This window comes from Theropithecus gelada, chromosome 1 (assembly GCF_003255815.1).
Source record: "Theropithecus gelada isolate Dixy chromosome 1, Tgel_1.0, whole genome shotgun sequence".
NCBI classification, from domain to species: domain Eukaryota; kingdom Metazoa; phylum Chordata; class Mammalia; order Primates; family Cercopithecidae; genus Theropithecus; species Theropithecus gelada.
This window is the reverse complement of record NC_037668.1, coordinates 14,906,957-14,977,318: the sequence shown is the minus strand read 5'-3', so window position 1 is coordinate 14,977,318 and position 70,362 is coordinate 14,906,957. Positions and strand designations below refer to the sequence as shown.

The 70,362-nt window shown below is 43.4% G+C and overlaps 1 protein-coding gene and 4 non-coding genes across 5 annotated transcripts in view; 3 read left to right on the top strand and 2 right to left on the bottom strand.

The window, feature by feature from the left end:
* LOC112618730 (neuroblastoma breakpoint family member 6-like protein) overlaps positions 1 to 5,596 on the bottom strand; it is a 6,546-nt gene extending 950 nt beyond the window's left edge. The window contains exons 1-3 of the mRNA XM_025376147.1: positions 5,476 to 5,596; positions 5,050 to 5,259; positions 2,704 to 2,806 (exon numbers count right to left, since the gene is read on the bottom strand). Coding sequence (XP_025231932.1) covers positions 2,704 to 2,806; positions 5,050 to 5,227 — 281 coding nt within the window. The 5' untranslated portion in view covers positions 5,228 to 5,259; positions 5,476 to 5,596. The remainder of the gene's footprint in view (positions 1 to 2,703; positions 2,807 to 5,049; positions 5,260 to 5,475) is intronic.
* Positions 5,597 to 14,333: 8,737 nt separating this feature from the next.
* Positions 14,334 to 14,407, top strand: TRNAN-GUU. The gene has a single exon. It is a non-coding gene; the product is annotated as a tRNA-Asn (tRNA).
* A 6,047-nt stretch (positions 14,408 to 20,454) lies between these two features.
* LOC112614741 lies at positions 20,455 to 20,618 on the top strand. Its single transcript, XR_003117124.1, has one exon. It is a non-coding gene; the product is annotated as a U1 spliceosomal RNA (small nuclear RNA).
* A 19,537-nt stretch (positions 20,619 to 40,155) lies between these two features.
* Positions 40,156 to 40,319, top strand: LOC112614715. The gene has a single exon (XR_003117117.1). It is a non-coding gene; the product is annotated as a U1 spliceosomal RNA (small nuclear RNA).
* A 7,896-nt stretch (positions 40,320 to 48,215) lies between these two features.
* TRNAQ-CUG lies at positions 48,216 to 48,287 on the bottom strand. Its single transcript has one exon. It is a non-coding gene; the product is annotated as a tRNA-Gln (tRNA).
* Between the last annotated feature and the right edge of the window lie 22,075 nt (positions 48,288 to 70,362).

The following is a 70,362-nucleotide window of genomic DNA, read 5'->3' as shown; positions in this document are numbered from 1 at the left end:
GGGAAAGAGGAGTAAGAGGGAATGTAGTGAATAATAGGTTATAGAAGTTTCAGAGGAGACATCTCTTAGAATCCCTGTGAGGAACTCCCAAGTTGAATTCTTTTTTTTTCTTTTTCCTTTTCTTTTCTTTCTTTCTTTCTTTTTTTCTTTTTTTTTTTTTTTTTTTGAGACAGTCTCACTCTGTTGCCCAGGTTGGAGTGCAGTGATGTGATCTCAGCTCACTGCAGCCTCTGCCTCTGCCTCCACCTCTGCCTCTGCCTCCGCCTCCCAGATTCAAGCAATTCTCTTGCCTCAGCCTTCCAAGTAGCTGGGACTACAGGTGCCCATCACCATGCCAGGATAATTTATATATTTTTTGTAGAGATGGGGTTTTGCCATGTTGGTCATGCTAGTCTTGAACTCCTGACCTCAAATGATTCATGCACCTCACTGTACCAAAGTGCTGGGATTACAGGCATGAGCCACCGCCCCTGGCCCAAGATTAATTCTTGTACAAGTTGTGTGACTTGCCTGTGGCAGAAGGAATGAAGAAACAGCCTTGGGGTTGTCTGTTATTTTACTAACTTTGCTTTAAAAAGATGCCCCTTTGGTTCCCCACTTTAGCCTAAGTACATTTTCGTACAATATACATCAAGCATTATACAGTAACTGGCAAAAAAAAAAAAAAAAAAAAAAAGGCCAGGTTCAAAAATGCTCACCAGGTATCTCTGGTATTATTGAAAGTTAAAAAGAAAAATCAGTGAAAAGGTCAAGAAGGGCAGTATTCTTTTGAATGACATGAAGATAGACCATAATCAGTAAGAAGGCAATTAAAACTAAAGTTCTGGCCGGGTGCAGTGGCTCACGCCTGTAATCCCAGCACTTTGGGAGTCTGAGGCAGGTGGATCACCTTAGGTTAGGAATTTTGAGACCAGCCTGGCCAACATGGCGACACCCCATCTCTACTAAAAATACAAAAATTAGCTGGCATGGTGGTGTGTGCCTGTACTCTCAGTTCCTTGGGAGGCTGACCTAGGAGGATCGCTTGAACCTGGGAGGTGGAGGCTGCAGTGAGCTGAGATCACACAACTGCACTCTAGCCTGGGCAACAGGGTAAGTAAGACTCCATCTCAAAAAAAAAAAAAAAAAAAGTAAAGTTCTGAGTAGTAATTTCATTACTCTATGTGGGATTTCATTGTTTTCTAATTATTGTATAAGCATTTCTCATGGTGATATGGTTTGGCTCTGTGTCCCCACCCAAATCTCATATTGGATTGTAATCCCCAGTGTTGGGGGAGGGAACAGCTGGAAGGTGACTGGATCATGGGGTCGGATTTCCCCCTTGCTGTTCTCGTGATAGTGAGTGAGTTCTCATGAGGTCTGGTGGTTTGAAAGTGCAGCACCCTCTTTGCTCTCTCTCTCTCTCCTCTTCTGGCCATGTGAAGACCATGCCTGCTTCTCCTTTGACTTCCACAATGATTGTACGTTTCCTGAGGCCTGCCCAGAAGCAGAAGCCTGTACAGCCCACAGAACCATGAGCCGATTAAACCTCTTTTCTTTATAAATCACCCAGTCTCAGATACATGTTTATAGCAGTGTGAGAATGGACTAATACACGTGGGTTCCAACGTGGAATGTGGGCTCTGTGAGTCTAAGGACAGTGCCACCTATGACCCAACTTACAGCACCCGGTAGTATGTACACATGCAAGTAGTTATTCAGTTAATGTTTAGAACCATGTAGTCCCAGAGCTGGACTGAACATTTACAGTCATCTACCCCATCTCATGCTAGATTTTTCTCCTTGATACTCTTCTAAGTAGTTATCCGCAGGTCCTCTTTCAAACTCTATTCCTTAGAGTTACTAGAAAGTGTCAGGGGAAGTAAAGACACGTACTGGGGAGAAGCAGGGGCTCCAGACCTATCCCCTCTTCAATCCAATATCTCTGCTTTAGTGAGTTTTACACATTTGAGCTTCTATGATTTCATTTCAACAAAGGATTAAAAGAAAGATTAAAAGAAGTTTCGAATGCTACAATCTACGTTATGTCTGAAACCCTCTAAGGATAGTCAATGCTGGTCCTGAGCAAATTAATAATTCATTTTCCGCATAACAGCTGCTCAATCATCTATCTATCCCATAGCCCTAGCAGTTAATACTCCACCTAGTGTAACACTTTTTTAAAAAGTTTGGAGGAGAAACATTCTTATCATGAAAGGCACTTTGGAAAGTTTGAAAATATCTCTTATAGAAAATGTTAATGACAATCACCACATCTATAAATGGGAACAAACATAATAATTATAGAAAATAATTGTTCAGAGTTTTCTATGTGTTAGAGATGGTTCTAACTACTTGCAATTGTGCATTTAATCTTCATAACCCTCTAAGGTAGGTACTGTCAGTATTTCCATTTTATAAATGAGGTAGCCTCGGTTAATGACATACAGAAAAGTGAAGTAAATTTGACCAAGGACACACAGATAGAAGCCACATTGCTATTATGCCAACACAGGCAGTTGTCTCCATTTTACTAATATGCTATTTAATGGAAAACCCTAGACACCTAACTGGACCATAGCCTCATTGTGTCTTAGTCTAGTTCTGTGCCTGCCTCATACATTTCTGCCTTTCTCCTTGCACAGATTTTCTCTTTGTTCTACCAGCCTGGGCTGCCCCACTTCAAACAGTATTTATACATGTCCCACAGACGTACCTCCTTACCGGAGCCTTGCAGCTGGCCTTGGCAATTCGGCCAGCTCCCTCTCCTGAAACTGCAGCTCCTCCTCCAGCACAGATTTTATAAGGTCTTCGCACTCTTCACACTCTGAGAAAAGACAGACATGCCTGCATCATGGAAGGCTGGATGTGCTGCTGTGGTCACTGCCTGCAGGACAGGAGGCAGGGTCTATCTCAAGGATAAAAGCATACCCAGCACCAGGCTTTACACTGGGATTTCCATATCTTTATTCCTCAGTCTCTCAACTACTCCCCATTTTAGAGATGAGGAAAGAAGAACCCACAGGCTGATAAAACAACTTGACAAGATGATTCAACTGGAATGAGGCAGTCAGAATTCACATCCCCTGAGGTCTGACTCCACATCTTTCTTTTCTTTTCTTTTTTTTTTTTAGATGGAATCTCACTTTGTTGCCCAGACTGGAGTGCAGTGGCATGATCTCAGTTCACATCAACCTCTGACTCCCAGGTTATTCTCCTGCCTCAGCCTCCCAAGTAGCTGTGATTACAGGTGTGCACCACCACACCCTGCTAGTTTTTGTATTTTCAGTAGAGACAGGGCTTCACCATGTTGGCCAGGCTCAAATGATCTACCTCAAATGATCTACCCACCTTGACTTTCCAAAGTGCTGGGATTACAGTAATTGTGCCAATGTGCCTGGCCATGACTTCAAATCTTAAGGCCAATTTACCAAACCTTACAGCCTCTTAAATAAAACATGAACATAAGGCCATGAAATAATGGCTTCCTGTGTCACTTCCTGTGTTTGGGAAGATACTAAGAACTGTAAGACTGCTGGTTCTCCTGCTTCGAGAGTTTCAATAATCCCAAAATATTTCAAAGATTTAAACATTTATCTGTATACAACTGTGTAAAACTGTATATGGAGGAGAAAGATCCAAATGATATATGCCCAAAAGCTAATAGGTGGTATTTTGAAGGGAGAACCAACACATAGTGTTTGTCATGGTACTGTTGCAGTAGGTTTTTAAGAATTATCATCATGTGATCATCACCACTATCCAAAGAGGTAGTTACTACTCTATTACCATTACAGATGAGGAAACTGAGGCACAGTGACGATAAGTAAGACTTGAACCCAGGAAATTTGGCCCTAGGGTATATGCTCTTTAATCACTGCACAATAGTACCTTTATACTAAGGTCTTAGGTAATATCATTCTTCTTCTCTAGCTTGAGAATTTTTTTTTCCTACAATTATAATGAATGAAGTTTTTTTTAAACTAGTTTTTCCACACACCAAAGCTCATCTTTTCACTTCTTTAGTAAGTGGGCTTTTGGCTTTACTTTTCTATCACAGTAAGTTGGACTGCAACTTTTAGTCACCCCCCACGCAATGATTTATTTTAAAATAATTGTAGAAATTGGAAAGCAAATTCAATTTCAGTGTTAACCAGAATCCTCTTCTAATTAATATCCCTGTTCCTCTCATGCCCTTGTTCCCATGTTTCCCTGTCATTACAGCTTCTCCCTTCCCCGACTATTAGTAACAGGTTTTGGATTTTACGGTGATTTTAAAAATGTGAGAGCCAACTGTGGAGAGGAAAGGACTAGTTCTTAAACTGGCCTGGCCTTCTACTGAGAACGGCGGTCTGCTCCACTTGGCCTTGTTCTCATTTTGGCCATATGTCTCATAGCTCTGATCCTGGACGTCCACCTGCAGTTGTTTGCTGTCCGTAAAGCTGATACTCAGAGACAGAAAGGGTGTTACAAAGTCTCTGATTTTCTGAAAATACCCTCAATCTAACCAGAGCATGAGGAATGGCTTATTTGAATTTTTGTGGGAAGAGAATCTTGATCCAGGTATCATAAAGACTTTTCTCCATGTTTGCTATTGAAGTTCGCACCTCCACATATCTGTGACTCAGTTGAGAATAAGTAGTTTTAAGTTCCTTCAAGGCAGATAGGGTATACTATTTCTTCTTTCACCCCTGGTGCTGTTGGCACAGTGCTGTGCAAATGGGTGTTCTTTAAAAAGTTTTAATTGAATCCTGAGCTTTTTTAACCAACAGTGATATTATATGTTTGTAGAAGCTGATACTCATTACTGAGAAGGGAAAGACAGTTTCATGCCTAAACCAAGGTTTTGGTCTCTATTCCTCACTACACTCGCCCTGCAAACTTTACACCTTTGTGCCTCAGTTTTTCTGTCCTTGGCAAATTGAGAGTAAAATGCCCACTTCTACCTTTTTGTGAGAGTAGTCAGGATAAAATTAATTGTGATAGAGAATAAAGTCTGCAGTGTTTCATTTCACAGAGGAAAATGGACAATCATTTATCACTTTGGTGACCTTGCCCCATGGGACCTACTGTATTTCTGCAGGTGATTGGCCAGGGAGTAGGCAGTAGCTTTGGATGTCAGGAATTTCTCTGTGAGGTCTCGGAAGTTCTGTTTGCATTTTTCCAGTTCAGAGCGCAAGTACTGTTTGGTTTCCAGGATGCTCGTTTCTGCCCTTGGACCAGAACAAGTGGTGGGAGATACGGCCATGCTGAAGCTTGTGGAGGAAGTGGAATCAGAGCCTAGGGAGAATAAACCCAAACAAATAATACATTAAAAACAAATGCATGGATTATGGTAATGGTTGCACTACTGGGTAAATTACTAAAAATTATTGAACTGTACAATTATAATGGGTAAATTTTATAGTATGTAAATTATACCTCAATAAAGTTTTTTTTACATTAAACAAAGGATTTAAATGAATCAAAAGAAAGCAGATCTGATTCATAACTTACTTTTGGGATAAACTTTGTCAGCATCCCACAACTCTGAGAATCCTCAGCCACAAAAATAAGGCACAAGGTGCCTGAGCTTAGAATCTAAGGTACTGTCTGTGGTTCAGGCTCTGATAGGAATGCCAAAGGTAAGACCCAGTGCCAGGTAACAGTCTGGAGTCATGATAACAGAATTAGAAGGTGGGGGTGTCATGGAATGTTAGGATCTCTGCCTTCCAGGTGTCTAGGCCATGTGGAAACACAAGGTCTCTTCTGAAGGTCACCACCAATGGAGACCACTCCCTCAGCAGTCATTCTCAGTACTTGTATACCCTTGTGAGAATACCATAGGCCTATCTCTTTCTAAAATTTAACCATATTTTCATTGTTTATTATGGCAAATGCATAGACAACATCAAGCAATACATATTTCCTCAAGTTCTATTGTTGTCTTAAGGACTGTCATGAAGTCATTTTCTTCTTAATGAAAAATTTAACACTTTTAGATAGTCTTGATGTTCTTCTTTGGTCCTCCAGTTTTCCACATCATTTATATTATAAGAAAAAAAATCCTGAATATTCTGCTCAGAGTGTGAATAATTGATTTATATGGATTTAGAGGCCAGGTGCAGTGGTTCACACCTGTAATCCCACCACTTTGGGAGACCAAGGTGGTCGGATCACTTGAGCTCAGGAGTTTGAGACCAACCTGGGCAGCATGGCAAAACCCTGCCTCTACAAACAATTTTTAAAAATTAGCCGGGCATAGGGCTGGGCATGGTGGCTCATGCCTGTAATCCCAGCACTTTGGGAGGCCGAGGGGGGTGGATTATGAGGTCAGGAGATGGAGACCATCCTGCCTGACACAGTGAAACCTCGTCTCTACTAAAAATACAAAAAATTAGCTGGGTGTGGTGGCGGGTGCCTGTAGTCCCAGCTACTTGGGAGGCTGAGGCAGGAGAATGGCGTGAACCCGGGAGGCAGAGCTTGCAGTAAATGGAGATAGCGCTACTACACTCCATCCTGGGCAACAGAGCGAGACTCCACCTCAAAAAAAAAGAAAAAAAAAATTAGCCGGGCATAGTGTGGCGTGTCTGTAGTCCCAGCTATTCAGGAGACTGACGTAGGAGGATCGCTTGAGTTCAAGTGTTTTTGCTGCAGTGAACCAAGATCATGCCACTGCACTCCATTCTGGATGACAAAGTGACACCCTGTCTCAAAAAATAAAAGCAAAATAAGTAATAAAAGGATTTTGGTCAGTGTCTTAATATACTTCTTGCTGCAAACCAATGTTATAGTGGCATCTTTTCCCCCACTGGGGACCCATGTTAGGTTTTTTTTTTTCTTTTTTTTTAGACAGGGTCTAGCTTTGCTGCTCAACCTGGAGTGCAATGGCATGATCACAGCTCACTGCAACCTCAAACTCCCAGGCTCAAGGGATCCTCCTGCTTCAGCCTCCTGAACAGCTCAGACTACAGGTACATGTCACCACCCTCAGCTATTTTGTGTGTGTTTGTGTATGGGGTCTCACTATGTTGCCCAGCCTGGTCTCAAACTCCTGGGCCCAAGTTATTCTCACACCTTGGCCTCCCAAAGTATTGGAATTATGGGCGTGAGCCACCACACCTGGCCCATGTTGGCTTTTCACTTAACTTGAGGACAAGTTTGATATTCATAACTCCTAACTCCACTTTCCTCTTCTATGTGTGGGTTGCTTTGTGTTATAATCTCTATATACACATTTTTTGCTTGTCACTTATGATTTTCATTCTAACTCCACAGGCTTTCTTTCCAATTTATCACAATCACTGAAATAATGTATGTATATCTCTTTAAATACATTTAGTGGCTACCTAATTTGGAATGATTTATAAACTGTAACTATATGTTTGAAGCAGTTTTTATGGAACACTAATGATTTGCATTGAGCCAAAGTCATGGGCCTGAGGATATATTCTCAGAGAGATCATGGTAAAAATCAAAGTCATGAGTCTGTGGTGGTTGGTGGTGATCAACAGCATTCCTGTGCAATGGGGTTTAGTGGGAGAGAAACTGAGGTTTTAAAGACAGGCATAGACAGAAGAGAAGGGATCCCTGATGTACCTCTTCACTTCCTATGTATCAATTCCTCCCTGGTTTTGTGAGACTGAGATAGGGAGACTCTTACGGAATATCTGTCCTTTCCCTTCAGCTGCCTGACTTTCCTGGGCTACTGGCCTACACATGTGTAACTATGGTCACCTCCACATTCATGACAAACAGAAGGAAGCAGGACCAACAAACTGCATACCCTACATGCTAACCTGAAACTATAGTGTTTAATAGTATTAGTTTATGAGATATATCAGAAGCTATATGATTTTAGTCCTTTTAAATTTGTTAAGATTTATGTTAAGGGCTAGCATATGGTCTATTCATTAGAACGTCCCATGTGTGCTTGAGAGGAAGTGTATTCTGTTTTTGTTGAGTGGAGTATTCTATAGATGTCTGGTAGGTTACGTTATTTAAATCTTTTATTTCTTTATTGGTCTTCTGCATAGTTGCTCTATCCATTATTGAAAGTTGTGGTATTAAAGTCTCCATCTACTATTGCTAAATTGTCTATTTCTCTCTTCAATACTGTCAGTTTTTGCTTCCTGCATTTTGAGGCTCTGTTAGATTCATGTGTATTTATAATTGTACTCTCTTCCTGATGGATTAACCCTTTTATCATTACAAAATATTCCTCATTGTCTTTGGTAACTTTTTTGTCTTAAAGTCTCTTGTTTATTTTGTCTGGTATTAGGATAATTGTTACTGAAACACCAGAGGTTTGACTTAATACTTGCTGCTCACTGCACAGAAAGCCAATCACTGAACCAACTAGTATTGCCAGGGAAAAAGGCTTTCATCAGGTACCGCAACTTAGGAGATGGGAGATCAGTCTCAAATCCATCTTCTTGATCAACAAAAATTCAGAGTTTAGATAGCAGGGAAGAAATGGAACTACATGCAGGAAAACAGGAATTACAGAGAGGTAAGAAAGAGGAACTGGTCAACAGGAAGCATGTGGTCACTTAGGCAATTATGATGGAATAAGGGGTCTGACATCTCATTTTCCAGATGTGGTACGCTGGTAAATTTCAGTTCTTTGATACTATCTGGAAGGCCGGATGGTTGCTTTCCTGAGAAAGGAATTCAGATAATACAAATGTAACTTTCTCAAATTTCAAGACGGAAAGGGTTAATTTCTATGTTTATTCAAAAGAAACCGTAAACATCAGTTCTAGGGGACAATTGGGTTGGTTTAAAACTCACTTCAGCTTTCTTATGGTTGCTGATTACATAATTATGTTACATTGCATGGCAAACGGATTTTGCAGATACAATTAAATTAACCTTAAAATGGGGAGATTATAAAGGTTGACTAATGTAATAACACAGGCCTTTAAAGTCTGGGTCTAGAGGTCAGAGGTCAGTGAACTAGGAAGTCAGAGAGATCCAAAATATGTTAGTGATTCAATGAGGAAGAAACCCTTCATTGCTGACTTTGAAGATGGTGAGAGTCACAAATAAAGTCCTCAGTCCAACAACTTCATAGTTAGTGCTACCTGCAAATATGAGCTAAGAATATTTTAAAATGCATTTACAATATGCGGTGAACACATTCACATTGTCTCTGCCTACTCTTCTCTTTCACTTTGTCCCTGCATGCTACTATGTCTGTCTAGATGGGGGGACACAAAAACCAGGCCTTTGTGCAGCTTTCTCTCCTCTCCTGAAATGCTATTGCTCACTAGAGCCAGATAGCACTGCTGAAGGTGGCTGAGTACAGGCAACTGGTGGTGTTGGAAGCCATAGGTCCTTGATTAATTCAGCCGAGATTGCACCACTGCACTCCAGCCTGGGTGATCGAGTGAGACTCCGTCTTAATAAACAAACAAACAAACAAACAAACAAAACCTGCCCATGAAAGGGGAAAGGATCAATAAATGGGTATTCCAAAAAATCAAAAGCCACACAAATATCAAGCCAAAATAAACTGATTCCCTGACTGGAAATTGAACCCAGGCTATGGCAGCAAAAGCACAGAACTTTAAGTACTGAACTGCAAGGTAGAGCATTTTAAGGGTAGCTATGACACTAGCATGTGCCTTTCTTTTAACTTGATCTTCCATCAACTTTTTAAAATAAGAGATCTCTAATTTTTTTTAAATTCAAGTGTCTAATTTAAGGGATCCATCTTCAGTCCACTGGCAACTAGAATTTCCAATGGTGTAATTATTCCAATAGCAATGCAACCAAATAGCCTCTTTGTGGAAAACCCAGGATGTCATTTTCCAGGTTAACTTCCTGGGAAGGTCATAGAAGAGGCAATCCCAAAGATTGCCCTCCAAGAGAAAAGTTCAATGTAAGGAGTAGGCCACAGATGGTTAAGGATGATACTTGCCTCCAGCAACCCACATATTTGTGGGGGCTTCCAGTCACAGACTTGTGAGTCTGTGATACCATGTAGGCCCTCTTGGGATTGAGCTTTCTTAGGACTAATCAGGCAATAAGAATTAAGATGACAAAAGCCTCGAAGGGATGAGATTTCTTAAGACAAACCCCAAGAGCTTGACATAGTCAGAACAAAAAGTGTGCTCGGGTTCCCAGCCATTTTCAGACAGGCCACCTACTATAACCTGAAAGTTACCACCTCTTACCAGATAGGGGAAAACAAGAGAAAATGCTCCCACTTGGTCACAAGTCAAGCTCTCAAGGGCATCAAATAAGATGAGAAGGAACCTCAACCAGTATCCCCTTTTATGACAGAATAACAGATAGAGACAAAGACAAAGGAACAGACAATTTCTGGGAAGAAGGGGATTAAACAATATGAATTGGTACCACAAAGTACCAAAAAGCACACCAGAGTCACTACACCCAAGACTAGTCACACAAATCCTTTTCTCCCATTAATCAAGATTTTGGAGAGGGAAAAGAAACAGTGACTTTTCCTGTCCACTTGATCAGATTCCACATAGAGAAGGAGGCCGGGAGCCTGGCTGGTAAAAAGTTCTTACCCTTATGACAACCGATCAGATCCTGGGTTCTTTACTGCAGCTTCCAGAAGAGCAGAGCTTTGCTATCCTGCTTACAGCTCCAAAACTGTAGGGGTCAGTGGAATCCCTCCCTCTTAACCCTCTGAAGTTTCACTCAAAAATCAAGTCACAAAAGGCAGATTAGTTGGAGAAAAGGCATAAAATGTACTGACATGTACATGGGGAGTGATACCACAGAGTGATTACCCTACCCTACCCATAATGGGATGCAGAAGCTTATATACCATCTCAAGGTAACAGAATGAATGAGGGCTCAAAGCATGGCCAAAACCAGGTTCCATCAGAGTCAGTGGTGTATCCATTTATTGTGGGCAAGACAGGTTATGGGAGGCAGAGAAGAGGAGGCTTGGCTAGCAAAGTTGGTCTGAATATGTAAATGAAACCTTACAGGTAGCAGCGCTCAGAGAGAATAAACCCTAAAAGTTTCCTTCAGACCTTTACAGGTGTCAGGATTTCAGTTCATCTTTCCTAGATCTGGGCAAGGAAAGACTTGGCTGCATCAGTGCAGACTCCCTACATAAGCAAATCTCCCCAACAAAAGATAACGTTGCAGGGCTACGTCTGCAGCTGGCTTTCTAAACAGACATATCAAAATATGTCAAAGCAATGTATTTGGAGGTAAAATATTTTTAATTCCTTGATGTCTACATCCTGATGCACCTACCGTTTCAATACACCATTGTTGGTTGCAACTCCATTCTTCCCTACACTCAAGCCAAAAAGCAGATTCTCCTTGAGGCTAGTCTTTTTCTCACAGCACACATACTATTTTTCAGAAAAATTATGTTTCCTGTTTGGGTTAATTACAGACTTTGATCTGCCCAATCTTTCTCTTTCTTGGTCTCTGAATTTTGGCAAAGGAGTCTCCTGATACAGGCGGGATCGATTCTAATGATGATTCTCAAAACCGTCAGACTTATTTAAGAGCCTTAATCTCGGGGTCAGGGTTTGGGCCGCCCTTGAACCTTTTCTTTGGGCCTACTCGTCAAAATCAGCCTGGTCAGGCCTGTCTTCAAGGCCCAGGGTCAGGGCCAGGTCCTCCCGATGCTTCTTGAAGCTTCTCCCGCTGGGTCGGCAGCCACCCTCCCCTTCCCTATGACCTGCAGAGAAGCTCCAGGGGACATTTATTCAATTTGCTAGGAACCCAGGAGGCGCAGGTGCGAGGTGACTCTGTGGTTCCCACCGCACCCGCCGCCCTCCTTGGTCCTCTCGCTGTCTCAGGCAAGCAGCAAAGTTCCAGGTGAGCTTGGGCGCCAAAGACACCCAACCAGAGAGGGACCGGTAGGGAAGGGCACCGGCCCTTAGTTCCTTCTCAGTAGGAATCCGAAAAAACTCTTGAAGAAATAGAACGGGAGAGTTGGAAGTAGATCAAAGGGAAAGAAAGAAATCCTAGGAGATTTCCCATCTGAAGGCACCACGAAGAGAAAGTCCACCTCCTCTGGGCCGGATCCTCACCTCACTGGTGAACCGAGTTCCAGTCTCCTTTGGAGACCAAATCAGTTGACTTTGGCTTGACTCCTAGTGAAGAAGCCAGGCTTTGTCCTCCCCTGTTTAGCTCTAGATCCTGAAGCACTTGATTGTCTCTCTCAGGCTTTCCATGGATTCCAGGGATGCAACTGAGAAGTTTGTTTTTAATGCACTTACTTGAAGTAAGAATAGTTCAAAGTATTTTTGCAAAGAAAAAGGTTTCCTTTTGCACTGAAGACATTCAGATGTGAGGAAAATCACTCGGCTGGGGAAAGCAAATGCTGTTGAGAATGCCTCACAAACACAAATTACACGTCAGCAGGTAGCTTTGACTCTCCGGTTGGGCACATTTTAAGCGCACTGTTGGTGGAACTTAAGATGAATCTAGGACATTCATGATTAATATTTTTAGTTTTTTAGTAAAATTTAATATTTTAATTTTAAATACACATTCTGAAAATTATATAACCAGCACGAGAAACTGGCTTTATGCCATTTTTACAAACACAGGAAAGAAAGATGATATTATAATGACAATGCTTCATAAATGGCAACATTTTTTAAGTACCTAGAGAAAAAAAAGGTAACCTAGAATTCTATGCAAAAATAAAATTTCAAAACTGTGAGTGAAATAAGGATACTGAAAAACATACAAAAGCTAAAAGAATTCACCAACCCACGCTACAAGAAATCTTAAGAGTCTTCCAAGCAGAAGCAAAAGGATACCAGATAAAAATGTGGGCCCATACAAAGAAACCAATATTGGAAATGGCATTTAGAAAGCATGTACTATATGTTTTCTTATAATTTAAATATTTTAAAAAATATTTGACATAATAAATAAAAGTAATAATAATCACAAAGCTTATAATAAATAAAGTAAAATTACATAACACTAGGATAAAGGTCAGAAAGGGAGGTATGATGACACCTGAAAGCAGACTGTGATAAATTAAAGATGTATCCCAGAAACCCTAAAGCAGCCACTGAAATAAGAAAAGGGTTATAGCTAATAAAGCAACGAAGGAAAGAAAATGGAATGAAATAAAAGCTATGTAAACACTATGCTGGAACAACTGCTCTCCAGGTCTCTACCCTATAGAAATATACCAGTGGGCAATGAGAAGTGTACAAGAATGATGACTGCAGCATTATTTGTAATCATAAAATAATAGAACCAAAGTAATTTTAAAGATATATGAAAAGAGTTTTATTTATTTATTTAACAGACAATTGAACAAACAAACAATGGAAGCAAGTCCTTTGCAAAAAGGAACACAGAGGGTCATGATGATGCTACTCCTCCATGGATTTCAGGGTTCCCAGACGCCTAGGTTTCCGTCTAGTTCTGGAAGATGTTATTCTACGGGAGCAACAGGTCCTCGAGTTTGGGGCTCTTTCAGGTTCTCTCTCCATTTCCCCATTCTGCTACAATAAATAAACAAACAAAAAGAATTCTCACTTCCAGAAGATCTCACCTGTGCCTCTGCACGAGCCTTTCAGGAGGTCTGGAGGTCTGGTCCGCCGCTCCCCGGCTTCTTTCCCAGCTTTTGCTTTTCCCTTCCGCTGCTCCCGCCCTACGGTCCCACGACCCGACCACCGCCCAGCTGAGCCCCCGCGGCTCCACCGCGCAGAAGGTGCACCGGAGGCCCTGCCAGTTGCCCGCCCCGCGGGGGTGTCGAGAAATCAACACTTTGTAAACAGAACTTCCCCATTGAAAAAACTCTTGATTTCCACTCTTAGGGCTCTTCAAAGGACTGAAAGCTAAAGGCGACGATGGATTCATTCGGCAAGTCCTAGTCGTGCGCCCTGGTGAGTGCCAGACCCTGCTCCCCGGGAGGGGACCCACGAGCGACCCTCGCCACCATCCCTGCCCTGGTGGAGCCCCCGTGCGGAACACAGGATCCGAAGACTGCAGCGAAAGCTCCGCAGCGGCCCCGAAAGCAACTGGGCAGGGTGGGCACAGGCTCCCTCACTGGGTGAAGGCGGCACAAAGAACGGGAAGAACCATCCCGGGAGCCCGCCGGGTGTTCAGCTTCCCTTGGGACCCCAGGCTGCTCGGGCTGGGTCGCCGACCGGGGAGTTTCTGGGGGCTTCTGAAGCAGGAGAGGGGCAGGGCAGGCGAAGGCCATTCGGCTCTCCGTCTGGCTCCAAAATCTCCTAACGCGCAGGTGTCCAACGTGACCAGCGCAACTCACCGCTCTAATCTCTCTGGTTTTCCAAGGCCGTGCTCAGTCATCCTGCCTGGCGGGCCCTGAGAATAAACGGGACAGAGGAAGTTTAGTGAGTGCGCCCTTCGTATATCGCGTAGTAGAACTAGCAATCCTTGTCTCTGTGGCGCAATCGGTTAGCGCGTTCGGCTGTTAACCGAAAGGTTGGTGGTTCGAGCCCACCCAGGGACGCTTATTGCAACTTTTAAAGCATTCACACATTGACAATCACTAGACAAATGGGGGAAATTTTATCTTCCCTCAGTATCAAGCCACTAATTTATGACTGATCCATGTCGCGGGCCAGTCCCAAGCCACTAATTTATGACTGATCCATGTCAAGGGCCAGCCCACCTTCCCGACCAGATTCTAAACCGGGTATCTCCTGAAATGGCGGGGTTACACCTGTGTAACACAGGAAAGCTGAAACCGAGACCTAGGAACCCACTTCTGGTGTGATAAAATTCTAATTCAGTCCGTTATACGCTTAAATGAGTAATTTACATGCCTCCATTTTTTCATATTTTAGTAATAGGAGTCCAGTAGTATCTCCAGGATATGCCTGGATTTACTGATTGCTCTATCAATAATGTGACCAGTGGAATCACTCATCATCATAGTGATCCTCTCCATCATTTTTGAAAACAGTATTTTTCCCCAGTTTGTGCATGATTTATTTAACCCTTTTCAAAATGTTTTTGTTAGCCAGGTGTGGTGGCATGTGCCTGTAATCCCAGCTACTCAGGAGGTTGAGGCAGGAGAATCGTTTGAACTTGGGAGGTGGAGGCTGCAGGGAGCTCAGATCGGTATACACTCCAGCCTGGGCAACAGAGTGTGACTCTATCTCAAAAGAAAAAAAAATGTTTTTGGGATGAGGTTGGTTTCATGGTTTTAGGATTACAAAGAATGCTGCAGTCACTATTCTGGTACACATATCTTTGGTCATTGTGGAAATGTCTACACTGCAGATATTTCTATAGTGTAGAGAACTGAATGCACCATTGCTACATTATAGTGTTTATATAATGCTTCTAATTTGAGTACATTCTGCAAATGTATCTTTCACTGGAGCAATACCTAATAATATTCCAATATGAATATTTATAAGAGGAAACATGTGCAGATGTGCAGTTGAGTTTCGTGCCTCTCCATGGGGCCCCTGTTCATAAAATGGTGGCATTAGCTATCTGAGAGTGGAGTTTGCAGCCCTCTGACATCAAAAGCTGAAGCAGAGGACATTAAAACCCTCACTGCACATCCTCTGTAGTCTGGCCAGAATCATTCCTAGGTCGGTGGTCTCTTATCAGGAGGAAATGCTGCTTGGCTGCTTTGTCAAAACCACAAAAGGCAGGGAAAGTATCAGGCTGCTGGTTGATAACAGTAGTGAAGCAAGTCTTTCCAAAGAGTTGGTTTGTTAACCCTTAGGGAAAAAAATCCTAATTCTTACCAGATGGTGCCGTGCAGTTTCAGGCTCTTGGTGTCCCAAACAAAGAATTGTACATGACACATACAAAGCAGCAAAGCAAAACAAAAGTTTATTAAGCACAGTAACACTCTCGGAGTGGGGAGAGTGGGCTGACCTCTGGGAGATGAGATCAGTATTAGTTTGATGTACTTTGGGTCTTTTTATGTGTGATTTTTTTTTTCTTCTCTTCACAAGGATGCCTAATCTTTAGCCATTGTTCGCCTTTAGATTGATAGGTGGGTTGCTTAGTTACTTTGGCGCTTGTGTGCTTGCATGTTGCCTCCATCCCATAATTTTCAGTACATGCATGGTATGCAGTCCATATGCCTGAGTTTTAATGAGCTGATTATCATATAGAGTCGTGTTAAGGATACTTTTTTCCTCGAATGCACATGTCTATCTCTGAGGAGCTGCCCCTTTACTGGTTTGGATCTTGCCAGCAATGGGGGTCCTTGCTTCCTTCTTTTGTTTGTTTGTTTGTTTGTTTGTTTGTTTGTTTGTTTTAGACAGAGTCGCCTCTGTTGCCCAGTCTGGAGTGTAGTGGCGCAATCTCAGCTCACTGCAACCTCTGCCTCCCAGGTTCTAGCAATGCTCCTGTCTCAGCCTCCTGAGTAGTCTGGAGTACAGGAGTGCACCACCACGCCCAGCTAATTTTTTGTATTTTTAGTGGAGGTGGCGTTTCGCCATGTTGGCCAGGCTGATCTCAAACTCCTGACCTCAGGCGATCTACCTGCCTTGGCCTCCCAAAATGTTGGGACTACAGGCGTGAGCCAGTGCGCCTGGCCTTGCTTGCTTTTTTTAATCTTACTTTTTGTTTTGGCTGCTCAACTTCTGCCTTTTATCTTGCTTCTTGCTCTCCTGCCACATCTCCTTGCTTCTGTTTCTGCCTTTACTTATTCTGCCTTTATCCAACTTCCAATTCCCTCTGCTGCTCTCCTGCCTCATCTCATAATGGCAGTTAGTGAGGGAGGGGTTTTAAGGGGGCATGTCCGACCTCCTATCCTGTCAGCCAGAAACAGCTTTCAAGGTTTCTCTGCGGTCCTGTCAGCCAAGAGGGGGTCGGTTCAGTTGGTTGTAGGGCCTTGGGCTTATTTTTATTTCTCAATCCTGACAAGGGAAGGCTGGATTAATGCAGATTCTCTCCAGGTGAAAATTTCCCCTACAAAAGATAGTTTTGCAGAGTTACTTCTGTTTGCTGGCTCTCTGACAGCCATCTTAAAATATGCCAAAGAAATATATTCTGGAGTAAAATATTTTGATTTTCTTCATCTATCTACAGCTTCACCATGCTGACAGCCTCCAGTCCAAGCATACCTGAAGCCTTTCTTTTTAAAAAGCTTTCCCACCCTTCTGACTGCCTTCAAGTCTCTGCCAAAACACAAGTAACAGTGACTGACTCCCTCCTATAGCATGCTCAGAATAAATAGCCTTTGCTTTTTTTCATTTGCTTGGTCTTTATTTGCAGAAGCTTCAATGTAGAGTTGACAAGGACTCCATCTTTGACCAAACCTTAGTAGATTCCTCTGAGCCCTTTTCTCTATTAGTTCTTTGCTTGCCAAGTCCAGTTTTAGGAAAGAGTACTGTTGAGTCTAGTTTAGCAAGAGTCCTCCCAACCACCTTTGATAGCTAATCAAGTTCCTCTTTGTAATTTTCCATCCACTAACTTTCTTATCTTGCCAATTGGCTATAGTCTTCAACTCTTCCTGTTGTATTTGAGGTTGAGCTCAGTTCTCTGCTGGTCTCTCTTGCCTACTGTAGTACATACAATAAAATCTGTCGCCTACTGTAGTACATACAATAAAATCTGTCTGATGTTTTTAACAACTGTCCAGTGTAGTCCCTCAGAAACTGCCTTTGCAAAATTGTGACAATAAGAGAAAGCTGACATGGCTGACTCCATCTTGGTTCTAGCCTCACAGGCTGGCTGTCTTTGCTCATTCCTGTGCAATTTCTCCCAAGCTCTCTTTGGGAAAAATTGTGTTTATAATTTAAATCAGGGGTCTGCAACCCCCAGGGCCACAAGACAGGTACTGGTCCATGGCCTGTTAGGAACTCAGCCGAGCAGCAGGAAGTGAGCTGCAGGCTTTGGAGCATTACCCCCTGAGCTCCACCTCTTGTCAGATCAGCATTGGCATTAGATTCTCATCGGAGCTCGGACCCTATTGGGAACTGCACATGTGAGGGATTCCAGATTGCACACTCCTTACGAGACTGTAACTAATGCCTGATGACCTGAGGTGCAACAGTTTCATCGGGAAACCATCCACCATCCCCTTCCATGAAAAAATTGTCTTCCATGAAACCAGTACCTGCTGCCAAAAAGGTTGGGGACAGCCAAAAAGTTTGGTTTAAATGATAACCTTCCCCAAAACTAAATTACCCCTGTAAAACTAATGAAAGGCCACCAAGTTAGAAGGATGAAAGGGGCCTGAATTCTACTAAGATGTATGCCTTGTTAAATAATTACCAGCCGTTATTCCAGAGGTCACAAGATTTGCAGCTTCCCCAATTACTGCTGTGAAGAACATCACTATTGTAGAACCTAAGATTGGCCTCTTGAGATATCTTTTCAGGCTTTTGCATTTCTGACTACTGGATGGCACCATTTGGCCCGAAAATCAACCAGTCCCTTAGCCCCCACCCAGAAGCTGACTCAATGCGGGAGGGCCATTTTTCACACCCCTGTGATTTCATCTCCAACAATCAGCACTGCCCAAACCCTAGCCCCCTCCCCACCAAACTGTCTTTGAAAAACCCCTTACCTCCAAGCCTTCAGTGAGATCGATTTGAGTAATAACTCTGTCTCCCACAGGTTGTGGCTGGCCTGTGTCAATGAAACTCTTTACTGCAATGCCATGGTCTCCATGAATTGATTTCGTGTGTACAGTGGGCAGGAAGAACCCATCAGGCGGTTACATCTGCAGGATGGTGCCAGTTCTTTCCACAAAGTCTGGTCAGATACCCAGAAAGTATTTCTCCACTATTACGTGGACCGTGTGTCTCCCTGTCACTATCCAGGGAATGGGGCCTGGCTTTAGTATTTAGTATTCAGCAGTTACTATACCATCACCTAATCCCTCATTTTCAATATTTTTCCATGACTTCCAGTGGCCTGACTGGCCGCCATGCCACAGAATCTTTACTTTATGGTCTCCAAGGAGAACTCTCCACTCGATATTTTGTGATTTGAGCGATGGAGTAGAATGTGATACTGGTGGTCTGGGGGAGGTCCCCGGACACTGGTGGGATCTCGACCCCAGCCGTGGTGTCCAGGCTCTTGACACCATCTCAAGAATGAAGTCAAGGATGAGTCTGCAAACAGTGAAAGAAGAGATTTATTGCAAAGCAAAAAGTACACACTCAGGAAAGGGGAGTTCGGGCATATCCGAGAGAGAACAATGGGTTCTGGGGTTTCATCTTGATGGATTACTTTAACCAAGGAGTGGAATAATCATGACAATTCCTGGGTAAAGGTGGAGATGTCTCGGAACTGTGGTGCCATCCATTTTTACATCAAACATTGGTCTCAGAACTGTCATGGCACTGGTGGGTGTGTGATTTAGTATGTTAATAAGCATATAATGAGGGCCTAGGTAAAACCTACGTCAAATCCAGCACCACATTGTGTCCAGTCAGTCTTACCCAGCTTGGTCCACACTGGTTGTTCAGCGTCTTATGAGCCCATAGCCTTTAAGTCAGGTAAATCTGCTGCCTAGAATTTGTTATCCTGTGACCACCCTGTATTATTTCTGTCTCAAATCTACTTGGAAATATTAAAATGGTCTTTGACTTGGGCATTCCAACTTTGCTTACTTCACAGTGTTTCTTGTGCCGTAATCCAATATAAGAAAAGATGATCCAGACATTTGTTAAACATCTCAAATAAGATGTATCCCAGGTATTTGTGTCAAATTTGGATTATTTTAATTTTTGTCTTTGCAGAATATAAAATACTAACATGAAGTAAGCACTAAGGTCTGGAGATGGCTGTGCAAGAGATGACAAAGTCCAACACCTCGTTTGACAGTGTCCAATAATCTCTTCTGGGGCAGCATATTTTTCTACAATACTGAATTTGGAAAAAACAAAAAAAAAATTAAAAAAAAAAACCTACAAGATTCATGAAACTGGACAACTGTCTTTATAACATTACCAGTGATAAAACCAGTAAGGAAGGCTGGTTTGCAGTCATCTGAGCAGTCTCTTTACTTTCATAAATATGGTTTATCTCTGATATTAAACTGCTTCCAATTTCAAGCGAATGCTACATCCCAAGGATAAGGATGTGAAGAGAACCGGTTTCTTTTGTAATCCTAAACGTTCTAGTCTGCGAATTAAAAGCCATTATTTAAAGAAGGGTTCCCAGCCTCCATCTGGCCGCCGAAAGGTTGCTACTCAACACAGGCTAACGACCAGCTTTTTTGGGAGAGAGCAGATGCGGGGGCGGAGGGAAAAAGCAGAGGCAGACGTCACTTCCTTTTGCTGGCTCCGCAGCGGGTTGGTCTGCTGAGTGGCAGAAAGGCAGGGACTGGGAAAGGCACTGTCGGTGACATCACAGATAGGGCGACTTCTATGTAGATGAGGCAGCGCAGGGGCTGCTGCTTCCCACGAAGGAGTTCCCGTGCTGTGGGAGCGGGTTCAGGACCGCTGGTCGGACCTGAGAGTCCCAGCTGTGTGCCAGGGCTAGAAGGGCTCGGGAGTGCGCGGGGCAAGTGACCTTGTGTGTAAAGGGTGAGACGTATGAGGCTGTGGCGGGGCGGAGGTGCAGGAGCTCATACTTACCTGGCAGGGGAGATACCATGATCACGAAGGTGGTTTTCCCAGGGCGAGGCTTATCCATTGCACTCCGGATGTGCTGACCCCTGCGATTTCCCCAAATGTGGGAAACTCGACTGCATAATTTGTGGTAGTGGGGGACTGCGTTCGCGCTTTCCCCTGAGTTTTTTAGTTAAAAGAATAGGTTGTGTACTAAAGTTTGTGTTTTGTGTGGCATGTAAATGTTATTCTTATTGTGGAAGGCTGGAGAATGGTAAGTAACATATCGATTCTCTGTCAGAGGAGAAATAAGAACTTTCAGCCCTTGCAACATAAGGTAACTACCGAGAAGGCTGCACAGCTCTTCCCTTTCTATGCGGGGCTGCCTTCTGCAGAGATTGGTCCATGGTCTCCAGTGTCTTGGGTTCTCACGATCTGTAAAAATCTTCGTGTTGTTCCCTAGCCCCCAGTCACCTTTTATACAGCTTCTGCTTAACTGCAGCCCCCACAGTAGTTTGTAGGATTTCTGTGCTAGCGGGGAATGCGTTCTCACTTCATAGAGCCAGGTACAAACTATGCAGACGGGCGCTGTTCTTTGGGAAGAAAACAGGGCCTTTGGGGCTCTTAGTGTCACCGCTGGATTGTATACATAACACGCTTACTTTGTGTAGGGGAACGGCTCTCCCAGCGCCCAGGTCCCTAGTGCATATTCATTGAGGCCCGCAGGTCAGAACCGCAGTCTCACTTGTCTTGGCGGAAATGCGCTGCAATCCTCCCTGAAATATAAGGCGGGAAGTTTTACGAGGAGCCGGGTCCAGTTTCCCTGCTGTCTCCTGCCGTTTACATATCTAGTCTTTCTTCAGACTTTATTCAAGTGACAGCTTCTTGTTTGATGTCTCGCTTCCACATCCTACATCCATTGCCAGGCAGGTTTCTAGATAGCACCCCCACCCATCCTTCCCGCCCCCAAGCAGCCCTTTCCCATTTCTGGCGCCAGCGTCCTCCCCCTTCCCTCTTTCTTCAGGCCCTCGCTTATCACCTTCATGGACAGAAAATACTTAGCTCTCTCTCAACCTGCGGTTTACACCTGACACGCGTCAGTACCCTGGCAAATTCCTTAAAACCCCTTCTCAAATGGCACTGTAAATTCATCTCTTTTTAACTCCCAGAAGTATCTAATTGGTTTTGTCCCTGCACCACATGAATACTAGCATCCACTACAGAAGAAAACCCCAGGCCTAGCGATGGCGGTTCTGGGCATTGTGCCAGCCTCTCCCAGGGTATGTTTTCTGACCTCACCTACTTCTGATCAACTGAGGTCGGGAGTTCGAAACCAGACTGACCAACATGGCGAAACTCCATCTCTACTAAACAAACAAACAAACAAACAAAAAAACCGGGCGTGGTGGTGTGTGTGAACCCGAGAGGCAGAGGTTGCAATGAGCCGAGATCGCGCCATTACATCCCAGGCTGGGCGACAGAGCGAGACTCTGTCTCAAAAAAAAAAAAAAAAAAAAAAAAAAATTAGCCCGTCTGAGACATATTATTGGAGACAGTAGAATCCTGCATCCAACAGGCACTTGGTGCAGATCTGAACCCACTGAGCTATTGGCTCATGTTCTCTATGTTCTATTAAGTATCATGAGCAGAAATTGAACTCTTTAGCTTTTACCCACTAAGTGTGGCTATAGGACAGGTCTCTCTCTCTCTCTCTTTCTCTCTCTCATTTTTGCATCTTTTTTTTTTTTTTTTTTTTTTGCCATCAGTGTGGGTTTTTTGTTTTGATGTTATGAAGTGAATTTCTGGGGACAATCTCTGTTGCATCGTGTTGACAAGGATCCAGTCCCTGTTTGGACAGCTAATGTGGTCTATGAGTCTTTTTTGTTGTCTATTTATTGTCCTGAGAATAATGGTATTTCCTGATATTTGAGATGCAGCAATGATAAGTTGTTCATATCTTGTCTTTCCAATGTTTGGTAACAATTTTATGGGCCCAGTAATTGTCAATATCTGCAAGAGGGCATCTCTATTACAATGTCCTTACTACTACTTGTCCTTACTACTTACTACTACTTACTACTCAATGTCCTCCCCTTACTACTCAATGTCCAGCCCCCCCACCACCAAACTTCATTCCGTAGGAGCTCTTGGCTTTAACGAATTTACTATATCTAAAAGACATCTTAGTCCAGGAAAAAAACTAAATCTGTAGCATATAAGGAGCAGTTTTCTTTGATTGGTATATTCAGGTTTCTAACCAGCTGAAAAATTCAAATACATGTCCTTTAAATATTAAGTTTAAACCACACTACAGAAAGGAGAGAAAAGATTTATATGATCACATATAAGCAATAGAATCAGCAATATGAGCACTTTTCACAACTATACAAATCAAATGTAATAATCTCCAGAACATTAAGGAAGTTCATTCCTTAATGAAAATCAATGAAAAGAAGTTATTCACCCACTGTTCTATGCCCTGGAAAGAGAATGTCCTGCCGGACTCAAAAGGGTATCACAAAATCACTCAGATTTTCAGCGATGAAGGCCCTCCAAGGATCTAATGATGCTAATATTTTCAGTTTATTTCCTTCACTGATGAACATTGTTAATGGATACCATTGCCTCTGTTTTCACCTTAAGTGATGATACTTAGCGCAGTTCGTTTCTTTATAATGCTCCCTAGTTTGGTGGAAGGAATTCTCCTGCTTTATAAATATAGGATATTTTCTCATGAAACAAACTGTCATATTCTTTCAGTGAAGTGAATAGACAAATTAGGTCTCTAAAATTTTAAAGGAGTCACTGCCCCAATTATCTTAGGAACAATGATAATCACTTATATAAAATTAAAATAAGAAAATTAAGCCAGGTATGGTGACTCATATCTGCAATCCCAGCACTTTAGAAGGCTGAGGAGGGAGGATCAGTTGAGGTTAGGAGTTGGAGACCAGCCTGGGCAACATAGTGAAACCCCTGTCTCTACAAATTTTTAAGTATTAGCTAATTTTTAAAAGTTGGCCAGGCATGATAATGCATGACTGTAATCTCAGCTACTAGGGAGACTGAGGCAGGCTGCAGTGAACTATGATTGCACCACTGCCCTCCAGCCTGGGTGACAGAGTAAGACTCTCAACTCAAAAAAAAAGAAAAAAGAAAAAGAAAAAGAAAGAAAATTAAGAATTTGTTGAAAGCTGTTTTACTACAATGCTAGGCTGCATGTCTTGTGCCTGTACTCCCAGAAACTCAACAGGCTGAGGTGGAAGGATTGCTTTAGGCCAGAAGTTGGAGACCAGCCTGGGCAACAGGGCAAGACCTCATCTCTAAAACAATACAAGGCAAGCTGAGCCAGGAGGATTGCCTGAGCACAGAAGTTCCAAGTTGGTCTCCTATGATTGCCCTTCTGCATTCTAGCATGGATAACAGAGGAAGACACTGTGCCTTATTTTTTATTTTATTTTGTTTTTTACTACTTATGCTTATTTATTTATTTACTTTTGAGACAGAGTCTTGCTCTGTGGCCCAGGCTGGAGTGCAGTGGTGTGATCTCAGATCACTGCAAGCTCTGCCTCCCAGGTTGAAGCTATTTCCCTTCCTCAGCCTCCAGAGTAACTGGGATTACAGGTGCACGCCATCATGCCCAGCTAAATTTTATAGTTTTAGTAGAGATGGGGTTTCACCATGTTTGCCAGGCTGGGCTCAAACTCCTGACCTCAAGTTATGCACCTGTCTCGGCCTCCCAAAGTGCTGGGATTACAGGTGTGAGCCACCTCGCCCAGCCTACTTATACTTGAAATATGAGGTTTCATTAGGGAAAAATTTTCTTTCTTTTTTTTTTTTTTTTGAGACGGAGTCTCGCGCTGTGTCACCCAGGCTGGAGTGCAGTGGCGCGATCTCGGCTCACTGCAAGCTCCGCCTCCCAGGTTCATGCCATTCTCCTGCCTCAGCCTCCGAGTAGCTGGGACTACAGGCGCCCGCCACCACGCCCGGCTACTTTTTTTGTATTTTTTTTAGTAGAGACGGGGTTTCACCATGTTAGCCCGGATGGTCTCGATCTCCTGACCTCGTGATCCACCCGCCTCGGCCTCCCAAAGTGCTGGGATTACAGGCTTGAGCCACCGCGCCCGGCCGAGAAAAATTTTCTTGTTGAATTTTTAACATGAAAAAATAATAGATTTAGCTGCAGATTAAATTAATGGTCTTGATAGTTTGGTACAATAAAATAAATGAAATGAAGTTGATAGCAGAGAAGAATCTTTGATGCTTTTGAACAATTTAAATAATGTAAATATTTAATATATAAAGACATGAAAAAGTTCATTACGTTATTTTTTTAAAATTTATTTTATTTTATTTTTTGAGATGGAGTCTTACTCTGTCGCCTAGGCTGAAGTGCTGTGGTGCAATCTCAGCTCACTGCAACCTCCGCCTCCTAGGTTCAAGCTATTCCCCTGCCTCACCCTCCTGAGTAGCTGGGACAACAGGCGCACACCACCACACCCGGCTAATTTTTGTATTTTAGTAGAGAGGGAGGTTTCACCTTGTTGGCCAGGATGGTCTCGATGAGCTGACTTTGTGATCCGCCCGCCTCGGCCTCCCAAAGTGCTGGATTACAGGTGTGAGCCACCACGCCCAGCCGCCTGCTCTAGCTTTTAAAGTGTTCATGCATTATTGATCACTAGATAAATGGGAGATTATATCTTCCCAGAGTCCTAAGCCACTAAGGTTGTGTCTCTGTGGAATAATCAGTTGTCGCATCCGAAAGGCCTAGCTAACTTTTGTATTTTTTGTAGAGAAGGGGTTTCATTATGTTGCCCAGGCTGGTCCCCAAATTCCCGGGCTCAGGCACCTCTGAGGTCTCCCAAAGTGCTAGGATTGCAGGCATGAGCCACTGCACCGTGACTTATATAATGCTTCTAATTTCAGCACATTAGCAAACTTATCTTCTGTGGGAAAGGTACCAAATCATATTCTAATTTATTTCTCAACTCTAATAATGTCCTTTTCTTCATTTACTTGCCGACACAACAAATTTTCTCCCCCCCTCCCTTTTTGTTTTGAGACTATGTGTTACTCTGTTACCCAGGATGGAGTGCAGTGGTGTGATCTTAGCTCACTGCAAACTCACTGCCTGCCCCTGCCACCCTGGCTCTAGTGATCCTCCAGAATAGCTGGAACTACTGGAACTACAGGTGTGCACCATCAAATCCAACTTTTTTTTTTTTTTTTTAGAGAGAGGGTCTTGCAATGTTGCCTAAGTTGGCCCCAGGAGCTCCAACTTCTGGGCTCAGGAGATTCATCTGCCTCAGCCTCCCAAAGTGCTGGGATTCCAGGTGTGAACCACCGCACCTGGCCTAACAAACTTTCTATACATGTGCCCATAATATTCTTTTCTTTCCTTTTTTTTTTTTTTTTTTTTTGAGATACAGTCTTGTTCTGTCACCCAGGCTGGAGTGCGGTGGAGTGATCTCAGCTTACAACCCTGCACCACCACACCTGGCTAATTTTTGTATTTTTAGTAGAGAAAACGTTTCATCATGTTGGCCAGGCTGGTCTCAAACTGCTGACCAGCCTCCCAACATGCTGGTATTACAGTCATGAGCCACCATGCCCGGCCATGTGTCAATGATATTCTAATAAGGGGACAAGTGCCTTCCTGGCTTAAGAAAGGGGGAGGTACAAAAGGAGGACATAGTGGACATTACACACAGATATTCAGCTGCATAGGATGGACAGCTAAACTTCTAAGACATTTTATTTTACTTTTTGAGATAGGGTCTTGCTCTGTTACCCAGGTGGCAGTGCAGTAACACGATCATAGTAGCCTCAGCCTCCTGGGCTCAAGTGATCCTCCTGCCTCAGTCTCCCAAAGTGCTCGGATTACCAGCCTGAACCACTGTACCTGGCTGAGATATTTTTAAGGTCCTCCAACATCTGTAATATTTCTTTTTTATTGTATTTTATATATAATCAAATATATACATATTTTTATTATAATTATATGAACATAAATATATATAATTATATATTATGTATAATAAAATGTGTATATATTTGATTATATATTATATATATTTATATATATATTTTATATATATATATATATATATTTTTTTTTTTTAGAGATGAGGCCTCACTATGTTGCCTAGGCTGGTCTCGAACTCCTGAGCTCAAGTGATACTCCCATATGGCCTCCCAGAGTGCTGGGATTATATCTGTGAGCCACTGTGCCTGGCCCTGTTTCTATTTCAAATTTAATTTATTTGTTTTGAGACATGGTCTTACTCTGTCACCCAACCTGGAGTACAGTGGTGTAATCATGGCTCACTGCAGCCTCAACCTCCCCGGGCTCAGGTGATCCTCCCACCTCAGCCTCCTGAGTAGCTGGAACTACTAGCATACACCACCATTCCCGGCTAAATTTTGTATTTTTTGTACAGACAGAGTTTCATCATGTTGCCTAGGCTGCTCTCCAACTCGTGAGCTCAAGTGATATGCCCGCCTCTGCCTCCCAAAGTGCTGGTGTTACAGGCATGAGCCGCTGTGCCCAGCCTGTAATTGTTTCCTGTGTGACCAAGTCACATTGGTCCTGAGAAGACAGGTCACAGTGACCTCTTTGATAGCTTTCTGCCAAGTTGCTTATCCAAAGGGAGCAAAGTCACAATGGTCCCAGTCATTTGTTTCTCCTCCCCTTTCCTCTTTTCTTTATAAATCTTGATTTTAATTTTATTTGATGAAAACCATCTAATGCCAGTTTCCCTTCTATAGTAATGGAGAATGAGCATGCAGATAAGTGTCTCTATATTATTTCTTGACTGATTTTTTTTCAGAGACTATGTCCATAAAAATTAGCCCATCTGAGACCCATCATTGGAGCCAACAGAATCCTCAGGCCCCTGGTGCAGACCTGGATCCTTAGAGCTATTGGCTCTTGTTCCCTCGGTTCTTCTGTGTTCATGAGCAAAACTTGATCTCTTTTGCTTTTATATACTAAGCATAGTAACTGGGCAGGTCCTTCCTCTATCTCCCTCTCTCTCTTTCTCACTCTCTCATTTTTGCATCATTGTTTTCTGCCATCAGTGGCATCAGTGTGGGTTTCTGGCTTTGATGTTATGAAGTGAATTTCTGGGGACAATCTCTGTTGGGTGGTGTTTGACAAGGATCCAGTCCCTGTTTGGTGACACATGACAGCTAATCTAGTCTGTGAGTCTTTTTTGATGGTCTATTCATTGTCCTGAGGATAATGGTATTTCTTGATATTTGAGACTGCAGTAATCAGAAGTTGCTCATATCTTGTCTTTCCAATGTTTGGTAACAATTTTTGGGGCCCAATAGCTGTCAATACCTGCAAGAGTGGCATCTCTATTATAAAGATGATCTTACTACTCAATGCCCCCCTCCCACCTAACCTCATTCCATACAAGCTCTTGACTTTGACAAATTACTATACTAAAAGAAGTCTTAGTACTGAAAGAAAACTAAGTCTGTGGCATGTAAGGAGCAGTTTTCTTTGATTCGTATACTCAGATTTCTACTAGCTAAAAAACTCTAACCAGCTGAAATACATGTCCTTTAAGGATTAAGTTTAAATCACACTACAGACAGGAGAAAAGATATTTATATGATCACAAATAAACAATGGAGTCAGCAATATAAGCACTTCTCACAACTATACAAATCAAAATATTTTTTTTTGCTTAAGACAGAGTCACGCTGTGTCACCAAGTCTGGAGCTCAGTGGCACGATCTTGGCTCACTGCAGCCTTGGCCTCCCGGGTTCAAGCGATTCTTGTGCATCAGCCTCCTGAGTAGCTGGGATTACAGGGATGCGACACCATGCCTGGCTAATTTTTGTATTTTTAGTAGAGATAGGGTTTTGCCATGTTGGCCAGGCTGGCCTCGAACTTCTGAACTCAAGTGATCTACCCACCTTGGCCTCCCAAAGTGCTAGGATTACAGGTGTAAGCCACTGCGCCTGGCCACAAATCAAATTTAATAATCTCCAGAACATCAAGTAAGTTCAGCTCTTAATGAAAATGGATAAAAAGAAATGATTTACTCACTTTTATATGCTCCAGAAAGAGAATGTCATACAAGACTCAAAAGGGTATCACAGAATCACTCAGATTTTCAGAATGAGGGTTTTCCAAGGATCTAATAATGTTCATTTTTTCAGTTTGTTTCCCACACTGATAAGCATTGTTAATAGATACCATTGCATCTGTTTTCACCTTAAATGATGCTACTTAATGCAATTATTTGCTTTCGAATGCCCCCTAGTTTGGTAGAAAGAATTTTTCTGATTTATAAATATATTTTCTTATGAAACCAACTGGAATACTCTTCCAGTGAAGTGAACAGATAAATTAAGTCTCTAAAACTTAAAAGAGATTACTGCCCCAATTATCTAAAGGACAGTAATAATTATGTATATAAAATTCAAATATGAAAATTAAGCAGGGTGTGATAGCTCACACCTGTAATCTTAGCACTTTAGGCAGCTGAGGAGGGAAGAAGGATTGAAGCCGTGAGTTCGATACCAGCCTGGGCAACATGGTGAGACCTCTGTCTCTACAAATTTTTTTAAATGAGCTAATTAACAAAAAACTAGCCAGCACAGTGGCTCACGTCTATAGTCCCAGCTGCTTGGGAGGCTGATACAGGAGGATCGCTTGAGCCCAGGAGACCCAGGCTGCAGTGAACTATCATTGTACCACCGCACTCCAGCCTGGGTGACAGAGTAAGACCTCAACTCAAAATAAAGTAAAGAATAATTTCTTGACTTTTTTTTTTTTTTTTTTTTTTGCAATGCCAGGCTGGTTGACTCACACTTGTAATCCCAGAAAATCAGGAGACTGAGGTGGGAGGATTGCTTTAGGCAAGGAGTTGGAGACCAGCCTGGGCAACAGGGCAAGATGCTATGTCTAAAAAGTTAAAAGGCAGGCCGAGCTGGGAGGACTGCCTGAGTCCAAAAGTTCCAGGTGGGTCAGCTGTGGTTGCACCAGTGCACTCTCGCCTGGATGATAGCAAGACCCTTTTATTTTTTTTTTTTCCTTTACTACTTATGCTTTAAATGTGATGTTTCATTAGGGAAAACTTTTCTTGTTGAATTTGTAACATGAAAAAATAATAGATTTAGCTGTAGATTAAATTAATGGTCTTGGCTGGGCTTGGTGGCTCACACCTGTAATCCCAGCACTTTGGGAGGCTGAGGCGGGTGGATCATCTGAGGTCAGGAGTTCAAGACCAGCCTGGCCAACATGGTGAAACCCCGTCTCTACTAAAATACAAACATTAGCCAGCCATGGTGTCTGGCGCCTGTAATCCCAGCTACTTGGGAGGCTGAGGCATGAGAATCGCTTGATCCCTGGAGGTGGAGGTAGCAGTGAGTAGAGATCATGCCACTTCACTTTAGCATGGGTGGCACGGTAAGTGAGAGTGTGTCTCCAAAAAAAAAAGAAAGGAAAGAAAAGAACTTTTTCATGTGAGGAAAATGAGTGCTTTCAAATTAGCATGCCTAGAGCTAGAGAAAGAAACCACATCCTACTTCCCTGCTTTTTAAAATTTTTAAAGTTTTTTAAAAAATAATTTATTTATTGAGATGGAGTCTCACTCCATTGCCCAAGCTGGAGTGCAGTGGCAGGAGTTTGGCCCAATACAACCTCTTCCAGTCGTATTCAAGTGATTGTCCTGCCACAGCCTCCTGAGCTGCTGGGACTAAAGGCGCAAACCACCATGCCTGCCACTTTTTTTTTTTTTTTGTATTTTTAGTGGAGACGAGGTTTCATCATGTTGGCCAGGTTGGTCTCAAACTCCTAACCTCAGGTGATCCGCCCACCTCGGCCTCCCAGTGTGTTGGAATTACAGGCGTGAGCCACCACCACTGGCCACTTTCTCACTTTTGAGCTATGTATGCATCCACTGAAACTGCTTGCTATTGCCACAGTTAGTTGTGAAGTAACCTAATCATATGCACTGGACACCATCTCTCACTCCCTGTAGCTGAACAATGTATAGCTAATCCCTAATCAATGTTATTTCTGTAAACCACTGGGAGTTCCTGACAAACAACTTTCTACCAGCCAACTCCCTGTCTCCTTTTTTGGTCTTTACAAACCTGCTTGTAACAAAGGCCAAACAGAACCCATATCCAAGATTGCTTGGGTTTGAGCCTTCCGGGCATCTACCCTCACATTGGCTTAAACAAACTCTTTAAATCATATTTTGTGCTTAAGCCCCTTCCTTCTAGGTCGATGTTTTTGGCCCTGGGAGCAGGATTCAGAGCCACTCATCTCTGACCAACTGACTGTCCTCTCAAAGGCCTCCAGGGTGGCTAAATAGTAGTAAGAATTTTATTGGTGAGATCAGTTTGCAGTCCAGGAAGAGACAGTCTCTGGTGTGTGTTTTTGAAGAGGTGCTTTCTCTTCAGAGAGAGAGAGAGAGAGAGAGAGGGCAGGTTGGTTTTTGTGCCTCACAGGGTGTGTATCACACAATGGAGTTATACATATTCAGCAGGTTTGGGGAAAGACCATTTCTGAGGGGTATTGAGCTCATGTGCAACAGGTAAACATATGTAACATGCACCTCATCTTCACATTGGGAAGGGATTTTAGCATTGAAATAAGGTGGAAATTGGCTTTTGATGTCAAAAGGTGAACTACTGGACACGAAGTCAGTTTGTTTGCAGTCCCTGTAACATGGCTGAAACTGGCTTGATATCTGCAGTTGCTTATCAGGAGAGAATGGAAGGCCACTCCTCTGTCCCATCGGAGGTCTAGTGATCTGGGTTGTAAATCCAGTTGAGAAGGGCTGGGAAGATTTTGACAATTTGCCTGCTAGCTCCTGTTGTCAGGAGTTTAGCAAGAGTGTGGTTTTTCCTGTAGCCATAGGAATTCAGGAAGTTGTCATGCCAGCTGAGCCCTGAACCCTTGACCTGTAGCGAACTTTTGTTTCCTTAACCTTAGAGTCTTATTCTCTAAGGGGGCATGTATTTTCGTCTCTCAGATCACACCACACTCCTCCTGGACTGGGTGCCTGGCCAACTCTGAAGCTCTTGAGTTCTGACTCTGAGAGAAACAGTTGGGCGGTAGTAAAGGGTGAATCCTCCTGAAATCTGGACCTTCCCACTCTTTGGTTGAAGGCTGGGGTTTGCTTGAGTGTCCTTTCCAGCTCTCCCTTTCTAGAACGGACGTTTTCTGTCTTTACCCTGTGAGTAAGAGCTTTGAGTTCCAGGGGAAATAACTGCCTTTTCCACCTCTGCGTCAGGACAGAAGGTTTGGGTTCAGTCAGGCAAAGAGCTCTCCAGAGAGCTTCTGCCTTTTCTGCCTCTGTTCCTCGGCAGGAAGGTCTGGGTCAAGGTATTGGCCGGTAGGCACTGGTGGTTTCGTTTCATGTAGCATGTTGTTTTGAACATTGGGACTTAGCTTTTCATTTGTGACTAGTTCCTGTTAGTTCTTAACTGGAAAGTACACAGAGGTGCATTACCCTGCCCTGAAGAAAGAAGTGATCTGCTTCTGCTGACCCATTCAGGTGCTCCAAGTGACCGTGGATGCTGCAGAGGTGTCGGGGTCATTACTCACCATGTGAAGGCAGCCTCATAGGGCACTCCCCATCAGAAGAACATCTTTATGAACCCCCTTTCCTGCTCTTCTGGGAGGGTATATGTGAGACGGGTCCCCCATAGCACATACACTCTGTGGCCACCTAGTGGTTAGAAACAGTGGGAACCACTGAGACAGCGATACACAACTCCGGTGTTATCTGTAGGAGGGACTTCATAAGCACCGCACTGTGACCCAAATCACATTGCAGGCCTTGGTCATCTGAAAAGCTCCTGAATTATGGGAAATGAAGCTTCAAAATTTAGCACACTGTGAAGAAACAAACGCCTTTAGAAACACCAGCTGGGTTTATGTATAACACTTATGAGGCATCCTCTTGTAAATGTCCAAGAACCTGGACCCACCTAACCAGGAAAAGTCATAAGGAGAATGAAGAAAATGGGGATCTTTTGAAATGCTTAAAATAATTTATTAGTGTGCACAATTGGAAAAATTTGGTTTTAGAACCAAATTAAATGGGAGACTTACTTCCAATAATACCTAGAAATTTCTAAAAGAACTGAGAAAATTGCCTCCAGTGAGGAAGTAAGCTGAAGGAGGTTAACTGACATGTTTTCTGAATTGAAAATTATTGAGGAGGCTTTGTCTCTTTCACCCCCAACTGCTCCTTCTCCTTCTGCCCCTGCACCTGCATAGTCTCCCTTACCTAAGCCCTCCTTTCCTGCCTTGCCTCTTCTTCCATCACCATCACCTGAGGAAAGTCCCCAGCGCTCTGGCCCCTTCCTTGAAACTTCTGTTCTGACAGCCGCTTTCAAGGTAAAACCCACAGGAAGAGGGGAGCCCATCATTGTGTATACCGCTTCACCGAAACGTGAATTAAGAATATCATAAAAGACTTCCCTAGGCTGGGCACGGTGGCTCATGCTTGTAATCCCAGCACTTTCGGAGGACTAGGTGGGCAGATCACGAGGTCAGGAGTTCAAGACCAGCCTGGACAACATGGTGAAACCCTGTCTATACTAAAAACACAAAAATTAGCCGGTTATGGTGGCACATGACTGTAATCCCAGCTACTCAGGATGCTGAGGCAAAAGAATCACTTGAACTCGGGAAGTGGAGGTTGCAGTGAGCCGAGATTGCGCCATTGGACTCTAGCCTGGGTTACAGAACAAGACTCTGTATCAAAAAAAAGAAAAAGAAAGAAAAGAAAAAAAGAAAAAAAGACTTCTCTGATCGAAATTTAAATAAATTTTCCCCTTCTAATTCTAAAGCAGCCTCTAAGATCCTACAGTGTTTGGGAGGAAATTTGACTTAATTGTCCAAACTTTTGAGCCTGGACATTCTGATCTTTATCAATTAATTCACATGCTGGTGTAAGAAGGCAGGGCCACTAAATGGTTGAAAAGGGCAAATTGGGATAATCCTTTAGAGGATTTTTAAAAAACAGACTGAAGCAGACAATGAAAGGGTCTGCATTTTGGCTAAATACTCCATGTTGCTATTCCCCAGCTCGTTCCTAAAAATATAGATTGGAGAATTCAGCAATGCACTTAAAAGGTCAAGCAAATCTGTCATTGTTATTTTAAATGGTTGAGATTTATTTATTGATTGATTGAGACAGGTACTCACTCTGTCACCCAGGCTGGAGTGCAGTGGCTCCATCATGGCCCACCACAGCCTCAATCTCTCAGCTCCAGCAATCCTCCCACCTCAGCCTCCCGAGTAGCTGGGACCACAGGTGCATGCCACAACGCCCAGCCAATTCTTTGATTTTTTCATAGAGAGGAGGTCTCGCTGTGTTTTCCAGGCTGGACCTCAATGAACTCCCGGGATCAATCAATTCTCCCGCCTCAGCCTAACATTTACACTGGCAGCAGAGATGCATTTGGAGTAGGTGATGATTTTGGAATCCTTTAGAAGCAACATAGATATCTGATTTCATCAGGTCAAGTCATCAAAAATCACCAATAAGTCTCTGACCTTTTAGAAGCAATTTGAAAACCTGAATCTTTGGCCATCATCAAAATTCCTGGTCATTCAAAATTAGATATTCCGGAGAGCAAGGACAATCATTTTGCTGATGCTGCAGCTAAGAATGCAGCTCTGAAGGTGGCATCAGACACAGAACTTCTCGAAATGACCTTGCTGACTTATGACCCATTGAAGACTTCATTAGAAGTACAAATGGGCTGGGCATGGTGGCTTGTGCCTGTAATCCCAGCACTTTGGGAGGCCAAGGTGGGCAGATCACCAGAGGTCCGGAGTTTGAGACCAACCTGGCCAACATGGTGAAATGCTGTCTTTACTAAAAATACAAAAATTAGCTGGCGTGGTGACACATGCCTATAATCCCTGCTACTTAGGAGGCAGAGGCACGAGAATCGCTTGAACCTGGGAGGGAGAGGTTGCAGTGAGCAGAGATTGCGCCACTGCACTCCAGCCTGGGTGACAGAGCGAGACTCTGGCAAAAAAAAAAAAAAAAAAAAAAAAAAAAAAAAGGAGCATAAGTGGGAGTTCCCAAGTAGGAGAAGGATCTCCGGAATGATAAAGGGAACAAGTTTCTTCCAGAAACAGGCTTATGGTATGGGCCCAATGATACACTGATCCACCCCTTAGGCTTCAATTACCCTTTTTACAGTACTTTATAAGCTGAGTCATTGGAATTCAGACAAAATGTTAGCATGGGGAAAGCAATGGTATTGAAAATCATTGCCTATGATTGCAGAAAATGTTTATTTTTGCTATACTGTCTGTCCCAAACATAACCCTGGAAGACTCCTTCATGGGTCACAGGAACATTTTACCTTTAGGACCCTTTGAGACATAGCACTTAGACTTTATCCAGCTGTCTCCATCTCAGGGTCACAGATACCTTCTGGTGCTAATTTGTATGTGCTCACTGGGGTGAAGCATTTCCATGCCGATGAGCCACAGCCCAAGTAGTAGGTGGATTGTGATTAGAAAAAGGTAATTCTTCATGGGGATTGCCATCTGAACTCCATAGCAACCGAGGAATACACTTCATGGGTCAGGTAATTGGATCGATTTGTAACGTTTTTTCTGTGTACCAGCATTTCCATTGTGTGTGTCACCCCTAATCCTCCGGGCTGATGGAATGCATTAATGATACAATAAAAACTCAATTGGCAAAGCTAACAGAAGTTTTTAACCTTTCTTGGCCAAGGATCTCCCACTGGTTCTGGAAAATGTCCACACTCTGTCTCTTTGAAATAATAACAGGAAGACCCATGCAGTGGTTAGATGAAGGTGCTTATGAATCTGCACTTCTTAAAGTTGACATTCTCCATTACTGCTAAGATCTCACAAAACTTACTAAGAACTCTACATTAACAAAGGATTCCTTTCATAACGAACTCCTGGGAGAAGAAAATATCAAAAATCACGGCCTATAACCTGGAGATGTTGTTGTACACTAGAAACAACATCAGATAAAATATTCCCCCCAAGACTGTTGCAAGGGACCACATCGGGTATTATTATTTTATGTTATTTTTTTGAGATGGGATCTCATTCTGTTCCCCAAGCCAGAATGCAGTGGCACAATCATGACTCACTGTAGCCTTGAACTCCTGGGCTCAAGTCATCCTTCTGCCTCAACCTTCCAAATAGTTGAGACCACAGGCATGGACCACCGCACCTGACTCACAACAGTGTTACTGACCAATCTGTGCCGGTAAACTTAAGGGTGTTGACACATGGATTAATGTTCCTCTTGTAAAAGGCAACCCTACCAGGGTGGACATCTGTCAGTGGAGATTTTCACTTAAAGGTAACTTGCAATCTTCCTGACAGAGATGGCAAGTAGCTGACATCTGTTGTAGTCCGCTTTTGCCCAAGATACAATTCCAGTGCTCACTGCACCTGAAAGAGTTAGTCTCTTTTTCTGTTGACTGGAATACATACACTGTTAGGGCTCCTTTAAGGTGTAGGGGTCCTCTCTTGGAGGTTTTGGTGAAATCACCCTATACGTATATTCTCTAAAAATACAACACACTAGTCCTATTGCGTGTATGTGTATATACATATACATACATACATAGCAAAATGCCTATGATCAGATTGTTGTTTTACTGTCCCTAATTAATTTGATTATAGCAGGGAGGGATAATTCTCTGATCAGAATCTCACAAACCATTGCACTATGGGAAATTTAACAAGGTGCTGGGTTCGCCACCTTAAACCACCAACCACTTTTGGCCATAATGACCATTGGCACATCCTGTGCTAAATTTTACCTGTATTCCTCCTGATTGCACTCATGATGCAACTCAGGGTCATATCAAGCAAAGCCTGTTTCATTAAATCTCTCTGACTCACCCTAACCTTCCTGCCTCGTGTCTCAGTTTAACCCATCATAATCGTATTGTCAAAATAACTGCCTGTAATCCCAGCACTTTGGGAGGCCAAGGCAGGAGGATCATTTGAGCCCAGGAGTTTGAGACTAGCTTGGGCAAAATGGTGAAACACTGACTCTACAAAATATATACAAATTAGCTGGGTGTGGTGGTGCCCACCTGTAGTTCAGCTACTCAGGATCATGAGGTGAGAGAATGACTTGAGCTCAGGAGTACAAGCCTGCAGTGAACCCTGATGACGCGACCGCACTCCAGCCTGGGCAACAGAGTGAGACCCCGTCTCCAAAAATAAATAAATAAGCTGGGTATGGTGGTGTGTGCCTGTAATCCTAGCTGCTTAGGAGGCTGAGCCATTGAGCCTTGGAGGTCAAGAGGTCAAGGCTGTACTGAGCTGTGATCTTGCCACTGCACTCCAGCCTGGGAGACAGAGTGAGTCCCTGTCTCAAAAAGTAATTATAATAAAAATAAAAAGTACAAAACCAACCAGACAAAAAATTAGTTCACTCTGAAACGACAGTGGTAAACACCATGATGCTATTGGAAAGTTAAAAGAAAAACACTCCCTCCTGCTATCAGGATCCAACCTGCCCTCTTGCTCTAAATTTCTGACCCATGGTTTAAATGCCCAAAAGCTGATGTACTCAAATTATAGCACACTTCCCTGTTCTGCACCAGCGTTTATTTTTGTTTCTTGAAAAGATCACCATCCATGGCCCTGTAAATGTCTAAAGGCATGGAATGATGACGTGCAATATCATAATTGTTATGTATTTCTCATTGTTTTACTTCTGAGAAAACTAATTTCATGGTATTCTGAAGACTAGAGACGATTCAACAAGTGACAGCAACTGTAGACTTCACTGAGGCCTCTGTCTCTCTCTCTCTCTCTTTTTTTTTTGCCACTCTATGATGCCCTTTTTCTTTCTTTTCATTTTTTTTTTTTTTTTGAGACTGAGTCTCACTCTGTCACCCGGGCTGGAGTGCAGTGGTGTGATCTTAGCTCAGTGTGGCCTCAAACTCCCAGGCTCAAGCAATCCTCCCACCTCAGCCTCCTGAGTAGCTTGGACTAAGGTGTGTGCCACTACACCTGGCTAATTTGTTGCCATGTTGCCCAGGCTGGTCTCGAACTCCTGGACTCAAGCAATCCACCCACCTTTGCCTCCTGAAGTGCTGAGATTACAGGTGTGAGCCACCGTGTCTGGTTGTAATGCCCTTTCAATTGGACTTTTGGGCTTTCTTAAAAATTCCTCAGTGAGGTGGCTCCTTTCCTCCCTTGTCCCCTGCCTGAGATAGGACTATCTGGGAATGAGCCTTTCTGGCAAAGAGGGACACCTTGACTGAGCTTCTGATCATCAATGCTTTCAAAAAGAAAGATTTAAAAAAACTTTTTTAATCTGAGGAATGTGAGCCCTTTCAAATGATCAGGCCCAGAGAGATGTTAAACCGAGATGTCAACCCCTTCCTGTTCCTTCCTTTTGAGCTGCACTGAGCTGTGTACTCATCTGTTGAAACTGCTTGTTATCACCTCAAGTAGCTGTAAATTATCCTAATAATGCCACACCAAACACTATACCCCATACCCTATAACTTAACAACATATAGCCAATTACCAATCAGTGTTATTTCTGTAAACCAATGAGAATTCCTGACAGGCACTTTCTATCAGCCCACTGTCTGTCCCCGCTTTTGACCTTTAAAAACCTGCTTGTGACAAAGGCCAAAGGGAGCTCAGATCCAAGGTTCTTTGTGTGTGAGTCTTCCAGGCAGCTGTCTTCACGTTGGCTCAAGTAAACTCTAAATTGTATTTTGTGCTTCAGCCTCTTTCTTTTAGGTCAACATGTTCAACAACAGTCAAATGAATAAATAAGTTAATGTATATTCATACAAATAATACACACAGAAACAAATAACCATATGAATGAGGTGAAAAATTCATAGACATAAGACTGAGTGAAAGAAGTCAAACCTACTTCTGAAACTGCCTTTGCAAAAATTATAACTGGGACAATTTTCATGGTGAAAGAGATCTGATCTAACTGATTCCATCTTGTTTCTAATGTCCAGGCTGTCCTTGTTCATCCCTGGGCACAGGCTGAAATAACTTTGGGAGGAACTTAGTTTAGGGTTTAGCTGTGAGAGATAGTATCCCCCTTCCTGCCTGGGGACTAGACTGCCTTTGCAGGACTAACAAATTAGCCACGAGATTAAAAATTATAGTTTAGGAGTCATGCAGCCTCTGGCTGCAAGATTCTAAACCTCTCCAAATTGTTCCTGGAGATCACATCATTATTGGAAAACCTAGGATGAGTGCTTGACGTATTTTGCCCACCTTTCACTCAATGGATCAGCTGGCATCAGCTAGACTGATAACCTGGCTCATCTGGTCTTGTGGCCCCCACGCAGGAACTGACCCAGTACAAGACAACAGCTTCAGCTCCCTGTGATTTCATCTCCAACCTGATCAATCAGACCTCCCAACTCACTGGCCCCCATCCACCAAATTATCTTTAAAAACTGGTCCTGGAATGCTTGAGGAGACTGATTTGAGTAAAAATAAAAGTCTGGTCTCCCACACAGCCAGCTCTGTCCAAATAACTCTTTATTGCAATTCCCCTGTGTCAAAAAATTGGCTCTGTCTAGGCAGCAGGCAAGGTGTACCTGTTGGGCAGTAACACTCCTGCCCCCCAAACCCACTACACACTGTATGACTCAGTTTATAGGAAAGTAAAGGGCAGGAAAAACTTGCCTGATAGATTTGCAGAGATGGGGTGGAAACCATTAATAAGTCTGTGCAGTATTGTCAGAGTTTGGTGTTGTAGTCTACATATTAAAAGTAATCAGTTAAACACCTGAAATAAAATTTCCCCCAAATATGTTTACCAAATTTGGATGACTTTGTTTCTGTCTTTGCAGAATATAAAGTGTTAACATGAGGTAAGCGCTAAGGTCTAGAGAAGGCAGTGGAAGAGATGACAAAACGACTCCAGCACCATGCCTGAGTCCAGTGTGCTCTGCTGGGGCTGCACATTTTTGTACATTGCTGTATTTGAAAAAAACCTACAAGATTCATGAAACTGGACAACCGTCTTTATAACACCCCTAGTGATAAAACAAGTAAGGATGGCTGGTTTGCAGTCATCTGAGCAGCCTGTCTAGTTTCACAGATACGGTTTCTCTCTGATACTGAACGACTTCTAATTTCAAGCAGAAAGCTACATCACAAGGATAACCGTATGTGAAAAGAACCGGTTTTCTGTGTAATCCTAAACTTTCTAGTTTGCGCATTAAAAGCCATTATTTGAAGAAGAGAGCACAGGCTCCAGCTGGCAGTCAAAGGGGTCCTTGGCATCACAGGCTAAGAACCTACTTCTTTGGGAGAGACCAGGGGCGGGGAAGGGAGGGGAAGGAGATAGAGGCAGGCGTCACTTCCTCCGCTGGCTCCCGCAGCGGGTTGGTCGGCTGAGTGGCGGAGGGTGGGGCGGAAGAGCAGACGGGACCGGGAAGGGCGCTGTCGGTGACATCACGGATAGGGCAATTCCTATGTAGATGAGGCAGCTCAGGGGCCGCTACTTCGCCAAGAAGGATTTCTCCTGCTTTGGGAGCAAGTCCAGGACCGCCGGTTGGACGTGAGAGTCCCATCTGTGTGTCAGGGCTAGGAGGACTCGGAGTGGCATGGGGCGGGGCGGGGGCGACGTTTGGAGTGCGGGGGGGGGGGGGACAAGTGACCGTGTGTATAAAGGTTGAGGCGTATGGAGCTGTGGCAGGGCGGAGGTGGGTGAACTCATACTTACCTGGCAGGGGAGATACCATGATCACGAAGGTGGTTTTCCCAGGGCGAGGCTTATCCATTGCACTTCGGATGTGCTGACCCCTGCGATTTCCCCAAATGTGGGAAACTCGACTGCATAATTTGTGGTAGTGGGGGACTGCGTTCGCGCTTTCCCCTGGTCTCTGTAGTGCTAAAAGCAGGTTGTATGCAAAGGTCTACCTTTTGCTTTTATTGGTGTATAATCTCGGTGGTGTCGTGTTATTCTTATAACCAAATGGAAGGGAGATACGAAGTGGTAATAAGTCTGCGTCGTTCCAGCCGGAAGAGAAATAAGAAGCATCAGCCTGTTCCTGTTTGACAATGATGTTCCTGTTTAACACAAGCTGAGTAGCTCGAAGGCCGCACATCTTTCTTTCTGCATGAGGCTACTTATTGTAGAGATTGGTCCCATGGTTTTCAGCGTCTTGCATTCTCACGCTGTGTAAAAATCTTCGTGTTTTCCCCTAGCCCCCAGTCACCTTTTACACAGACTCTGCTTCTAACCGCAGCCCCCACAGGAGTTTATAGGACTTCTGTGCTAGCGGGGAATGTGTTCTCACCTCATAGAGCCAGGTACAAACTACGCAGACGGGCACTGTTCCTTGGGATGAAAGCAGGGCCTTTGGGGCTCTTAGTGTCCCCGTTGGGTTGTATACATAACACGCTTACTTTGTGGAGTGGAACAGGTCTGCCGGCGCCCAGGTGCCCTAACGCAATTCATCCCGAGGCCCGCAGGTCAGAACCGCAGTCTCACCTGTCTTTGCTAAAATGCGCTGCGATCCGCCCTGAAATACAAGGCGGGAAGTTTATGAGGAGCCGGGTCCACTATCTCCTGCCGTTTACATGTCTAGTCTTTCTTCAGACTTCATTCAAGTGACAGCTTCTTGTTTGATGTCTCGCTTCCACATCCTACGTCCATTGCCAGGCAACTTTCTAAATAGCACTCCGACCTATCCTTCCCAACCCCAAGCCGCCTCTTCCTATCTCTGGCGCCAGTGTCCTCCCCCGTCCCTCTTTCTTCAGGCCCTCGCTTATTACCTTCATGGACAGAAAATACTTAGCTCTCTCTCAACCTGCGTTTTGCACCTGACACGCATGAGTACCCTGGCAAATTCGGACGTTTCCTTAATACCCCTTCTCAAATGGCACTGTAAATTCATCTCCTTTTAACTCCCAGAAGTATCTAATTGGTTTTGTCCCTGCATTACATGATCACGAGAATTCCACTACAGAAGAAAATCCCAGGCCTAGTGATGGCGGTTCTGGGCATTTTGCCAGCCTCTCCAGGTTGTGTTTTCTGACCCCACCCACTTCTGATCTGTAATGTCCTGGTCAATAGAAACTACCTGGCCCAAACGGAAAAGGCAAGGAGGACCACGGCAGGAAGGCCTATGGTGTCCTCTGTTGGCTACCCTGGGGACGGCACGCATAGATCCGCTTGTCCCGAGAAGCCTCTGCCATCCCGATCCGGGTGCGGTACAGAAATCCGCCGCTCCAAAGAAAACCGGCTAGAACTCACAGGACACCCGGCAAGTGTTCTGGACACTGCGAGTGGAAGCCGTACGTCCTACGGACTGATCTAGTTTGAGGAAGACGAGCCATTTACTTCTAACCCCAGCAGCGACATTGCCTTGCTCAAATATAAAATATATGAACCAAGACCGAAAACAACTTTCATTGCGTTACTGATGAGCAAAAGGTTTTTAGAATGTTTAAGAAATGTCCCTTGTTTCGGGACCGGCATCACTAACGTATGCTTGGGATTCCTGATCGAAGAGTTTCTGAGCGAAAGCAGCCCACCAATCCAGTGGCTGAGAACTGCTTGGATATTGGCTTCCAGGCGCATCAGAAATACCGAGGTTCTGACAAAGACGTGAGCTTCTGTCTGCCTTTGGGAAGGCCTTCATCCGGTCCTGGCGCTGCCACTTGCCTTCTGTTTGATCTTGGGCCACGTCCTTCAATTTGCTAGGCTTCAAGTTGGAAAGTGTTACAGGAAAATAATAATAATGTGCAATTAGAATTATTGCACAGATTACAGGAGATAGTCTAATAGTACAGCTAGCATCGTGTGTGGCTTATGTTAAGGATTTGCTGATAGGAAACAATATCCCAGGTAAAGTTTTTCCCCCTTAATTATGAAATATAATAAAGAAAATTGTGTAGACCTCTGCTTCAGGCCTCAACTTTTTTGAAAAAACATTTGAATGAATTTTGCACTTGTGAAGGTGACATCCTTTTACAAAATAAGTTAATACTAAAGAATAACGAATGGAATTTACAAAACATACATTCACAACAAGAACTTGTTCCTAGCAGCTTTGTTTACAATAGTCCCCAAACTGGAAACGGTTCATATGCATCAAGAGGTGAATGGACCTATTGTGATATATTCATCCAATGGAAGATGGGACAAATCATGGAAACATGAAATAGCATGGGTGAATCTCAAAAACTTCATGCTGAGTGATGAAAAGAGTGCATTCTGTATGGCACCATCAGGCTGAATTTCTAGAACAGGTGAAACTAACCCATATAGTGACAGAAACTACATCATTGATTGCTGGAGTCAGAGAGTAGAGGGGACTGACTGCAAAGGGCACAAAAGGACCTTTTGGAGTAATAGACATGTCATCAAATTTGAAATGGATGCATTGTACCATATTCAACCAATGCCTTAATCAATTTGATTGTAAAAAGTAATAAAAAAACCACTGCAAGTTGGGTGCGGTGACTCATGCCTTTATCCTAGCACTCTGGGAGGCTGAGGCAGGCGGATCACCTGAGGTCAGGAGTTTGAAACCAGTGGGCCAAAATGGTGAAACCTCATCTCTACTAAAAATACACACACACACACACACACACACACACACACACACACACATTAGCTGGGTGTGGTGGTGGGTGCCTGTAATCCCAGCTACTCGGGAGGCTGAGGCAGGAGAATGTCTTGAACCTGGGAGGTGGGGGTTGCAGTGAGCCAAGCTCATGCCACTACACTCAGGTCTGGGTGACAGAGTGAGTGATGCCACACTAAAAATAAAATAAAATAAAATAAAATAAAATAAAATAAAATAAAATAAAATAAAAAAACAACAACGAAAAGAAAAAGAAAAGGGCCGGGTACAGTGGCTCAAGCCTGTAATCCCAACACTTTGGGAGGCCTAGGCGGACGGATAACGAGGTCAAGCGATCAAGACTATCCTGGCCAGCATAGTGAAATCCCAACTCTACTAAAAATACCAAAATTAGCTAGGTATGGTGGCATGCACCTGTAGTCCCAGCTACTTGGGAGGTTGAGGCAGGAGAATTGCTTGAACCTGGGAGGCGGAGGTTGCAGTGAGCCGAGATCATGCCACTGCACTTCAGCCTGGGTGACAGAGCAAGACTCCATCTCAAAAAGAAAAAACAGAAACAGAAACAAAAAAACACTGCAAATCATAATGTCTTCTACTTAGTTTCATGTAGGTTTAGCTTTAGAAGATTCCTTTAGAAAAGTGTCTCTCGAAATGTGATTGAAAGTTCGGGAATTCCTTTGTTTCTGTCTTTTTGTCTTCAGTTAAATTCATGCACTATTAAATGGAATATTTGTAAAATAAAAGCACAGTCTAGGCTCAATTTTACAAAAGCATATATGTATATGTGGAGATTATATATATATATATAAAATATATAACTCCCATATATATATAGCTTTCTTTATTGTTCTATTTTTTCTTTTGTGGGTGCGTGGGCAGGGGGACAGTCTAGCTAAAATATACATTCTTCTATCTGTAGATATACCAGAAGAACATGACTCGATCAGTGTTGCCCTAATGTTAACAAAAGTTATTTTGAACTTAAGGTGATCAGAAATTTTACGTATCTGCACTTTTTCTGCATTGGTGGTATGGTCTATGCTAAGCATGTATAATTTTGTTTTTAAAAAGTGAGAGTAACTTTAAAATTGTTTGGAAGAAAAATATGTACATGTGAACAGTACTTAATTCCAGGTGATGGGAATATGGATGACTGGTTATCTTTTTCTTTCTGAATCTTTTATATTTTTAAATGGAAAAACTCAGTGACCTGGAAGTGAAAGAACAGATTAGATTTGGAAGGGGTGTGGGGCAGGTGAGAGGAAAATGTAAAGGGAAGGACAAACCCAGTTCTGGCAGGACCCTGTTTAAGTTGAAGGTTTCTGAGGAGCAGTTGTTGGGATAAGAAGGAAATGGGGAGACAGGAAAATCATTGAAATATTTAGGACAGTGTATTGCCTGTCTCATCATTCCTCCTCCTTTTGTGTTTCTTCAAAAGAAATACACAGACTTACATTTCTTTTCAAGCTTGCTTACCATTTGTGTTTCTCTTTTATTAGTGTAACTGCCCGGTAGGTTTATCTTGCTGGTTGCCCAGAAAAGCCAATGGAGCTGAGAACAGCAGGCTTTCTACAATAGAGAAAGAATTTAATAAAAGCAGAGGCAGCTGAGGGACCAGGACAGGGGTTTATTATTACTCCAATCTGCCTCCCCCCAAATTCAGAGACTAGGGTTTTGTTGTTGTTGTTGTTTTGTTTTTCGGATAGTCTGGCAGGCAGGGGGCTAGGGAATGGGCAAAGCTGATTGGTTGGTTTGGGGGATGAAATCACAGTGTCAGAGCTTGTTTACTGCACTCAGTCAGTCCCTGGGTGAGGGCCACAGGACCAGATGAGCCAGTTTACCGGTCTGGGTGTGCCAGCTAGTCCATCATAAGGCAGGGTCTGAAAAATACCTTGAACACCCTGTCAAATCTTAGGTTTGATACCAATAATGTTATATAAAGGCACAGTTGGGGAGCTTAGGAATCATGAGGCTTCTGGCTGCATGGCTCCTGAGCCATAATTTCCAATCTCGTGCCTAATTTGTTAGCTTTGCTAAGGAGGTCTGATCCCCAAGAAAGGAAGGGGTGTGTCTCAGGAATGGGTAATCATCTCTGTTTCAGACTTAGACTTGGAACTAAACTCCTCTCATAGTTAGCCTGGCCTATGCCCAGGAATGGACAAGGGCAGCTGAGAGGTTAGAAGTAAGATGCAGTCAGTTAGGTCAGATTTCTTTCACAGTCATAGTTTTCCTATGCCAGGTTTTTCTCACTGTCATAATTTTTGCAAGGGTGATTTCGTTAGGAGCAGTATAAACGCAGTGGTTCTGAGAATGTCTTCTGGAGCCAGGCTGCCTTCACTTCAAATTGCTGCTTTCAAATCCTCCTTTGCTGGCTGAGTGACTCTGGGCAGGTCACTTAATGTCTTTGTGCATCTCAGTTTTCTCATATGGAAGATGAAGGTGACGGTGTGACCTCTGCCTGAGGTAAGGACTAAAGGAGTAAACATATGCACATCATCAACTGTGTGTGACATGTGGCACTTTGTGTTTCAGGCACAGTTGATGATGTGCATATGTTACTCATGTGCATGTTAGCTCTTGTATTTTGCCTGCAACACTGCACAAAGAGCATATGTGATGAAAACCGGTTGCACGGAAGTTATAGCCGTGATACTTTCCAGTGACCCTGCACCCTCCCAGGGAGACTGCAGTAATCCTCTCACCAGCAGTAACCTCCTGGGCTGGGAGATCCCAGGAAGGCCCCTCAATCTCCAGCAGGTTTGACCCTCAAGGAGCTTCAGGGAAGGAGCTAGAGAAGTATTTCTATCTGGGAGGAACTGGGAGCTTATTAGCTCATCTGTTCAGCTTATACACAGGGGAATAATGATTCAATTTCTTGCTTCAAATCTGCCCCAATAAAATGTTTATAGTTTTATAATGAAATACATTTGTACATGTAGGGGAGGAAATATGACTTTTCCTCACCCAGCCTAGGTTCACTGCTGAGAGACCCTTACAGCAAAACACAGACCAACAAGAGAAGAGCATGTGTACTTATTGAATGTAAGATTTACATGACCGGAGCGCCTTCCAAAGAAAATGAAAGCCCATGGAAACAGCTAAACCTCAGGTTTTGTTTTGTTTTGTTTTGTCTTGTTTTTGTTTTTTTTAACAGTAGTTTTATTGAAGAATGGATAGTCATGGAGAAGTATGATAAGACAATAAAAGTATGATCTAACAGTAACCAACTGGGGAAAATGTAGCCAGGCCTCTGTGTTCAGGCTCTTCTGTGTCCCTGGGTCTTCACACTCCAGGAATCACCTTTCCTCTGGGTACAGAGAGGGCACCTCTCACATAAGGGTTTTATAATTGACTTCAGGGAAGAAGGGGAGGGGGAGGTGACAGTGACCTTCCTGCTTCTGTTGTTTACTCAAATTTCTTTAGCATAAAATATTCAATACGCTAAGATGTTATATTTTGGAGTAGCATGTCCTGAACCCCATCATGCTGATGCAACAAAACCCAGTCATTGAAGAGCAATGACTACAAAATTTTTTTTTTTTTTTTAGACGGAGTCTCGCTCTGTGGCCCAGGCTGGAGTGCAGTGGCCAGATCTCAGCTCACTGCAAGCTCCGCCTCCCGGGTTTACGCCATTCTCCTGCCTCAGCCTCCCGAGTAGCTGGGATTACAGGCGCCCGCCACCTCGCCCGGCTAGTTTTTTGTATTTTTTTAGTAGAGACGGGGTTTCACCGTGTTAGCCAGGATGGTCTCAATCTCCTGACCTCGTGATCTGCTCGTCTGGGCCTCCCAAAGTGCTGGGATTACAGGCTTGAGCCACTGCGCCCGGCCGACTACAAAATATTTAAATTCAAAATACAAATGATAGAAATGGGGTGGCTCATGCCTGTAATCCCAGCAGGGAGGTGCAGGGAGGCCCAGGCAGGCGGATCACTTGAGTTCTGGAGTTCCAGACCTGCCTGGCCAAAATGTCAAAACCCCATCTCTACTAAAAATACAAAAATTAGCCCAGCACGTGGTGCACACCTGTTGTCCAGCTACTTTCAGGGGGTGGGGAATGGGTGGGCTGAGGGTCAACTGAAACAATATTTACAAATGATTTTTTTTTTTCCTATAAGGCTATCAAGTGAAACTGGAAGTGGAGAAGGAACAAAGAAACCTGTAACTGGTTGTGATCACTTCTTTGTAAACAGGAATGAATTTTTTATGCACTATACTCTGTTATCACATTTCCGTATGCTGCAAAGCTGGTGGTGAACAGCAGAGCCCTGGTCCCTTCCTACACTTAACTCTAGGGATAACAAATTTTAATGCATGCAGCCTACCTCTGCATAACTATTGTTACTCTTTGACTGTCCAATTTTCCATCCCAGGCCCTACAGTCCAGCCTGCAAGAGGAAACGGAATTTGTGTTTCCTTACCTGCCAGTCCACTCCAGGGAGCCAAGAAGGCGTCCTCTCACCCCCCACTCCCGGCTGGTCCTCCAAACTGAGCCCCTCAAAGACTGCGGTGTTTTTTAGTCCTTCCTAAGCGCTCTCAGCCCCAAAATATGAAAATGAGGGCCGGGCGCGGTGGCTCAAGCCTGTAATCCCAGCACTTTGGGAGGCCGAGACGGGCGGATCACGAGGTCAGGAGATCGAGACCATTCTGGCTAACACAGTGAAACCCCGTCTCTACTAAAAATACAAAAACTTAGCCGGGCGAGGTGGCAGGCGCCTGTAGTCCCAGCCACTCGGGAGGCTGAGGCAGGAGAATGGCGTAAACCCGGGAGGCGGAGCTTGCGGTGAGCTGAGATCCGGCCACTGCACTCCAGCCTGGGTGACAGAGCAAGACTCCGTCTCAAAAAAAAAAAAAAAAAAAAAAAAAAAAAAAAAAAAAAAAAGAAAATGAGAGCGATGGTCCTGAGTGCCTGGAGCGACATCTTAGTTAGTTCCCAAGGCCGACCCATCAGGAACCTCATCCCAAGTGCTCTGAAGAGCAGGAGAGAACATTTTTAACTCTGGTAGTGTCCTAAGGCGTCTTCTCCTTGGGGCAGGGTTCTGACGGGAGGAGGGGGAGCCCCACCGTCAGAGACTCGCCTCTCAGAGCTGCTCAAGCTCCTCCTCTTTCCTGTGGTCCTGCGGGAGCTCGGCTGGGGAGGCGGAGGATCTAAAACACGGCATTACCGTCCTAATTAAACAGAAAGGTTCCACCGAGACTCGAACTCGGATCGCTGGATTCAGAGTCCAGAGTGCTTACCATTACACCATGGAACCTCACGATACATATTTGCTAAAGGTATCTGCATTCCTAATAAGTAGCAATAGTTCCCACCCACCCATGTCACTCCACTTGAGGAAGGTGGAGGAGCAGGAAGGAGCCATCCTTCTTGCTTTCTCTCCGCTCTCTCCTTTGATCGACTTCTATCATTTCATTTGCACCCCGGAAAATGAGGCAAAAATACGCTGTGGGTTTAGGGCCAGAGAAGAGCCCCTGAAGCCTTGTTCATAGAGTTTCCTATGCTGAGGTGAAATTTCTTCCTCTTTATTTCTCTCTCTCTCTTTCTTTCTTTCTCTCTCTCTCTCTCTCTCTTTCTTTCTCTCTCTTCCTTTATTTCCTTCCTTCCTTCTCCCTCCCTTCCTCCCTTCTTTTCCTTCCTTCCCTCCCTCCCTCCTTTCTCTTTCTTTCTTTTTTTCTCTTTCTCTTTCTTTCTTTCTTTCTTTCTTTCTTTCTTTCTTTCTTTCTTTCTTTCTTTCTTTCTTTCTTTCTTTCTTTCTTTTTTCTCTTTCCTTCCTTCCTTCCTTCTTTTCTTTCTTTCTCCTTCCTTCCTTCCTTCCTTCCTTCCTTCCTTCCTTCCTTCCTTCCTTCCTTCCTTCCTTCCTTCTTTGCATTGAGACAGAGTCTCCTTCTGTTACTCAGGCTGGAGTGCAGTGCAGTGGCAGTGGGCCATCTCCCCTCACTGCAACCTCCATCTGCCCGGTTCAAGTGATTGTAATCTCCAGTAGCTGCGATTACAAGCGTGGGCCACCATACCTGATTAAATTTTGTAAATTTAGTAGAGATGAGGTTTTGCCATGTTGGCCAGGCTGGTCTTGAACTCTTGACCTCAAGTGATTTGCCCACCTTGGCATCCCAAAGTGCTGGGATTACAGGTGTGAGCCACCACACCCAGACCAGAGATGAAATTTCTGCAAAATTTCTGTTATTTTCTTTTTGCTTTCCCTCTTTTCTGTTTGCCCAAGGAGGCCAGATCAGGACATGGGACTTCCTGGGCGCCTTGCCTCCTTCCTCCCTGTAGTATATAACAGAAGACAGCAATCAAATGAGATTGGGAAGCAGTGAATCCTTCATTGTCTTATTCATATACTTCTATGTTTGTTTGTTTGTTTGGTTTTAATACAATTTTCTCACCCGAAATGGAAATTTCTTGGATTTAAAATAAATGCACTTAGCCAGGTTTTATATTTCTATAAAACACTCAAACCAGGCCATACTCACCTGCTATAACTCAAAATCAATCATATACTGTCAAGGTCAGGAGGCAGGGCCCTGACATTTAAGCACAGTGTGTTTTCTCAGAATTGGCCAAGTTAATGCCATTCCAATTTCTCAATATCTCAAAACCCATTAATTGCGGTCTTTAAAAGTGTACATGTATTGTTACTGAAAGGCCAGGTGTTTGGTCTAGGCCGTGCTGCTCAGCTCACAGAAAGCTAATCATTCAGACGTTGAGTATTGCCAAGGAAGAAGGCATTAAATGGGTGCTGCAGCTGAGGAGACAGGAGATCAGTCTCAAATTAATCTCCCTGATCAACTGAAGTGAGGGGTTTATTTAGCAGGGAAGAAATGTAACTGTGGGTGGGAAAAGAGGAACTAGGGAAGGGTGAGGAAGCATTCATGATGAGTGAGGGGGCTGACATCTTATTGTCTGGAGGCTGTGATCTGCTAAGTTTCAGGTCTAAGATGCTTTTTGAGAGGCCTGAGGGTCCTTTCCTGAGGAAGGAACTCAGGTAAAACAAATGTAAGTTTCAAGCTTTAAGACCAGAAGGGTCCATTTCTACGTCTATACAAAAACACTGTCTGTGGGACTATTGCATCAATTTGAGTCCCTACTTTCTATTTCTCATTTCCTCAATCATGGGGAATCTGGTCATTCATCTTTCTGGCTGCGTCATGTAGAGAAGGGGCATCCTGAGCAGCTTCACACCATGGTTGACCGCATGGCCATCCAGGAATCAAACTTTCACCCAGGAAGGAAAGCAAATACTGTAGTTTCTCCTGAAACAGAATGTTCCTTTCTCCAGTTCTCCACTTCCACTAAAGACAAAACACAGCAGGACCAACCTACCTGCAAAAGAAGCTTCAGTCCCATATACTTAGCCTGATTACCCACAGTGCAGCAAGAATCATTGTTCATATAGGCTCTCCTAAATGGACTTTGCTGGAACATTTCACAACGCCATTTCAGGCAAAGCCCTGGGAAAATTACCAATTCCTCCACCTGTGTCAGGTTATAAAAGAAAACAGAATCTTATTGAATTATGCAAACAAACACATTGTCATGAGTTAAGAATATTCAGTTTACAAATTCTAGAGAAATTCCGCAGAGAGAAAAGTATGCCTCAAATTCTGTTTAGAAGACTATTCTACTCAATTGTTGCAGGCTATAAATAGCTCAAAAGAAAAAAAGTTCTCCAGACTCTGAAGAATAAACAATGTTTCAAACAAACAAACAAACAAAGGCCATAAAAACTTATTTCGGTCCTCCATTAGTTTAATCCATGCAATCATCTCCTGCTCTGCTTCATACAGGGCTAGCAATCTCTATGAACACATCAGCCTTTCTATTAGTGCCTTGGAGATTTTCTCTTTAGTTCAATGGCATGATCTCCAAAGTTATCTGAAACCTGCATCCAAGAATCCTTTTCATGGACTTCTCCAAAAAACCAAGGCCTGGACTGTAACTGATTATAAGTCACTTTTTGAGAAGAATCAAAGCAAACAACAATTGTGGATGACAAAAGCCTTAAGACAGCTATAGTTATAGACATAGTTGACAAGGGAATTTGGTTGCTTCTGTGGCACACAATTTAATATAATAATCGTCATTATTACTGACAGCATATCAGAACTCTAGGAAACTCATACAATCCTGGAACACACATTAACAACACATCTGTGTCAACAGAACCCAAAGGAAGTGAAACACCACCTCAGATTTGACAATGCTTCTTGCATAATTCTAGCATAACAAATAAGCCTAAGAAGCCTAATATATCTATCTTGGACTTCAAGAACCTAATATCCAAAAAGTTAATTTGAGGTCCAAAAGGCTTAATATGGAAATTTTACTCTTAGAAAGTTTGCCAAATATCCAAGTTTTGAGAGACTTGATATCACAAAATAGGACCACAGGTCACCTTAAAATAGTCAATCATTTAGCCAAAAGGTAAGCAAAAATATTTTATCTATTATTAATATTACACAAACATTTTGATCAAAAGAAAAAACTAAATTTTACCTTTGTGTGGTGTATTAAAATGTTAAAGATAATTTTAATAAAACCTTATACACAAATTTAATTATAATCAGTTTAACCATAAGGTAAGAGTTTCAAAAATCTTTCATGACCTTTTATACTTTTCTTTGAAAAAGCAGATGAATGCTCTAGAAAACCCTGTTATTCCAATACACAGGCCCAGTTGCTGGCCTCGCATCAGTGTGCTTCTGAGCGTAATGTCTAATTTACAGAAAATCTCTGAATTTGAGAGGCCAGGGTGGGTGGGTCGCTTGAACTCAGGAGTTTGAGACTAGCCTGGGCAATATGGTGAAACATTGTGTCTACCAAAAATGTAAAAAAGAAAAAAAAAAAAGGAAGAAAGTAAAAAGGAAGGAAGGAAGGAAAGAGAGAAAAGAAAAGAGAAAAGAAAAGAGAAAGAAAAGAAAGTCTCTATACTAAACTTATCCCTCAAACTCCGGCCTTACAATTCTCATGTGCCCACGTCTTCTGTCTAGAAGAAGAGGGGGCATGAGGTGGAAAAAGGGGCAGGTGGGATTGTTGGGCCTAGAGTGATTAAATGGTTTCAACTTCTGGTTCCGTTTCTCATGAAAGAAGTTCATTTTGATTGTCATCTTCCCCAGGGTCTGAAGATGAGGCATTGATTGGTGTCAATATTCAAGATTTAGCAGGAGTAGGTGTCTTTTTCAGACTCAGGAGTCAAAGCCCTGTAAGCTAATAGCACAAGGATTAGTTAATAGGACATTTGTAGTGCAGAAACTTCTATTTCTCTCTAACATGTCACCAATAAAAACACTGTGATTTGGTGTCCAGTAGTTACTGCCTGCAGAACTTCGAACCACTGTATTAAAGTGGTTAGGATACTCTTTGCATGTAACTAGTTGCCAGCATTCTAATGACAGAACTGCGTTTGAAAGCATCAAAAATGTGACAGAACCTATGCCAAACTTTTCAAAGTAAGACAATTAAATTTTCTCTCCATCATTTAACAAAATGTTAACTGCAAATATCACTTTTGGAAATTCAGTATGAGTATAAATAACCTTTTATTTAAATACTATACAACAAAACAAGAACAAAGTGAGAATAAACACACAGTCATTTCTTTTCGGCTATTTTATGTATTTATTTATTTTGAGATAGAATCTCCCTCTGTCACCCAGCTTGGGGTACAGTCGCAGGATCTCAACTGACTGCAACCTTCACCTTCGAGTCCCATTTTCAAGGGATTCTCCTGCCTCAGCCTCCTAAGTAACTGGAATTACAGGTGTGCACCACCAAGCCCAGCTGATTTTTGTGTTTTCAGTAAAGACAGTGTTTCATCATGTTGGCCAGGCTTCTGGCCTTGAACTCCTGGCCTTCACTGATCTGCCCACCTCGGCCTCTCAAAGTGCTGGTATTACAGGAATGAGCCAGAATATCCAGCCTGCTTTTCAGCTATTTTAAAAGAGCATAATCACATATTTCCAAGATTGGTTTCTAGATAGAGTACTGATTACTGATTAGGTTGCTTTCACCATTAAAATCTTCAAACCAGTGCAACAATTGTGCATGCTTTGTTTTCAAGTACACACATGAAGTTCCAACAGTGATACAAGGCTTGGGATCAAAAATCACTAGGAATTCTCACAACCTGTTTTTATTACCACTTCATCCAAGTGAAAGTCACTTAATTTTAATAATGGTAAACATAACTAAAGGAGGTTGAGAGAAATCCAATCAATATAATATCCTTAAGGACAAGGCCAATCTTTCCTGAACGTGGAAAATTTGTACCCACATCACAGTTTTTCCTCATTAAAGGAAAGAGTCTGCAACCAACTCAAATGACTGACTGAAACCAACTCATATTACTGATTGCATTGAATGTGTACCAAACCTCAGGCCATAGGTGCCTGAGTCCTAGTGTTCCTGTGACATCCCCTTGGGGTAGTGGAACTCTACCTTTCAATGATGGGAAGTCTTGGGCAAGAGCAAGTCTCCTCTCCTTGTCCAATATAGACAGATTTTGTGTCTAACCCTACCTCAGCAGTTGGCCTGTCACTGGGGCCAACGGTTGGACAGGTTCCTAGCTCCAACATCAGTAGTAGATGCCTTTTGGTTTATGTGAGAGAAGCAACCAGGTTTTGTGCCTGTACTCTGGTGGTGGTTGATCATGCGATCATGACTTATATGCCTACGCCACTGTGGCAAGCTCAAGAAATTCTCTTTCCCTGCTACATATGTCTTATCAGCACTAAGGACATGGGAGGAAAGACACAGCAAATGGGCAAAAACATGCTATGTGTCTGGGACTCTCAGAGATTCTAAGCTTTTACAGTAGTTCACACTTGGCCTTTAAGAAATGATGAAAACTTCAGTGATTTTTCTCCAACCAACATTTATGGCTGCCATCTTTTCCTTCCATTATCTGTCAAAGATGAACTGCTTCATGTGTTTGTCCTTTTATAGCGGGGTGTCTCATGCTTTGGACTTCAGCTGATTCAGGGGCCTTGCAACTTCAGCTCTCTGGTGGGATCAAAACACATGATTTTACAGACCATGCAGCTTTTTCTTGTCATTAGAGTGGGAACAACTGTCTCTTGCAGCTTTCTACATCTTAACTGTTGAATCACATGTCTGTTTTATAAAATCCTTATCTTTTCCTCTATTTCTGGACAAATTTCCCTTCAGGATACCACACAAATTCTTTTAGCCAATCACTTCTTTTGAGGCTCTAAGGTAGACATAGTGAGTACCTTGACGATCCCTGCAAATGAGCCTGTTCATTAGGTGCTCACAGGAAATCTGGGACCAGACCAGTATTGAAACACGCAACTGTCACCCACAGCTCTAGTTGAATTTTTGTCATGAGGCTCTTTCTCCTCAATCAGTATACTAGTCTTAGAACAAGTTTGATTTTGGGACTATCTTAAAATAGGCTTCCTGAGCAGCTACTAAGATTTGCTGGGGCTCCAGTTTCTGGTCAAATGAGAGCCAGCAGAGTAAAGACAACATTCTTTACCCAGAAGAAGGCAACAGTACATGGATACACCACATTTTTCATCAACCTGAGAATAATTATCTCAATGAATATTTAAATTAGTGATTGAAATACTTGTTTCCTCAAGCGTGTGATGCTAAAAATTGGAAAAGTTGCCTTGGTTGTCTAAATGATTGTGTGCTCAGATTGAATTTGAGTGTACACAAGGTGCAGCCTCCATTGGAAAAGATTCTAAGAACTGGGTGTGGGTAGAGGATGCAATTATGGAACTTGGTATATCTTTCCCCCTTCTTTTCTTTCTTCCCGTTTTGACTGGTCTTGTAATGCTAGGCCCAGGCATCAATATACATACAATTAAAAAAGGCAATATCAGTGCAAAAGACACAATATCGGCCAGGCACAGTGGCTCACACCTGTAATCCCAGCACTTTGGGAGGCCGAGACGGGCGGATCACGAGGTCAGGAGATCGAGACCATCCTGGCTAACATGGTGAAATCCCGTCTCTACTAAAAATACAAAAAAAAAATTAGCCGGGCGTGGTGGCGGGCTCCTGTAGTCCCAGCTACATGGGAGGCTGAGGCAGGAGAATGCCGTGAACCTGGGGGGCAGAGCTTGCAGTAAGCCGAGATCGCGCCACTGCACTCCAGCCTGGGTGACAGAGCGAGACTCCGTCTCAAACAAAAAAAAAAAAAAAAAAAAAGACACAATATCTATACAATGAAATTAGATGGTGTCTATTGTTAAAGGTACTTTAACTTCACATCATGTAGCCCAATAAGGTGAATGCTGCCCACCTACCAAGGGTGTTAGTCAGCTCAGGATGCCATAGAAAGATACCGAAGATTGGTTGATTTAACTACAGACTTTTATTTTCTCAATATTCTGGAGGCCAAAAGTCCAAGATCGATGTGCTAGCAGAGTTGGTTTCTGAGGAGGCCTCTCTTCCTGGCTTGCAGAAGGCCACTTTCTTGCTTTGTGTTCCCACAGCCTTTCCTCTGTGCCTACGTGGAGAAAAAGAGAGATTCTTTGATGCCCTTCCTCTTCTTATATGGACACCATTCTGACCAGATTAGGGCCCCACTTGTATGGCCTCATTAACCTTAATTACCTCCATATCTCTAAATATAGTCAAGTTGGGGGTTAAGCTTTCAACATATGAATTCAGGGGAAAACAATTCATTTTATAAAACCAAGCAATAGGGACAATCCTATGATTTTTTTTTTTTGACGGAGTTTAGTTCTCGTTGCCCAGGCTGGAGAGCAGTGGCATGATCTAGGCTCACCGCAACCTCCGCCTCCTGGATTCAAGCAACACTCCTGCTTCAGCCTCCCAAGTAGCTGGGATTACAGGTGTGTGCCACCATGCCTGGCTAATTTTTTATTTTTAGTAGAGATGGGGTTTCTCCATGTTGGTCAGGCTGGTCTTGAACTCTGACCTCAAGTGATCTGCCCGCCTCAGCCTCCCAAAGTGCTGGGATGAGCCACTATGTCCAACATGAGCCACTATGCCCAGCGATCCTACAATTCTTTACCTATTAAATCCTGTGACATTTGCCTGGTGGTGGGGCCAGGAAGAAGTTGTTGGTAAGGCTGCTATTATTGCTAATTCTATGATTAGGAAAGCACACTTGAGCTGAAGTGCCTGGCTTATGGGAAAGAATGCAGGTCAAACAGGTAAGAAATAAAAATAGGGGGAAATGGTAGCAAACAGAGGCAGTGCTCTTATATGAGTCATGTAGCCAGGAAGGATTAAAATTGTGCAATTTCATGGAAATCCTACTGTCTTTTTCAGGACAATGGCTTTACAAGTTTTATAAACTCGGGGGAAAGGATGGTGTGGATTAAGGACCACACCTGATTGCTCATCTTAATGTGAATTCTTGACTAAACAGCTATAGGGTGTGAAGGAAAGATCAGCAGTCCAAGAAAACTCAAAGATTTTTGGACTGAGCATATGGAAGGATGCAGTTTCCATCCACAGAAGTGAGAAAATAGCATGTGTGGCAGGTTGTAGGAGGAAAAACAGAGATCAGTTCAGGACCCCAAAACCTTGCTTGAAAGAGTTTTCCATTCGCCCTGTCCCCATTTCTACATCCCCTTGAGATTTTTGTGAGGCTGAATGCAGAGTTGCTTGGCTACTTCTCCCCCTGGGCACCAGTCCTCTCATCCTCCCGACAGCATCTTCCATGGCCCTGGCTCTGATGACCATCTCCCAACAAGATGTCATCCTGCAAAGGTGATCTGAGCCATAGCTAGGGCAAGGCCATCCACTCCTTGACTTGTGTGGCTTTGGTGGGCCCCAGGAGTACTTCACTGCTTCTCAGAGTAGTAGGTCTTTTGTATGGAACTCTTCAGAGGAAAACGGGGAGGAAACAGCCTGAGGGGTGGAAAGGGAGGACTGTACCAGGGATCCTAGGAAAGCTGAGCCTAGGCTCTCAATGCAAAGAACATTTACCACCTGAAAAGTTCTACTCAGTTGCTATTGTTAGTTTAGAATCTCATCAATGAAAATGGTATAGAAATTTGTTTTCTTCCTGGTTATATGTGCGCCTACATAATATCCTTAATTTTGCCTCTTGGCTCACAAGCCTACAACACTTCCTATCTCCCTGGCCCTTTACGGAAAAAGTTTGCTGAACTCCACAGACAACAATGCCCCACGCTTTACAGCAAAAGACACCCAGGAGTCTCTTTTACTAATTTTCATTTGTTGGACATTTTTCCTGGTCACCATAGGTTTCCTTTCTTGACTTGTAATGACTAGTCTCTGGTTGACTGTCATTTGCAATGACACAATATATACTGGGACCTCAAAGCAGAAAAAAAGTAGAAGAAAACCTAGGAAATACCATTCTCAACATCAGCTGTGGCAAAGAATTTATGGCCAAGTCCACAAAAACAATTGTAGCAAAACCAAAAATTCACAAGTAGGACCTAATTCAATGAAAGAACTTCTGCACAGCAAAAGAAACCATCAACAGAGTCAATAAACCAGCTACAGAATGGGAGAAAATACTCACAAACTGTGGATCTGACAAAGGTCTAATGTCCAGCTTCGCTGAGGAAAAGAGTAGATGAAAACGGGGTGAAACTGGATAATCGCGGGGCTTTCCTCTTCAGAGCGTCCTCCCCAGGCCTCCAGAGCTAACGACTGCCATGGCCTCCCCACCACGCCGCTTCAAGAGAAGCATTAAAAAGAAACCCTTGGACAGAAGACTTGCCTGGTGGAGTGTAAAACAAACAGGGGTGATAGAAATGAGTTTTGGGAAACCAAGGGTTTCTTTTTAATGCTTCTCTTGAAGCGGCGTGGTGGGGAGGCCATGGCAGTCGTTAGCTCTGGAGGCCTGGGGAGGACGCTCTGAAGAGGAAAGCCCCGCGTGGCTCAAGCCTGTAATCCCAGCACTTTGGGAGGCCGAGACGGGCGGATCACAAGGTCAGGAGATCGAGACCATCCTGGCTAACACGGCGAAACCCCGTCTCTACTAAAAACACAAAAAATTAGCCGGGCGAGGTGGCGGCGCCTGTGGTCCCAGCTACTCGGGAGGCTGAGGCAGGAGAATAGCGGGAACCCGGGAGGCGGAGCTTGCAGTGAGCTGAGATCTGGCCACTGCACTCCAGCCTGGGCGACAGAGCGAGACTCCGTCTCAAAAAAAAAAAAAAAAAAAAAAAAGAAACCCTTGGACAGAAGATTTGCCTGGTGGAGTGTAAAACAAACAGGGGTGATAGAAATGAGTTTTGGGGACGTGCTGCTCTCCACTCGGGGCCCATCCTTCATTTTGCAGAGACCACCAAAGATTGGGCCTTCCTGGACATGAAGGTCCAAGACTCCTCTCCGCAGCTCTCCTCATCTGCACGCGGGTTCCTCCCTACACGCCTCCCCTTTCCCTGGGTTCCAGTTCCCCATCACTGCGTGTGTCCGCCCAACCCCACTGCTTCTCTCCTTTCGGGAATGTCATTTCTTGAGCCGCACTCCGTCGCGAGATGTGCTCCAATGGTCTATCCAAGGTCCAGGCAGAGAATCAGTGACCAGCTGACTCTTTGTACTGCAGGGATCCAGCAGCAGAGACGATAAAAGTCGTGCCGGTTTTAGAGTCAAATACGTAGAAACGCAGAGACCAACCAGACCCACAGGCTGCTTCAAGGAGAGTCTCTGCAAATCTCTGCTTAGATAAATTCCGCTCTGGGGCCAGGCTCACACCTGTAATCCCAACACTTTGGGAGGCCGAGGCTGGTGGATCATGTGAGGTCAGTAGTTCAAGATCAGCCTAGCCAACATGGTGAAACCCTGTCTCTACTGAAAATACAAAAATTACCAGGAAATGGTGGCACGTGCCTCTAATCCCAGCTACTTGGGAGGCTGAGGCGTGAGAAACGCTCGAGCCCGGAAGGTGGAGGTTGCAGTGGGCCAGGATCATGCAACTGCACTCCAATCTGGGCGACAGACTGAGACTCTGTCTCAAACAAACAAACAAAAATAAATAAATAAAAGAAAAAGAAATTCTGCTACGGAAAGAACCCGAGGACTATACCGTGGTTCCCTCACCCCCCGCTCCTTTTTTTTTTCTTTATTAGCGCGGCACAGTAAGTAAATGTAAAAACCACAGGGCACAAAGACAGGACACTGAATTTGCCGGAAATGGAATCCAGGTCTCCCATGTGGGAGGCGAGAATCCTACCACTGAACCGCCAATGCCTCCTGACCTCGAGCTCTGCAGCCTTGGAAACAGTTAAGACACAGACTTGGGGAAAGGAGTCAAGATTTTCACCATGTTCTCTTTGCAGGATGTGACTTACAAAAGAGACACCCAGAGCAAAGGCTCACGGTGGAGATTTGCATCAGGCAACACCACAAAGTTATGGCTTCACATTAAAAGAGTTGACTTGAAAAAGCCTTATTCTGAGTAAGCTCTGTGCAACTGGATAACAAACCTCTGTAGGAAAACATCAGAAATTCACCCAGCTTTTTGTCTCTGGTGCTGTATCCAGTGTGAGCCTGTGGAAAGTTCTTGCCTTGCTTGTTGATGTCTTCTCTTTCCTCCCCATTGCTTGGTGCCTCTCAAGCCTCCCAACCTTGACATAAACATCAGTACTTTTCTCAAAAAAGGCCTTCAGAACCCAGGAACTCGAGTTTGAAAAGCTGAACTCCTGGGACTCTGCCTGGGATACTCCAGAAGACCAGGGTGATAATTGAACTTCCCTCCTCCTACACCTCTTTTGAGTTCCTGGAAAACGCCATGGATCAGATCTTGCTTTTAACTTCTTATGCCTTACAGAGACCTAAACAAGAGGGAAGAAATGGACATTTCATGCCAAGATTTCTTCCCTTCACCTCGCCCTGGTCAGCCACCCAAGGAGGCCAGTTCAGGGAAAAACAGTTCCATTTGACTCTAGGTAGATGCTAGGATATTATTCCTCTAGCTAGCACAAAGTGTTTTTTTGCTGTTTACTTTTGTCGGATATTCATGTTTTCACTCTCATTCTTTTGTTTATAATGAGCGTGGTACAGATTTGCACCACTCTTTTTGCTGCTGTTGTTGTTTTCTTGACTTTCAAAATTTTTTTATTTCCAGCTTTTACTAAGTTCAGGGGTACATGGGCAGGATGTGCAGGTTTGCCTCATAGGTAAACCTGTGCCATGGTGGTTTGCTGCACAGATCATCCCATCACCCAGGTACTAAGCCCAACATCCATTAGCTACTCTTCCTGATGCTCTCCCTCCTCCCAATCCCCACCTTCCAACAGGCTCCCGTGTGTGTTGTCCTTGCCCCTCAACCCCATGTATCCACGCGTGCTCATTTTCAGCTCCCACATATGAGTGAGAACACATGGTGTTTGGTTTTCTGTTTCTGCGTTAGCTTGCTAAAGATAATGTGCACTGCTTTTGACCTGGTGTGGTGGTTCACATCTGTAATCTCAGCACTTTGGGAGGTCCAGGTGGGTGGATCACGAGGTCAGGAGTTCGAGACCAGCCTGGCCAATATGAAACCCCGTATCTACTAAAAATAAAAAAATTAGCTGGCCATGGTGGCGCGCAACCTATAGTCCCAGCTACTCGGGAGGCTGAGGCAGAAGAATCCCTTGAACCTGGAAGGTAGAGGTTGCAGTGAGCCGAGATCGAGCCACTGCACTCCAGCCTGGGAACAGAGCAAGACTCCATCTCAAAATAATAACATTAATAATAATAATAATAATAATGTGCACTGCTTTGAATATTTAATCCTTTTCTGCCATTAAAACATTAAAGCCGGCATTTCCTTTTCTATCCAATCTGAGATACTTAAATGCATTATCGCGAGCAGTAATTAGTGTTATGTTGGAGATGATGGGCATAGTTAGTCTCATTCCCACCACCTCATTGTATGATTTCTGTGTTTTTGCTTTATTTATAAAATCTCTTCCTGCCTTTCTTAACTAGGCTGTTCTGTTTGGGTAAGTTTTTTGTTTTCCTGTAGTGTTTTTGAAATTCCATATCCCGGATTAGTCAATATATTCTGTTAGATCTCAGGTGCACAGGAAGAAGGTAATCATGTGCCTTAGCTCAGGGCACATTATGGTAGCTGCTCTCAGCAAGGCCCTTACTGTCTTTCCTTCTTTTATCTGTTCATCCCACTCCCATTCCCCTGTCCACTTTCAGACACACGTTCTGAGAAGTTTAGTATATGCTCTTTTATCCTGCACTGTCTCTGCGTATTTTAATAAAGGGATATCTTTGGAGAATATACATTTTTCTTTGGGGGTTAGGGATGTTAAAACAACTTTAAAGTGTGAACTGGTTTCTGAAAACCCATTCTATCCTCTTTACTCCATTCTGTGTACTATCTTCTCAACTTTTCTATTGTAATAGAAAAGTTTGTGTATAGGCCAGGTGCGCTGGCTCATGCCTGTAATCTCAGCACTTCGGCAGGCTGAGGTGGGCAGATCATGAGGTCAGGAGTTCGAGACCAGCCTGGCCAACATGGTGAAACCTCGTCTCTACAAAAAATACAAAAATTAGCCAGGCATGGTGGCACACTCCTGTAATCCCAAGTACTCAGGAGGCTGAGGCAGGAGAATTGCTTGAACCCAGGAGGCGGAGGTTGCAGTGAGTGGAGAGCCTGCAATTGCACTCCAGCCTGGGTGACAAAGTGAGACTCTGTCTCAAGAAAAGAAAAAAAATAAAATAAAAAGAGAGAGAGAGACAGAGAGAAAGAATAGTGCCACCATTCTAAAATACTGTCTGATAGTTTCTAATACAGTTAAAAATACACCTACTTCATGACCCAGCCATTACATTACTATGTTTATACTCAACAGAAATGAAGGCACAGGTCCATAAAAAGGCCCATAGTAGAATATTTGTAAACACCTTATTCACAATAGCCAAAACTAGAAATATCCCAATTGTCCATCAACTGTAGTATATTCACATGTTGGAATAACACTCATCAATAACACCAAAGAGCTGACATACATGCCATAAAATGGAAGCATCTCATACCATTGTTGCATTAAAAAAACAAACAAACAGAAAAACAAAACAAAAAAAAACAGGTAAAATCAGTATGGTTCTTTATGTGATTTCTACAAGAAGCAAAAGGAAATCACGGAGACAGAAGTCAGAATGGTGGTTGCCTAAATGGGGATTGGGTGAGGATTGACTGGAAAGGGACTCTAACGACTTCTTGGTCTGTTGAAAATGTCCCATAACTTGACCTAGGTGATGGTTTCTTTCGTCAAAACGCACTGGGCTGCATACTTGAGACTGGTGCACTTTGGTCTATGCGGATTATACTTCAGTCATTTACTGAGAGCAAAAAAATAATAAATAAATAAAAAATTTAAAATTGGGGTTGGAGAAAGTAATGAACTTTAGATTTTATTGTATTCTTTAGGTTTTATTTAAAATAGCCAGTTGGAGTGCGAAGTCTCGTCTTCTCTTGTCCATTTCTGATTTGGCCTGAAAAAGGTCCCACGGATTTTTGAAATATCTGAGCCAGAAAAAATGGGTGCGGCCACACCATGTCAACAGTAGAAGATTCCAATAAGGCTGACTGAGAGGGGGCACCTCTCCTTTTGGGTGTTGTACTTGCTCAGAGAGGAGGCAAAAGTCTTTCCGGATAACCGGACCCTTAGGCGTGCAGGGTAGGAGTTCCTTCTATTCGCGACACCACGGAGAGTTCCAAAGTCACAGGAAAGTTGTGACCTCTCTAGCCACAGGTCAAGGCGCAGCCTAGGCTCAGGTTGGAGGCGAAAGGAAAGAAGAGGGCTACACCCTAGAATGGACGTTGCCATGACTTGGATCGGAGCCCAGGCTGCTGCGGCCACAGCGTAGCGCACTAACCACAATATGATCACCGCGAGCCACAGGAGCTGCTTCGGTTTTGGAGACCTAAGGGTCCGCGTAGATTTCGTTCTTTCTTGGTGTCTCCGTTTTTCCTCCCTTTCTTCCCCATTCTGCTACAATAAAAAAACACTTCTCATCTCTCTCTTGTGCAGTCCTTACCGCTGCACAAAGCTACTGCGAAGTTTCGTCTCCCTGGTCCAGGCCTCTACCGACTTCCTTGCCCTCCTCCTCCCCATTCCCTGTTGGATTCACCCCTTTCCCGGCTCCGGCCTCCTGCCCCAGACACGCACCCAAAAACAACGCAGCTGAGCCCCCGTAGCTCACTGGCTCAGAGTGGCAAGAGAGGCCGCGGGAGGCCTCGCCCCTTGCACGCCCCCACAGAATGCGGAGAAACCAATCGGAATAAATTCTTTTTAAAAAGAACTTACTTCCCCTTCGTGACGAGCCTCGGCAACATGTTGAAATCTTGTCTCTGCAAAAAATACAAAAATTAGCCCGGCGTGGTAGCGCGCGCCCGTCGTCTCAGCTACTTGGGGGCTCAGGCAAGAAGATCACTTGGCCCCGGGAGGTCGAGGCTGCAGTGAGCCTTGTTTGCACCACGGCACTCCAGCCTGAGCGACCAAGTGAGACCCTGTCGCAAACAAACAAGCAAACAAACAAAAAACGTCCCCACAGAAAAATAGTTCATGATTTACATTCTCAGGACTCTTCAAAGGACTAAAAGCTGAAGGCGACGATGGATTCATTCGACAAGTCCTAGTCGCCCTGGTGAGTGGCAGGCCCTGCTCTCCGCGAGGGGACCATGAGAGACTCTCACCACCATCCGTGCCCTGGTGGAGCCCCCCTGCGGACACAGGATCCGAAGACGGCAGCGAAAGCTCCGCAGTGGCCTCGAAAGTGACTGGGCAGTGTGGGCACAGGCTCCCTTACTGGGTGAAGGGGGCGCAAAGGACACAAAGAGCCATCCTGGGAGCCCACCGGGCGTTCGGCTTCCCGTGGGCCCCCAGGCGGCTCGGGCCGGGTCGCAGACGGGGCGTTTCCGGGGGCTTCTGAAGCAGGGGAGGGGCAGGGCTGTGGAAGGCCATTTGGCTGTCCTTCTGGCTCCAGAATCTCCCAACCCGCGGGTGTGCAACGTGATCAGCGCGACTCACCGCTCTAATCTCTCCGGTTTTCCGTCCTGCCGGGCAGGCCCTCAGGACAGAAGGGATGGGGAGAGTTTGGTGAGTGTGCCCTGCATATAGCGCCTGGTAGAATCAGTAGTAGCGGTCTCTGTGGCACAATCAGCGCGTTTGGCTGTTAACAGAAAGGCTGGTGGTCTGAGCCCAACCGGGGACTCCTGGCTTTGTTGTTGTTGTTACTGTTGATATACAATCAACTCCAGCCTAATCCGGAGAAACGCATGTCCTCTTCCCCACCTTCTTAGGTCTGAGGCTTGGCAAGGGCCATGGTGCCTTGTACCTGTCAAACTCAGGAATCCCGGAGACTTTCAGACAGGAACTCACTTCTAGTGTGATAAAAATGCTTTTTGCTCTAATGGAAGGTTTCAGGGGGTAAAATGCCTCGAGTTTTTCATGTTTAATAGAAGGAGACCTATTACAGTAGTATCCTATCCCCAGGATGTGCCTGGGTTTACTGATTGCTCTATCAATAATGTGACCAGTGGCATCAGTCATCCTCATGGTGATCCTCGCCATTGTTTGTGAATATGCATTTCTTCTTCTATTTGTGCATGATTTAACCTTTTTCAAGATGTTATTGAAATGAGGTGGGTTTCATGACTTTAGGATTACAAATGATGCCGCAGTCTCCACTATTCTTGTACAAATATCTTTGGTCACTCGTGCAGATATTTCTATAGTGTAGAGAACAGGATGTGCCAGTTTTACGTTACAGCATTTATGTAATGCTTCTTATTTGAGTACATTCTGCAAATTTATCTTCCATAGGAGCAGTAGCAAATCATATTCCAATGTGTTTCCCAATTCTATCAATGTCCCTTTTGTCATTTACTTGCCGGCACAACAAACTTTCTACACATCGATGTATGATATTCCACTGAGGGGAGGGGCATCCTCTTGGCTTAACTCAGGGGGTGCACAACTGAAGGACATGGTGGACATTACACACAGATATTCTGTGGCATAGGATGAGCTGGTAAACTTCTAGGATGTTTTAAAGTCCTCCAACATCTGTAATTGTTTTCTGTGACCAACTAACGTGGGTCTGGAGAAGATGGGCCACAGTGACCTCTGATAGCTTTCTGTCAAGTCGCTTATCCAAGGGGAGCAAAATCACAAAGTTCCCAGATGATTTTTTTCTTCTCCCCTTTCCTCTTTTCTTCATAAATCTTGGTTTTGCTTTTATTTGACCAAACGAATCTAATGCCTGTTCTCCTTCCTATTCGATGGTAAATGAACATGCAAATAGCTATCCCCTTATTTTTCTTTGATAGATTTCTGCAGCAGTTATGTCCATAAAAATTAGCCCATTTGAGATACATCATTGGAGTCAACAGAACCCTGCACCCAACAGGCACCTTGTGCAGACCTGGACCCTTAGGGCTATTGGCTCATGTTCCTTTGGTTCTTCTATCAAACATCATAAGTAGAAACTGAGCTCTTTGGCTTTTACCCACTACTATGGCTATAGTACATTTTCTCTCTCCCATCTCTCTCATTTATGTATCATGATTTTTTGACATCAGTGGCACCGGTGTGGGTTTCTGGTTTTGATGTTATCGAGTGAACTTCTGGGATCGTTTTATGACTATATAAGTGTCGGTATTAAATTCTTCTATTGGTGAAGATTTGTGTTGTTCCCAGTTTTTCCTTAGTATAAATATGAGGTTAATAAGAACATTTTTGGTAGAAGCCTTGTTAGATATATTGTTCATTTAATGGGGGTAATCAATAAAAGTAAGTGTGCTTCCTTTTTAGGTAGGCTTAACACAGTGAGAAACTACCATTTATTAGAAAAGCTGTTGTGCTAAATGTAATCCAACTAACATCACACAGCAATATCATACACACTCTGTATGAGGAAGTGGGAGAGGCAATGTCTTTCAAAATCAGTTTTTCTGTGGTTCCTTTCATTTTGTTGTGAACCCTTCATGGCATCTTTGAAGGTGGCTGTGGTCACACCAAGTGTCACCACCAGCCTATTCAAGTCCCGCCGCAGAGCCATGGAGTGATATACCAGGGCAGACCAGCCCAGTCTCAGGCTCATAAACACCAGGCAGGAATAGATGCCTATGAAATGAGAAGGGTCAGATGATTCCTCGCTCTCTTGCCATGTCTGTGCCTCTCTTTGCAGGTGCCATGTAGCTAAAATCAATTGCTCGCACTTATTTTGTCAAAGATAAAGTCAGGCATTAGTCAAAGCTGTGAAAACAGATTTTATTCTGTAACTACTGACCAAAGCAGAAGGGGCTGAACTCCATCGCATTTGTGGAGAGCCGATGGCATTCTAATTGGAGAGTGAGGCAGGGGTCAGGGCACAAGTGAAATATTACAAAATATTGGTCATTGTAAGCTTCTGCCTCATCAGGACAGCTGTATCTGCCAGCTGGCAATATTAGACATTAGGATTCTAACCTCCCACAGAGACCCGGAGACAGAGATTCAGTCCTTCCTGAGGACGACACCTCAAAGGAATGGCTTTCAAATCCTGTGGAAAGACACACTGGAGTCCCTAGGAGATACACACATTTCTCAAAGGGATGGAGGAAGGATTCCCTTCTTAGTAAGTGTTATAAGAAAGAACCTACCATCATCAGCAGATATTGGCCAGAATTAAAGTAAGTTCCCCTGGCAGCCTTGAGCTTTCCTAGGTAGGCTTTGTCATGGGAGCCTAGGGTCATCCATGGGACATGGTCATATGCTATTAGAAGCCATGATAGAGTCTGATCATCTCTTAGCGCAGAGGTTTAAACTGAGTGTGTGTTTGCTGAGTTTGGTGGTTCTCACTTTCCATCCCCCCATTCCATGGCCAGGATTTTTACTGGACTCTGACAAATGGACACGGCTATGGGCCATTTTCAGTGACGTTCAAGCAACCCAGGCATATCTATTGAGATCTGAATGAAAATAAAGAAAACCATGAGATTGAGAGTGGGCCCCACAATAGGTATGTGTTACCAATATTCAGGAGATAAACAAAAATATTTCTAGACTTTGTCAAGATGAAAAGTGACTTATGCAGCCAGGATGAAATTCAAACCTACATTAGCAAAGTATACAGCTTATTGACATTATGTATAAGGAAGCCATGGCAAAATGACAATCCACAAGTGGCAATGGTAGGTACGGGTAGGGAGAGACTCCATAGGTCAAAATTATCCTCACGTTAAATGAAACTCCTACGTGTTGCTACAGTAAGGGAACAGAAGCCCATGTTACGCTGGAATATATTAATTGTCATGGGATAAACAGGCAGGACATGATGCTACATTTGTTAATCACTTCTATTGAGAGTATTTGTGAAAGTTAATTTTTGTGTCAAGTTGACTGGGCCAGGGAGTGCCCAGATATTTGGTTAGACGTGATTTCTCACTGTGTCTCTGAGGGTGTTTCTGGAAGAGATTGACATTTGAATCAGTAAACTGAGTGAAGCAGATTGCCCTCCTGAGTGTGAGTGGGCCTCATCCAACCCATGGACGGCTTGAATAGGATGAAGGGTTAAGAAAGAAGTTTTTCTGCTCCACTGTGTTTGAGCTGGGACATCAGTCTTCTGCCTTAAGCCTTGGACTTGGTCTTGAACTATATTTGACTCTCCTAGGTCTAGAGCTTACTCAGAGTAGAACTTGGGCTTCTCTGCTTCTCTGTGTGTGTGTGTGTGTGTGTGCGTGCGTGTGTGTGTGTGTATCCTACTCATTTTCTTTCTCTGGAGAACTAAGACTAATATAGTATTATAGGCCAGTTCCCAGTTTTTGTCTTTATTCTTTTGAAAGGTGTAAAATAAATAAATAAAATAAAACCCTGGAGGGTTCTCAAAGAAGAACAGTAAGGATTACTAGAAGTTTTAAATTTTTAGGAAAAGCACTAAGAACAGCTTTTGTTAAAACTGTCTTCAAGAAAATTATGGGTATTGGGAAAAATATTTTTGCCTTAATGTTTTAAAGCAAAGGCATGATTAGTCAAGGAGAAATATACTTAGGTTTTTAAAGGTAATTGTTATGTTTTAATAATTCACATACAATCTTAGGAACTCAGGAGAAAAAGAGAGGTCCCTTGTACCCTTTACTCAGTTTCCTCCAATGGTAACGTCTTGGTAATATTTCCAAAATGGTAATATTTGCAAATATAGCAGATGTATTGCAAATGCCACAGTACCAGGAAGTTGACATTGATACAAGCAAGGTACAGAACATTTCCATCAACACCAGGATTCATCATGTTGCCTTTTTATAGCCGTGACCCTGTCTCTTCAGTGCTGCTCCTCCTTCCCTCCTTAACCCCTGGCAACTTCTAATCTATTCCCCATTCATATAATTTATTCTTTTCAAGAATGTTGCATAAATGGAATCCTACATGTCACCTTTGGGATTACCCTTGGTCCACTCGACAGAATTCTGTGGAGATTCATCCAGGTTATTGTGGGTGTCAATAGCCTGTTGTTTTTAAAAAAATTATTGTGGACTATTCAATGCTATGGATATATACCAGTTTGTTCAGCCATTCTCCTCATGAAACTCGTCTATACATTTTTTTCCTCAGTTTTGGCTATTAAAAACAAGGCTGCTATAAACTTTAAGTACATGGATTTTGTGTGAACATAAGTTTCTATTTCTCTGTGATAAACACAGGGAATGCAATTCCTAGGTGGTGTGGTAGTTGCATATATAGTTTTAAAAGTAAAAACTATACAGACATTCTCCAGAGTGGAGAATGTAACCTTTTACATTTCCATCAGCAATGTATGAGTGATCCAGCTTTCTCTGAATCCTTGACAGAACTTGATTTGGTTACGCTTTTCTTTTGGCCATTCTGATAGGTATGTAGCAATGTCTCATTGTGATTTTAATTAGTATATCACTAGTTGCTACTAATGTTCTGATTTCAACATATGAATTTGGGGGCCTAGGCACAATGCATCCCATAACAATGTGCATTCTGGTGTAGTTGGGTGTTCTAAAATTGTCAATTTAAGCCCCGCTGGTTGATCATGCTGTTGGGTTCTTCTATATTCCTGTTGATCTTCTATCTGGTTGTTGTATAAATTGTTAAGAAAGGGGGATGTTGAAGCATATAGCTATATTTATGAATTTGTCTAGTTCTCTGTTCAGTATTTTCAGTTGTTGCATAGACATTTATGACTTTTGTCAGGGGAGGAGTTGGTGGATTGGTTGTTTCCTCCTTATATAATGTTCCTCTCTGTCTCTGATTAGTTTCTTTGTTCTGAAATATACAATATCTGGCATTAATGTAGCCAGCCTTGCTTTCTTTTGTCTAAGGTTTGCAATGATATATCTTTTTCCATCCTTTTGATTTCAACTTTCCTGTATCATCATATTTGAAGGTAGTCTCTATGTAGCCAGGATATAGTTGGGTCATGTCCATTAACCTACTCTGCCAATCTGTGTCTTGTAATTGGTGTACTTAGGCCATTGATATTTAATATGATGATTGATATGGTAGGGCTTAAGTCTGCCATTATATTTTTTTCTTTTCTGTTTGTTCTCTCTGGTGTCTTCTTCTGGATATGCTTTCTTTTTCTTACCTTCCTGTGGTGACTTGAACATCTTTGAGAATGGTGTTTTACCTTATCCATAGTGTTTTTGAGTATATCTGTTTGCATAGCCCTCTTGGTTTTCCCAGATATTCATATGTCTGTGCATCTATATCTTACCACACAGTATACTGGTGTCATTGTTTTACCAGTTTGAGTGAATGATAGATGAGTTACCTCCCTTGCAGGTCTCTTTACCTTCCCAGTTTATTGTTGTTTCAAACATTTTCTTTACGGAGAGTTAGAACCACATTGAATGATGCTATGATTTTTTTCTGAAGCTGTCAATCATAGTTTAGAAAACTCAAGGAAGAAGGACGGCCTATTTTGCTTACTTTTTTTTTTGTTTTGTTTTGTTTAATTTTCTTTCTGATGTCCCAAGGTTCCTTCTTTAATCATTTCCTTTCTGTCTAGAGAACTCCCTTTAGCCTTTCTTTTAAGGTAGAACTGCTGGTCAGAGATTCCCTTAGCTTTTCTTAATCTGAAACTGTTTTGATCTTCCCCTTAATCCCTGAAAGATGTTTCTGCTGGAGAGAGGAGTCTGGGCTGACAATTGTTTTCTTTCATGGCTTGAAAAGCACTGGGCAACTTCTTTCTGCCTCTATGGTTTCTGATGAGAAATCCATCATCACCGGAATTGTTTTTCCTTTCTAGGTAAAGTGTCACTTTTCTCTGTTGCTTTCAAGATATTTTCTTTGTCTTTCATTTCCTACATTTTATTTTTTCACATGTCTTGCCATAGACTTCTTTTGGTTTTTTATCTTATTTCGGGTTCTCACAGTTTCTTGAACCTGTAGGTT